General features: G+C 41.6%; 2 protein-coding genes, 1 long non-coding RNA gene and 1 pseudogene across 12 annotated transcripts; 3 read left to right on the top strand and 1 right to left on the bottom strand.

Moving 5' to 3' along the window:
* Nucleotides 1–745: 745 nt before the first annotated feature.
* On the top strand, nucleotides 746–11,367 carry LOC109196538 (major histocompatibility complex class I-related gene protein-like; annotated as a pseudogene).
* Nucleotides 11,368–16,121: 4,754 nt separating this feature from the next.
* On the bottom strand, nucleotides 16,122–55,029 carry LOC102079388 (major histocompatibility complex class I-related gene protein). Of its 8 annotated transcripts, none has more exons than XM_025902420.1 (6): nucleotides 54,955–55,029; nucleotides 54,275–54,823; nucleotides 53,515–53,781; nucleotides 52,122–52,400; nucleotides 22,340–22,509; nucleotides 16,122–16,454 (listed from the first exon to the last, which is right to left on the bottom strand). In XM_025902420.1, the coding sequence occupies exons 2-6, from the start codon at nucleotides 54,330–54,332 to the stop codon at nucleotides 16,452–16,454; spliced, it is 777 nt and encodes a 258-aa protein (XP_025758205.1). In that variant the 5' UTR covers nucleotides 54,333–54,823; nucleotides 54,955–55,029; the 3' UTR covers nucleotides 16,122–16,451. The 8 variants fall into 8 exon arrangements, 7 of the variants coding, with proteins under 7 accessions (XP_025758205.1, XP_005464783.1, XP_019206258.1 ...); XR_003215970.1 differs by lacking the exon at nucleotides 16,122–16,454 and adding an exon at nucleotides 41,703–42,241 and having other exon boundaries at nucleotides 22,377–22,509; XM_005464726.4 differs by lacking the exon at nucleotides 16,122–16,454 and having other exon boundaries at nucleotides 20,019–22,509.
* Nucleotides 23,919–27,420, top strand: LOC109196531 (zinc finger MYM-type protein 1-like). Its single transcript, XM_019350676.2, has 3 exons — nucleotides 23,919–24,541; nucleotides 24,797–24,850; nucleotides 25,286–27,420. Exons 1-3 carry the CDS (start codon nucleotides 24,524–24,526, stop codon nucleotides 26,726–26,728), a joined length of 1,515 nt encoding a protein of 504 aa, XP_019206221.1. The 5' UTR covers nucleotides 23,919–24,523; the 3' UTR covers nucleotides 26,729–27,420.
* Nucleotides 55,030–64,243: 9,214 nt separating the features above from the next.
* Nucleotides 64,244–70,665, top strand: LOC112843548 (uncharacterized). Of its 3 annotated transcripts, none has more exons than XR_003215971.1 (5): nucleotides 64,244–64,391; nucleotides 68,555–68,638; nucleotides 69,407–69,704; nucleotides 70,295–70,417; nucleotides 70,629–70,665. It is a non-coding gene; the product is annotated as an uncharacterized LOC112843548 (long non-coding RNA). The 3 variants fall into 3 exon arrangements; XR_003215972.1 differs by lacking the exon at nucleotides 64,244–64,391 and adding an exon at nucleotides 66,665–66,696; XR_003215973.1 differs by lacking the exon at nucleotides 68,555–68,638 and having other exon boundaries at nucleotides 64,255–64,391.
* Nucleotides 70,666–71,832: the final 1,167 nt, after the last annotated feature.

Here is a 71,832-nt window from a genome sequence, read left to right as displayed (position 1 = left end):
TTTTCTAAAGGATGTGGAATTGTGCATAAAATCAATATCAGACTCCACCAACATAAAGGCCCTCAAAACAATGCAAATATGTGAATTTTTGCATGTATTCATATAATTATTTCTTTGCCCCTGGTTTTGTGTGTTCATGTTCTGTTCTTTTGTATACTTCATCTGTTTGCATGTTGTATACTCATTTTTTGTTCAATAAAGTTCATTTAAAAAAAATCCCATTGACAGTGTATACAAAGTTTGACCATGAGAGAGATTTAACCCTTTCATGCATGAATAATGACAATCTTATTCAGGTTTTTTTTTTTCATAAGTCTTTTTATTCATCTTTAGGCATGAAAAAAAGATGTTGGAACTTGATTTTTTTTAAACATGTATCTACTTTTCAAAGAGTGTTTTACATGCCCACTTAAATGGGCAACATACGTTTTGACTTATGAATTTGACAAACGAATGAATAATATACACTGTGTGTTGTGTTTATGAAAAGAAAACAGCCTTTGAATAGCTGTCCACTGTAGTGACCACTATGCGTGAAAGGGTTAAAAATGTGCTGGTCAGCGAGAGAGAAATGGACTGCTACGATTGGTCAGAATTAGCACGTGAGAATGTGATAAATGTTACCGTTTTTTAAAAAAAAAAAAAAAAAAAAAGGAAAACACGTTCTGTCTTTTTTAACACTGGATGCTAGTCTTGATTTCGAGGACTTTTACTGTGAAAGAAATCAACAGGAAGACGTTATTTTCACACGTACAGTACATAAAACCTAACGGGTTTCTAAAATGGGACCGCTCAGCGAGACCTAACAGCAAAATTATTCTAGCAGTAATTACAGGATCACGATGAGGATAATATGTTTTTATTCGTGTTGCTTCTTTTTGTATTCCACGTCATCTGCAGGTAAAAAGAAAATCTTTTGAACTCATCTGACCCAGAGCAGGGCGTCAACTTTCGCTTTACTTTAAAGCTCTTTTTAGCCTGAATTTTATGAAAATTCATTACTAATTTTCCGGAAAACTGCGGATAAAAACGTCACCAAAACGAATACCTTTTTTATTACTCACTGTGTGATAACGGAAACTACAGCTGTGTTTGATTATCGTCGTCGGTAGCCAAGTTTTTACTATATAAGTTGGTATATTAAATGTCATAACATATTTGCACTTGAAGAAGTGTTTAGGTTTTTGGCTGAATACACACATTACACACATTTTTATAGATGTTGGTTTAATAATTTATTGTCGATGTCACAAACGCATGCAAAACAGCTGCAAACCAGATGAGCAGATTTGGTCAAACATCTTCGTCAGAGTAAAAAGAATGGGGTTAATTTTGTTGTTGTTTTGCTTGATCACTGATCAAACAGTCCTCTTTTAGACTAATTTCCTTTGACTCCAGCGCCAATAATGCTAACTGAATCATACTGAACCAATCATATTTCTGACATTTTCTCTGAATGTTTTATTTACTTTCATTTAACATTATAAAAATTGTTTATTCCACAGTGAAACACTCACTGCAGCTTCTCGTCACTGCATCATCTGGAGTCCCAAACATCCCAGAGTTTATGGGTGCTATGATGCTTGATGGCATTCAGATAGGTTACTGTGACAGCATTAACAAGATATTGGAACCAAGACAGGACTGGGTGAAGAAGATGTTTGAAAACGACACTGAGCTGTTGGAGATGTACACTCGTTACTGTTTTGTGAATCTGCCAAATAACTTTGGAAAGCGTATTTCTAGTCTGGAGGAGCAGTTCCAGAGTGAAGGTGCAGTATTATATATTTTTAGATCAATTAAATCAGTAAGTCGAAAAGAAAACTGATTGATATAAAATTATTTTGTTAGTTTTCAGTTAAAGATTTTTAAAGTCTTATTTTTGTGTTCATCAATTGAGTCATAAACCTTATTAGTGTGAGAGTTCCTCAAAAAGGATGATAAAGATATATATTTACATAATTGTTCTTTTTAAAATTTTAGTCTTGCATAAAAAATAATTAGAAACAGACTTTGCCTTTAAAAGCTTAACTCATGATAACTCGTCAGTTGAATCAGTTTCTATCTCTTGTTTTTCTTTTAACCTTGAATAATCACACCAGGCCTACTTTACACATTGTAGAATTCCATCACCTTCAAAATCATATTAACAAAAAGTTGCTAGAGAGTCAGATTCAGATCATGGGCACGTTATAAACCCTGAAGAGGTAGTTCCTCACACATGGCGTCATGGTCCCTGGGTTTTGAGTTTTGTGAGTTAATGTTTTTTTGATTTTGAGAATTGCCTATGTTTGCGTTTTGTTTTGAAAAATAGTTTTTATTACTTATTCTTTTTACCTCCTTTGTGGCTTCGTGTATATTTAGTTCATCATTTGTGTCCCACTATTCATTATTTTTGTAGTTAGTATTTAGTTTGTTAAAAAAAAAAAAAGCATGCACAATTGCACTCAAAAAAATCTGCGAAACAGCGAGGCTGCGAAATATATAGTATTTTAGTGTGTCCTGTATAGTATGTTATTCTATTGGATCTTATTCTATAGTTTTTTCTTAATTTTTGCTGCTCTTAACTTTGTACTTTTCACTTTCTGCTGTGACCAAACAAATTTCCCATGTGTGGGACTAATAAAGGGTTAACTAATCTTATTTTATCTTACCTTATCTTATGTTCCCTTCTCTAGACTTTCAGTCCTCTATGTTAGTTTAACCCTTGTTTCCTCCCATTCAGTTGTGCCTTCTTGTTTTATTTAGTAACTGTTGTTCTCACTGCCTTATAATTTATACCTGTGCTCTCCTCTCATTATCCCATGAGTGCGTTTGGGTCCACATCCTACCTGCCAATCCATGATGCAGTGCATCCATGACAATATGCAATATTAAAATAATATATTACTATCTTTATTTTCTTTGTTTCTCTCTTCAGGTGTTCACATTTTACAGATGAGAGAAGGCTGTGAATGGGATGAAAAAACTGGAAATGTGACTGGATTTTTGCAGTACGGTTATAACGGAGAAGGCTTTGTTGACTTTGATCTGAAGACACTGACATGGAACGCACTGAAACCAGAAGCTGCCATTACTAAACAGAAATGGGATGCTGACAGTGTTAGGACAAAACACAATGAAAACCTTCTCACTAACATTTATCAAAAATGGATGAAGAAGTTTTTGTCCTATGGGAAAAGCTCCCTGCAGAGAACAGGTAGAGTCACACAACCTCGTACGGTTTCATGGATACAAAAATGTTTATTTTGTGTTGCATAGTCTTCCAAGAAATACAGTTGTATAACAAAACATCATTTTTAGAAGGTAACTCTGTAGTAGATGTGTGTGGATCCAGCCTCTTCCAATGTGTTATTGATTATTTCAGTTAAACACTTTTTTCAATAATATTTTCAGACACAAATAAGGAAAAATTAAAATTAACAGTGATGGTGTGGGCAGAAAAATTATTAAGAACTCATTGAGATGAAGAGCCCTTCTACTAAGAGAGGCTTGTGTACAAAAAAAAAAAACAATACAAGAACACATTATACATATTCAAATTAAGAAAATCATGTGCAAGGGTAGTTGTAGATAATATAATAATTTTAAATATAATGAAATCAGTTTCACAATTTTTGTAGCTCATTCCATTTAAAGACAGCAAATTTTTTAGTCCCAGTGTTAAAATGTACTTTGACATGTGTTCAGATCCCAGTTATCTCTGTACAGAAATTTGGACCGGCTCTCCGTTCAAAGGTTTAGAGTCTCTGATCCTAGGGGTATCATCACTATAGGTACCAAAATAGAAAGTAATTTAAGCTGATGGTGTTGGGGATTCGACCAGCAACTAACTACCCCAATCTAAAAGTGTCTACCCTGCTGTCCCCTAGATGTTGCACCCCACTAGCAACCCCGAGTAAGTTATAATCAGCACCCATATTCATTAACAATAGCTTGCCCATAATGATCTATAGCACTTGGAAATTTGCTGAGAGTTACTCTGAAGTAGCCCCCCCGTGATTCAAACATGGTAACAGATCCACTGTTTTCTTGGTGAGGAATTTGAATCTTTCTGCAATCACCAAAGGTCAGTGTGTACATGTTGTTTTTTATGGTTTTACTGCCTAGATTTGATGGGAAAAGAGAAGCCTTTAGTTCCATTACACTCACAAAGGTAGGCTGATTTATTGATGTACAGAATTCAGTTTGAGGTATTTGATGGTTAGACTCCAACTGCCCATCACAGCAGAGTTGAATCCCAGTGGTGATAGGGATTAGGGCAGGACCCCTCGGAATCTAGATGCTAGTGGTGGAGATGAAGAGCATTGAATGGAGCCTGAGTGACAAGGGAGACAGAGATGGGATGGAGGTGGGTTGCACTAAGCCATCTGCACGGGAAAATGACAGATGCGCAGTGAGATTTAAAGTACGAGGAGTGAAGACTGATTGGACTGATGGAGGCCAGGAGAAAGACAATTGGTTTAGACCTGTCATGACAATCAGCTTAACAGTGTGAGGAAACTGGAAGTGATGTAAAGCTTAGATTAGTCACATACACATTGGAAACAAATAGATAACTACCTACAGATCATCCTTAATGAATTTACACATAAGCTTCATTACATTACTTCATTACTGAAATTAAGAAACTTTTGATCGTTTCATTGAGTCCTTTTGAGTTAATTGGTGACACACCTGTTGATGAAAATATAGGCACACCCCAAACACAGAGCCTCTTTCTTTGACATCATGGGAAAATCAAGAGAAATCATCCAAGACATCAGAAAAAGAATTGTGGCCCTCCACAAGTGTGATTCATCTTTAGGTGCAATTTCCAGATGCCTGGAGGTCCCACATTCATCTATTCAGACAATAATATGCAAGTATAACAAATATGGGAATGCACAACCGTCATACTGCTTGAGAAGAAGACAGATTTTGCATCACAGAGAGTTTTGTTGCGAAATGTGCAAATCAACCCTGGGACAACAGCAAAAGACCTTGTGAAGATGCTGGCTGAAACTGATAAGACAGTGTCATTATCCACCATAAAACGAATCCTGTACCACCATTAGCTGAAAGGTTACTCTGGGATGAGAAAGCCATTACTTCAAAACCAACGTAAAAAAGCCAAACTACAGTTTCCAACTGCACGGGGGGACAAAAATGTTAAATTCTTGTGACATGTCCTGTGGTCTGACGAAACAAAAATTAAACCATTCGGCAATGATAAAGTGTATATTTGGAGAAAAAAAGGGGGAAACTTTAAAGCGTCATTACTCCATCGCAACTGCAAAGTATGGGGGTGGTGGCATCATGTTGTGGGGCTGTTTTGCTGCAGAAGGAACTCGTGGAGCGCAAATAGGTCTTCTAAAAAGACAATTACCCCAAACATAGATCAAAATGAATTACAAAAGTTACACCTGTTCTGTCAAGAGAAGTATTGTATAAAGCTTGGGGAAGGATCTATTGCTTGTTTATTCTATCTTGTGCTTTTGTTTTTATTGTTCTTCATTTTGTCATTGTTCTATTATGTGTTCTACCGTATTCTATTGTAAAGTGTCCTTGGGTGTCTTGAAAGGCGCTTTCAAATAAAATTTATTATTATTATTAGTATTATTATTATTAATATACCTGAAAGATTTGGCCCAAGTGAAACAGTTTTAGGGCAATTCTACAAAATACCAAGGAATACACTTGTATGTATTCTGACTTTTATTAAAATAATAAAAATACATACATTGTAGCTACGCTAGGTTTTTGTGATCTGTCCACACGATGAATGGTTGAGCCGTGCCCTCCAGCCAGTGCCTCCGCTTCTCCAGGGCGAGCTTGATGGCCAGTAACTGACAGAAGTCTCAGTGTGATGGCTGTACTGGTTGTACTGACAGAAGTGAAGCAGGTGAAAAACAGTCCTTTAACTAAAGGCAGTCCTTGTGATTTTATTCACAGGTGAAATGGGGAAACCACAGTCATCATTATCTTGTGTCACAAAACACACAACCCCAGAATAAACAGTCCCAGAAACAAAACTAGTGTCCTTTACACTCATCACAGCTGGCTGCTCTGAAGTCCTGACAACCTACCTGAAAACATTAGGAGGCGGAGAGATGAGCAGGGATGATGCAGGGAATGTAGGGCAGAGAGACGCAGAGATACACTGAGTTACACAGACGGACCGACAACCAGCACAGGCAAACACATAGTATGGTAAATGGTAAATGGCCTGGATTTAAATAGCACTTTACTCAGTCCCTAAGGACCCCAAAGCGCTTTACACTACATTCAGTCATCCACCCATTCACACACACATTCACACACTGGTGATGGCAAGCTACATTGTAGCCACAGCCGCCCTGGGGCGCACTGACAGAGGCGAGGCTGCTGGACACTGGCGCCACCGGGCCCTCTGATCACCAGTAGGCAACGGGTGAAGTGTCTTGCCCAAGGACACAACGACCGAGACACATAGTATATATGCACACACACGGAGGGGAATGAGGAATGGCAAACAGGAGGGAGGTACAGCTGATCCTAAATAACATTACAAGTGACACAGACCTTCAAAGTAAAACAGGAACTCCACAGATTGAACTTACAGACACAGACTCAGGGACGCGAAACAGAGCACACAGACAGGGATAACTAGGCACACACCAAGGGAGGCACAGGAAGAAAACCCCTGAACCAGAATACATAATGAAACTAAACATCAAATCATCAGATAATAATAACAACACAAAATGCTGGGTCACCAGCATTGATCCCACTGAAAAGGAACCATAGGAGACGTTAACAGAGTTAGTGGTGAAGCAATCTTACTAAAGTCCCTAATAAAACTGCAGTAGAAATTTGCGAACCCAAGGAAGAGCTGGAGTTGTGGGTTTGGGCCACTCTTCTACAGCCTTTACCTTCACAGGATCGGGTCAAAGATTGCCCTGCTCAATGATGTAACCAAGAAAAGACAGTGTCCAAACATGCCTGACATGGCTTTTGTGTTCTGACACTGACGTGGGGAAAATCAGGATGTCGTCCAAGTAGACAAAAACAAAGTGGTTGATAAAGTCCCGTAACACGTTGTTAACCAGGACCCGAAAAACAGCTGATGCATTGGTTAATCCAAAATATCATCACAAGCTTAAAGGCTAATTTCCACTCATCCCCTCCTCGAATCCTGACTAGATAGTAGACATTCCTCTGGTCCAGCTTACTGAAAACCACCTGGGAAGAGATATCCAAACTACATTGTAGATGACAGACAGTTGGTGTCGAAAGCCACCCCCTTTTTTCATCCGAAACCTCTGGTAATAATGACCCATGCTTTTTTATTTACACTTTGGCTCATGATGAGGAACATAATCAATGGCTGGTCAATGACAATCTTAAGGACGGGGTTTAAGTACCTAGGAACTCTCCACTATTTGCCCCATATCAATGGTCATGACAATTAGCATATTAATGATCATGAAACTGACCTCATGGTCCATTAGTGCAATCGTGGTTGGGACGCTCATCTTGTAACCGGAAAGTTGCCAGTTCAATCCCCAGCTCTGTCTTGGTCGTTGTGTCCTTGGGCAAGACACTTCACCTACCGCCTACTGGTGTTGGCCAGAGGGGCCGATGGCGCGATATGGCAGCCTCGCTTCTGTCAGTCTGCCCCAGGGCAGCTGTGGCTACAAACGTAGCTTGCCTCCACCAGTTTGTGAGAGTTAATGAATAGTGGAATTGTAAAGTGCTTTGAGGGTCTCGAAAAGCGCTATACAAATGCAATCCATTATTATTCAGTGGTGGTAGTTTCAGTCATTATACCATTTAAGGTATAAAGTTGGGGAAATCTGCAGTCAGCTGAAACTGTGGAAGTCATTTGGATGAGTGACAAAATGTTTCTCCTACTAAAAATGCTACGTCCAGATGAACAGAATAAACTTTTGGGGATTTTTTTTACCTGGATGATTGAGCATGCATCAAGACATCTCCACCATTTGGCTTCAAGAACATTTACAAGAAAGTTAAAATCCAGTTGCTTTCTTTGTGCCATCTACCGGAACCAACTTCCTTCTATATGTTTAGCGGGATACTTGGCCAATACACGTGATTCTGATTCTGATTCCAAGCTTCATAGGCAACCATGACCTGGAAGACTGAAAACCTACACAGACAATCACTCACAATTATTTTCTGTTGGTATTACAGTGTTTTATATCTAACATGTACATTATACATTTCTTCCTATTGAATTTCGTTTTCTTTGATTTTCTTTATATCCTCATTTGGTTTCTTTTCTAATCATTACTTCTTCCTTCCCTCTGCCTGCATTGTCTCCCTCTGTCTCTCCAGTTCTTCCCTCAGTGTCTCTCCTTCAGAAGACCCCTTCCTCTCCAATCATCTGCCACGCTACAGGTTTCTACCCTGACAGAGCTGTGATGTTCTGGAAAAAGATGGAGAGGAAATTCATGAAGGTGTGGATCCTGGAGAGATCCTCCCCAACAATGATGGGACCTTCCAGAGTAACGTTGATCTGAATGTTTCATCAGTCACACCTGAAGACTGGAGCAGATATGACTGTGTGTTTCAGCTCTCCAATGATGAGCATGTCATCACCAAACTGGACAAAACAGTGATCAGTACAAAATGTGGAAAAAAAATACCTTGCAATGGTGGAGGTGAGAGAAACGTTCTGTTTGCTGATATTGTTAATGTAATGCTTTATTTGTTTATCCTATATTGGATCCCAGGAGGCATAACTGTCACGTTGAGAATAACTCTTTTAGGTCTTAATAGGGAAAATATGTTGTTGTTTTTTTTATTATTGTGTATTACAATCATTTTCTCTCACTTTCATTGTAAATATAAGCTCTTGCTGTTGATATTAGTAAGAAAACTTGTTTTGAATTTCATGCCACCCTGAATGTGATATTAGAACTTCTACATTTGTCTTCAAACTACATAAATCCGTGGTTAGAACCAAAGGGGCAAAAACAAAATAAGTAATGATCAAATGAGAGCAACTAATTTATTTGCTCTAACTGCTAAAACTGTGAATTGTCTATAATGTGGTGTTTGAATGTCCGTCCATCCACTTTCTTCCCCTTATCTAATAAAGTAATAATAATAATAATAATAATAATAATAATAATACATTTTATTTATAAAGCACCTTTCAACACACCTAAGGACAGTCAACAATAGAACAAAACACATAATAGAATAAAACACAAAATGAAGAACAATAAAAGCCTAAGCCTAAAAAGGTCTAGCAGAAAAGTCAGACCTCTCCCCAGCCTCACACTCCAGCTTATATGGGGGAACACCGAGGCATTCCCAGGCCAGCCAAGAGATGTAATCTCTCCAGCCTGTCCTGGGTCTGCCCTAGGGCCTCCATCTGGTGAGACATGCCTTGAACAGCTCACCCAGGAGGTGGCCAAGAAGCATCCTAATCATTTACCCAAACTATCTCAGCTGGGTCCTTTTGATGTGGACAAGTAGCTGCTCTCCTCTGAGCCCCTCTTGAATGGCTGACCTCCTCACCCTATCCTATCTCTAAGGGAGAGGCCAGACACTAATTTCTGCCGCTTGTATCTGTATCTCATTCTCTTGGTCATTACCCAGAGCTTGTAACTGTAGGTGCTCAGTTCTCTCTTCACCATGATGGACTGGTACAGCATCCGCATCACTGCAGATGCCACCCCAATTTATCTGTCAATTTCTCACTCCCCTCGCCCCTCACTTGCGAACAATACCCTGACTGACTTAATCTCCTCCACTTGGGCCAGTGATCCCCAGGTCCTCCACCTCTGACAGCCACTCAACAAACATTGTAGCCAACATATATTTCTCCTGCGAGTGGTAGGCTTACAGGAGGGCTTTTGGCTGCACTGCCCTTGAACTCAAGGTTAAGCTCAGAGGTTATATATCTTGAAAATCATGTAGGATTTTTAAATTGATACCCTGAGTGCATCTACTAGGGGCTGAGCGATACTACTTACAGCCGCCAGTATTTTTCTGTCGCGCCCCAAGAAAAATAGCTGTTACTGTGGGAATAAATTATGGACAGAATAAAAATAAATCCGGTGTTTGTATAAAGTAATACCTGTTTCTTTGATTCAGAGTATGTGAGGTGTTACTGGTGTTAAAAATTGTAAGAATAGCCTTTTTAAAGTTCACACTTCACATCATGTAACTCTGACAGTGAACTTCTACATTTTAAAATTCAACACTGTCTCTAATTCATAAAATCCTCAGTTGTTTGTTTATGGCTTTTCACCGAGGCATATGTTACTGAATGCAGTTAGAAGTGAAAACTAGAGCTCCTGCTAATGAGTTAAAAAGGTAGTAATATAATTTTAGTACATTTGTCCTGCTTCATTGAAATATGCAGTGTAGATGAAACCTATAGGATGGATGTGTGATATTATTATAGGGTTCTTAGGCAACTGTTGTTGTGATTTGGTGCTATCTAAATAAAACTGAACTGAATGTACTTTTTTAAATTTTATTTTTTACTTAGTAGACACACCCCCTGCCACGATGACTGCTGTCATTGCTGTAGTGGTTGCTGCAGTGGTTGCTCTCTCTGTGGCTGCTGTTGGATTTGTTGTTTACAAAAAGTAAAAAGGTAAGAGATCTAAATGATTAGAGCTGGCACTCTGATACAGACTGTAAAACTGAACTCATGTGGGATTTTGAAATCCTTTTTTATTGCAGAAACACATTGTACATTGAAAGTAAACATCTATACACCCATTTTCTTCTCCTTATCCACTTCAGGGGGACGGGGGGGCTGCAGCCTATGCCATGTGTCATAATAAAGCAAGAGGCAGCACTGGACAGAGATAACACAGAGAGACAGACAAGCATTAATGCCAATTGACCCCATGGGTGTCTTTGGAATGGGATGTGGGAGGAAGCTGAAGTGCCCAGAAAAAACTCAGGTGGACACGATGAAAAGGCCCAAACGCCACACAGAAAGACCCCAGACTGGATTCAAGTCCAAGACCTTCTTTTAAAATGTGTTTTATTGATGTATATAAAAGTAATTTCAGGATCAGTGAGCCTAAAAAAATGTGTTGTTGACCTACAATTTCTGTCAACATCTTTGAACTCTGAGATTGAATCAAGACACCACATGAACAAAGTACAGCAAACCACAGAGTATAGATAAGTATAAGGACTTCAGTTGAAGAAGTTATGAGCAAAGAAGATACCTGGTCATTTTATTCTTTTCATTAATATAATTTCTTAAATGTCTAACAACACTTTAATAGTTTTTTAGGATGACTTTGCAAACATGAAGCCCTTCTGAAAGTCTTTAACGCTATCCGTTTACACTATCCATTATCCTGCATTATCTAGAACAGCGGTCCCCAACCCCCGGGCCTCGGACCAGTACCGTCCAGTACAGTCTGTGAGTCGTTTGGTACCGGGCCGCGAGAGTTGAGGTTCAGGTGTGAAATGTATGGTTTTCAGGGGTTTTATTGGTTTTCAGCGTTATTTTGTTATCGTTTTTATCGTTAACTCGGTTTTCCTGAGTCTTTTCACGTGTGTTATGAATAAATCTTCTTTTTTTCGGTACCGGTACTAGTTTAATTTTGTTGTATTTTTCCGCGACACCTTAAAGGCCGGTCCGTGAAAATATTGTTGGGCATAAACCGGTCCGTGGCGCAAAAAAAGTTGGGGACCGCTGATCTAGAACCCCAGGTTGGTATTAAAGGATCTGCACTTCCGTTGCCCATTATAAATGTGATTTTCTTCAAGTTTTTGCCTTCAGTGCTCTACTTTTTTTCAGTATGTTTCTTTTAGGCCAGGTCATTTGAAACAGAGTACAGTTATGGCCAAATGCTTTGACAGTGTAATTCTTTGTGATTTTATTTACAAAAGTCTTTGAAACTTATGAAATGCTTATGATTTAATTTAATTTGATTTATTTAGGACAGTGCATGTTAATGAACATAAATGTAAAAAAATTACATGAATGTAAACATACCAGATTATAGCCAAGGGCTAATTTCCATCTGTTGTCCATAAAACATAAAAAAATAGACATAATAATTCATAGAAAATTCATAATTCATTCATAATAAAAACTCCATCACCAAACTCACACATACACATCATTCTATTCCCAAATAAAACATTAAAACTATACAACTTATACATGATCACACACTTGATTTATCCATAACCAGTTTTTAACCTTTTTAACCTCTAGTGGTCCTGTCTGAGCTTTCTTTATGCCTAATGAACTCCTTTAGTGGTGGTGGAGCAAGGGAGTGTAAGACTTTATATATTAAACACACTGTTTTAAGTTTCACTAAGTTATTGAAGTTCAGTAATTTATGTTTTTTTAACACATGACAGTGGTGGTGGGAAGTCGTTTTTTTGTCAAGTAGTTTTAAACTTCTTTTATAAATGTTTTCAATAGTTTTAAGTGTTGTTGGACAAGCAAGTGACCAGGACGTCAAACAATAGTCTATATGAGAGATGATCCTTGAGTAAAAATAAGTTTACTTGTTGATTGTTCCTGTATATCATGTCAAAACATGTTTAAAAAAAAAAACACAAAACACAAAGACTGAAGCTACAAACTGTATGAAACACATCATTTGTGTCACACTCAAATGTTGCTTTGACTGTATATCTCACCAATGATGGCAGAAGATGGCTGGTTTATCAGGTTAATAAAATCTAAATAAGGAGGAGGAGTGAAAGGCTCTGTCAGATTTTTTATGCAGCATATCATATGTTAAAGATGAAGAAATGTGGTTTATTTCTAAATTTAGATGAGATTTTTATTAATACTAAGCCATACATAAAATCAATTCCAGGATCATTGACGATGTGTTTTAATAAAGCTCTTGACTTCACCTCCTAACTCTCAAAGACTGAAACCACATAGACAAACACAGCGCCCTGAACATATAGTGACATCAGGGGCGTCACTAGGATTTAAGGACAGGGGGGGCTTAGCCCCCAAGAGATGCACACGATACGAACGAATGTAGTGAATGAGCACAAAATTTCACAAACAGAAAAAGACTGAGAAATTGCTTTACTACTTTTTTGGACTGATTAAACATCCTAGGCCACCAATTGATCTATTGCTTTATTTCCGTCTGTTTTAGAATACAGTACAACAAGAAAACAGAGAAAATGTGTTTGCTGCATCAATAACAAGAAAAAAAACTGAAAATAAAAAAATACATAATTTTTATGGCTGCAATCACCAGTTACTTGGTGGGTGGACGCATCAAAGAGTAGCGTCCGTTTTTAAGAGTGGCAAATCGGTCAATCACTATGTTGTGACTCAGATGTTGAAGCGTGTCTTTTTCAATAGACATGACTGCAAGTCTGTGAAGTATTTTCTGACCCATTGTTTGACGCAGCCAAATGCATCTGAGTGTTTGCCCTTAAGTGTGTCACACACAGCTTGTTTACAGATAAAAGCTTCTGCCAGGTCTAAAGTCTCTTTCTGCAGGAATTTGTGGAGTCCTTCGGTTACAGAAAGAATCAACTGAAACATCAGTAGTGCATAGACTGCTGAGAACTTGTAGAGCTTTGCTCTGAGACCAACAGCTATGGGGGATCCAATTGCAGATAGGCACTCCAAAATGGCTGGCAATGTCTCAAGAACTGCACTGATTGATTGCAACTGACATGCCCAGTGAGTGTTTGAAAGTTGCACAAGCTCAGTTTTTGTCAATCCAAGCTTTGCCTGAGTCTTTATGAACTTATGATGATTGACTAGGGAGGTGCTGAAGAAAGAATACACACACTCCAACAAGCTGAAAAGCTCCACAGCCTCTGGGACAGCCTTGCAAGTATTGCACAAAACCAGGTTGACTTGATGAGTATAAAAATGCACATAGATAGCCTCAGGATGGAGCCTTCTAAAATGTGCTTGTACACCTCCAGTGGAGCCACTCATAACGGCTGCACCATCATATGTTTGTGCTACACACTTAAGTTCTGCAAGACCATTGTTTTGGATCTGCTGCTGAATCTCATTTGCAATGGACTGGGCATCAAATGATTTTATCTCTGCAAGTGCAAGGAAACACTCCTTCACTGCCCAATCTGACACATACCTGACACAAACAGCTAACTGCTCTGCATTTTCATTCCTTGCCTTATCTGCCATGATGGCATAGACTTTAGACTTTGTCATTTTGGATACAATGACACTAGTAACTTCCTGGGCACAACAGTCAATCGTGTCATTCTGGGATGTTGGCAAGATATACTGTGTATTTGATGGGGGTTTATGTTTTTGAAGAAAAGGATCAAACTCCTTTAAAAGCTCCATGCACGTAAAAGCTCCGTTTGGGCTGTCTTCACCTTCATCACTGACCAAACTATCATGTTTGATGTTTTTGCCAAACACTCTACATGGGAAGCAGAAAGCTGCATTCTGGTTGACTGAATATTCTAACCAGTTGTGCTTTTCAAACCAGCTGTGGTTAAATGCTCGCTTCTGTGTACCAAAAGTATCATGTGGATAGCTCTTCAGCTTTACCTGTCTGGGCCCTGTGTCTTTGTCACCTAAATCAAACCCTGTAGTAGAATGAGTTGCTGCAGCTGCTTCATCATTTTCCCTCTCTTGGCCTGTTTGCTCTCCTCTCTCTGTAATAACTTGATCTTCCTCTGCCTCTTGATCCATTTGCTGCAGCTCCTCTGTCTCTCCTTGCTCTTTCTGACTTGAACTTGCCTGTTGACCTTTTTCACCCTCAGCCTCTCCTTCTGCCTCACCCTACAAGATACATTAAAACATACTGAATTGTAATGTAAATTGCTAATATCATGACTTCTGATCACGCGCCACAGCAATTTGTTGATCCCAAATATTTTGAAGTTACAAACATTACATTTTGAGCACGCATGTGACTAAAATGGTTGCAATTTAAAGCCCTGAAAAATATTACTAAATTACTTGAATTGAAGTAATATTAAAATAGAACCCTCAAAAATATGTGAGTCAGGCTAATTTGACTTATATATATATACCTCTTTGCTCTCTCCACTTTCTAACCTTGACTCTCCTAAATAAAAGCTCAAGTTAAACAGGTCTTATATGTTGTACCATGACTGAAATGTTTCATATTTCATATCCATATTGAGTTCCATAAAATTCTAATCAGACTGTCTGCATCACAAATGACTCCATCCTGTGAAATCTATGACTCACCTCTCCAGTAGAGGTCTCTCCCCTCTCACTCTCTGTGCTCCTCTGCCCTGACTCCTACAGGTTAATAGGGATGGAGGAGTGATTATTATTATTTCCACTGATGATAACCATACCTGAATGAGCTCAGCTCCATTTTTCAGAGCTAAAACGAGTGACAGAAATTAACATTATGCTAACAATTTAACTTAGTGCGCTAGCCAGGTTTTTATTTATCGATATGGGGAGCACCTGGTTCATTAATTACATAGGACTCTCTGCTGTTAGCTGGAGCTAACTAATTGTTACTACCAGCCAGTGATGAAGACTTACTTTCTTGCGTATATCCATGATTTCTTGCAGTTTGCAGCATGTACGCTAGTGTGTCCGCAGGTGTAGACGAGCGGAGTGTAAAGTAGCAGTGAAAACGAGGACTGGATTTTCAGCAATGTGGATGTCCCCTGTGAACAACTGGAACGGATTGGATAACGAAGCACTGACGCTACCTTAACAGTGTAAAGTGAAAGGGACCTGCCGAGTTATCATCATATTTATGTGAATAGCGAGAGGTTTATATTATTATTTTTTAAACTCATATTGCAGCATCTTTATATTGAATTTGTCTGCAAGTTCTGTTAAAAAAAATCGAATAAGTTAAAAAAAAAAAAAAACCCACCAAATTATTTAGGGGGGCTTAAGAATATTTTAGGGAGGCTTCAGCACCCCTAAAATAGGCCTAACAACGCCACTGATAGTCCCAATTGTCTATGGAGCTTGGAGAGAAAGCGACTGGAGTTCTTTAAGCTTTTTGAACGTTTCACCTCTCATTCATGAAGCTCCTTTATTTCTAAAGGAAAATGGAGAGTCTGAAGTATTTAAACCCTAGTCTGGGTTGACCCACTATTAACTATTAATCATGTTACTCATCACATGATAAAAGGTGTGGCTCATTAGGTTTCGGGTGGAACCATTGTGAGACTTTTTTATTTATTTACTTATTTATTTTTAAAAACCTTTATTTAAAAAAGTTCTGGCAACACATATAAAGCATTCATTAAAATTAATCCAAAATTCTTTATATAGTTAAAACATTCCAGGGAAAAGGACTGTTATTCATCTGTCCAATGGTTTTCCTCCTCCTCAGATCAGCAACAATGTTTTTAAAAACATCACTATCTCCCACCACCACACTCCCTGCCAGTGGTTGGTGCATTAGTGGTTTTTGGCCTCTGGATTTCTTGGGCCCAGATCTTCTCCATTCATGCTTCATGTCCTGGAGGGCAGGGCTGTGGCTCCCCACACCTGCTATTAGTCACTAACATGGAAAAACTTTATGAATACAAGTGTTCTCATACATACAGGTGTTCACACAGGCGCACAAACAGGTACTCGCAGACACAGACTATCTTGGCTGCTGGTTCTAAACATATTATGTATTATTAGTACTGTATGCTGCATTCAATATTTATTATTTACTGTAAATTATGCTTATGTCGGTTGTTGTTGTGGTTTGTACTATGTTTTCTTTTGCTTGCTTTTTTCAGCAGGTGTTGAAGCAGATTTTCAGTATCTTAACAATGTAAAATCATTAACGAAATTATCGACCTCTGCTGGTGTAGCCCAAGGAAATGTTCACTTTGCTTTTATACAGGGCGATCGTGGCTCAAGAGTTGGCAGTTCGTCTTGTAACCGGAAGGTTGCCAGTTTGAGTCTCGGTAAGCGAATCACTCAGGACTCGCTCACCCCCTCCCTCCTGTGCTGAATCATAGAGCGAACAAATCACTCACTCACTCGCTCACCCCCTCCCTCCTGGCTCACAGCTTCTTCTTCTTCTTGGTTGGCAACCAATGTTAAGGCGCATTACCGCTCACAGCTCAGTGGACATTTAGATGAGAAAATATTAATAAAATAAAAATAAACAAAATAAATGTTCCCTTTAGAATTTTTTTTTGCTCTTTTTTGCTCTATAAAATAGGTGTTTTCTTTTAGAATCACTCATCTTAGCAGTAGGATATACATGAAAAGAGAAACAAATAAAGTTTGAGTGAAAATGTACATTTTTTGCACTCTCTGGTCAACTGACTCAGTGAATCAAATGACTCAAAAAAACTGATTCATTTTGGTGAGTGACTCATTAAAACTCGACTCAGTAAAAAGAATCAAATTTACCATCACTACTCACTAAGTAGAAAACCAGCCGAGTGATACACCTCTTGTTGTCAGGCCTGCAGGTTTATCCCTGTGGTGTTCTCCTCTGTCTTTTTGCGACACCTTATTGTTCTCTCATTTTAGTTTTAGTAATATTTTTAAATGGTTGTACAAAATAAAAGAAAAAGGGCAGGCGTATTGGCTGCATTTTTAGATAAATAGTTCTATGTGTTTACAAAATGTACATTTCATATTTGCATTTCAAGATATAAAAATAATTTACTCAACAAGTCTGTTTTTTTTTCATTAAAAAAAATACTACTAGGATTTTAAGTTTTTTGTGTGATTTCAAATCAGTAATATTAATACAGTATGTCAATGAAAAAACATCTAAATTCAGACACGTGAGGTTGAGCTGAAAAGAATGGTACCAAGCAAGGCAGGAAAAAAAATAAAATGAAACAATTTGAGGGTGAAATACAAATGTAAACCCAAAAGGAGTCAAAAATGGCCGGTTGTATTGCAGACCTCAGAGGGTTAATCCAACAAATCATGAAAAAATAGGTTTAAATTTTTGTTCATGACAGTGCAGATTTCTGACATTTTGTGTAATGTAAGCATGTAACAATTTGATTATTTTTCTAACAAAAACAGTGTGAAACTTAAATTAGACTTGTGTTTGTAAATGAGCCAGCCCGTGTTGTGTAGCTTTCTGGATTTTATACTTATTGGGTTACATATTAATTTATTATACAGGCTATACAGTACATAACATCAAAACTCACATGTTTCACTGTATTTTCTCACTGTGCAGGGGCAGGGATAGCTCAGTAGGTAGAGTGGTGGCCCCATGATCGGAAGGTCGGGTGTTCGATTCCCCTGAACAGCTACCCTGAGGTACCCCTGAGCAAGGTACCGTCCCTACACACTGCTCCCCGGGCGCCCAAAGGCTGACCACTGCTTCACTGAGTGAATGGGTTAAATGCAGAGAGGAATTTCCCCACGGGGATCAATAAAGTACACTTTCTTTCTTTATGTAACTAAGGTGTTTAATTATGTGGGCTACAGACAGTAATAAAGTTATAGACTATATTTATATGAAAAACGTGTATACTTACTGCTTTTGAATCATTTTAACCATATGTAACCACCTGCATATGTGTGAAAAAAAAGGCTTTGATTTTACCACCCCATTTGATTTCTTTGCCACCCTCTTGCCACCCTAAGAAAATTTCTCTAGATCCGCCCCTGTCCACTAGCCCAGAGAGGTTGAGTGTTTTATTTTATTTGATAAACAATGATAGATTCTCCTGATTTTGGTGATTACTCCTTTAGATCTCATGCAAATGATTTGCATCTAGCAATATGATTATTTAGGCATATGATGACACAGGTCCAGGAATCCAAAATAGTTGAACTAGTCCTTTTACAGTTGAATACCGCGATCTCGTTCTTTTATTCACTACCCGCAGCCCATGACCATAGGTGAGGCTAGGGGGGTAGATCAACCGATAAACTGAGAGCTTCGCTTTTACACTCAGCTCTCTCTTCACCACGACGGAACGGTACAGCGTCCGTATCACTGCAGCCGCAGCACCAATCCGTCTGTCGATCTTCGGCTCCCTTATCCCATCACTTGTGAACAAGACCCCACTTGGCTAATGCATACTTTTAAAAAAACATGTTTAACCCTCTGGGGTCCAGGGTATAATTGGCCATTTTTGACTATTTTTGATTTTACCTCTACATTTCACCTTTAAAAACTGTTTCTCTTGTTTGGTATTGTCCTTTGTATGTGTCAGATTTTAAAGTTATGTTTTCATTTTGACATACTCTATTAACATAATTGATCTAAAATCAGACAAAAAACATAAAATCTGAGTAGAAAAAGTTATATTTTTTACCATAACAACCACAAACATGTTTAATGTTTGTGGTTTTATGTAATCATATTTCATAACTTGATATGCAAATATAAATTTTAAAATCATATGCACAAGTTAAGCCATTTACCTTTTACCCTTTTGCCATTTCCTTTTTACCCTTTAAAAAAATAATAATAACCATTTCAAACTATTTCTATAACAAATCGGGTGCATTCAATAAGATGCCACACAAATCATTTGTGCCACTCCAAAAAAAAATTTCTGTGGACTATAAAGGAGAACATCACTAGCCTGATACCTGCAGGCCTGACAGCAGGTGTATCACTCCTGTTTTCTACCTGGAGACAGCAGTCACCTCATTGTTCTGACACACAACACAAAACCATACCTCAACGCTACACACTAACTACACGAGACAAAACATTAACTACACACTCCAAACACGCTAAACGTCACAAATCTCTCACATCTCAAAACTTGCTCTCTCTCTTTTTCTGCTGTCTTTCTCTCTATGCCTCTCTTGCGTCACTCCTAAAACTTCCCCCTCTTCCTAAACAATCGAATGTCATGTTGCCATATCAATTTTTGATTGGTCGACATGGTACATTTTTCTACCAACACGAAAGGCTGTTTTTTTGTTTTGTTTTTTTATTTTCTGGTCGTAAGCAGAGAGTGCTTGCTAGCGCTGTCCTTAGACAGTAAATGTGACGAAACTATTGAGGGAAAAACACTGCGTATATTTTGTTTATCATGACTCTGGCTTTATGTGGCCTGTCAGCACAATTTAAAAACTGGTATATATCACCTTGTTGCTTTGTCATCTTGAAGTGGTCGTGTGATTGGCTTACCACGACTACTTTATTCTTCCTCAGTCAAACATTTATGCGATTGTTTTGCCCCCTAGCAAAACAATCTAGGTGTTGTGCCAAAGAGTAATTGTCGGCAAGAAAGTGATTGCCGCCCGTAAGGAGCGCATGCAGCTGCTTAAAGCTGTAGTGCCCAGATTATGTACATAGACAGCTACTCCTGTGCAACTGATGTAAGATGCGGTAAGCTGAACACAGCTTCAACCGTCTGTTTGTTGAAAAATAGTAACGTGCCTGCACCGCATTTTCTTGTTAGTAACTGTAAAGGCATTGTAATGATAGAAATAGCAATTAATTAGATTACGAGTTACTGAAAAAAGTAACGCCATTAGTAACACCGTTACTCTTAACGCCGTTATTCCCATCACTGCTGCTTGGGCACCTGCTGATTGAGCTGGCATGTCTCACCAGATGGAGGCCCTAGGGCAGAACCAGTACACCCTGGAGAGATTAATTCAATTCAGTTCAATTTATTTATATAGCACTCCTCACAGGATAAAAACCACAAAGTGCTTCACAGTAATATAAAAAACAGAAATACATAAAATACATCAAAAATCAAACATACAGCACAAAAAACTAATTAAAAACCTATCTAAATAAAAAAATGTCTTAAGCTGCTTTTTAAAAGAATAAATACAATCAAGGCAACGTAATGATGGAGGGAGTGCATTCCTCAACCTGGGGGTCACTGTTCTAAAAGATCTATCACCTCTGGTCTTAAAACGTGTTCGTGGGACTACCAACAGCCTTAGATTAGATGATCTCAGGCTGTGAGATGGAGCGTAGGGTTCTAAAAGATCTGAAATGTAGGCAGGGGCATTACAATTCAAAGCTTTAAAAGTTAGTTCTAAGATTTTAAAATCAATTCTAAAATGTACTGGAAGCCAGTGTAATGAACGTAACACTGGTGTAATGTGCTCTCTTTTTCGTGTCTTAGTTAAAAGCCTTGCAGCAGCATTCTGGACTAATTCTGGAGACGGTCAAGATTGCTTTTGCTCAAACAAAGAAAAAGATTGTTACAATAATCTAAGTGAGATGAAATAAAAGCATGAATAACCATTTCTAACTCAGATGTAGACAACAAAGTTCACAGTTTGGAGATGTTTCTTAGCTGAAAAAGGCAATTCCTAATTAACTGGTGAGAGTGTTGTTCTAGGGAGATGGCAGAATCAAAGATCACACCAAGGTACAGATGAGCCAAGAGAACATTGATGCTGTTTGATTAGAGATATCTGGCTGTCAGGGGCAATAATTAATGTTTCTGACTTCTCAGAGTTCAACTGTAAGTAGTTGTCTCCAAGCCACTGTTCAATGGAAGCTAAACATTTAATTAAAGACCACAGTTTATGGACTTCCATCGGCTTAAAAGAGCAATAGAGCTGAATATCATCAGCATAGAAGTCATAAGACACCTCAGGGAACTGCCTAATTATAAATCCTAGAGGTAACATGTACAAAAGAAAAAGAATAGGACCCAGAGCTGAACCCTGTGGTACCCCACATGTCAGATCCTTAGAATGTGACAAAAACTGATTTGTTGGAGAGGTATGACTGAAACCACTTCAAAGCCAGACCGGACACACTGACTACATCCCAGAGCCTGTTAATCAGGCTCTTTGGTATCAAACGCAGATGTCAAGTCCAACAAAACCATGACTGTGGATGCTCTGGAGTCAGCTGACATCATAATGTTACTAGAGACTTTAAGTAATGCGGTTTCTGTTGAGTGTTGAGTGGTTTTTGCCCCTTTGGGGCATTACTTAAAGTCTCTTGCCCCTTTGGGGCAAAAAACAAAATCCAAAACTTTAGGAATGCAATTAAACATTTCTTCTTGAGGACACAGCTTTCAGGTGGTCTTCTACATTTTGTAGTTTGGTGACAAATGTAGAAGTTCTAATATCACATTCAGGGTGGCATGAAATTCAGGTTTTTCTTACTAATATCAACAGTAAGAGCTTATAATCACAATGAAAGAGAGAGAGAGAGAAAATGATTGTAATATACAATAATTAAAAAAGAAGAAATTATTCCCTATCAAGAGTTATTCCCAACATGGCAGTTATGCCTCCTGGGATCCAATATAGGATAAACAAATAAAGCATTATATTAACAATATCAGCAAACAAAATGTTTCTCTCACCTCCATCATTGCAAAGTATTTTTTTTCCACAGTTTGTTCTGATCACTGTTTTGTCCAGTTTGGTGATGACATGTTCACCATCAGAGAACTGAAATACACAGTCATATCTTCTCCAGTCTTTAGGTTTGACTGATGAAACATTCAGATCAACATTCACCTGGAAGGACCCATCATTGTTGGGGAGGATCTCTCCAGGATCCACACCTTCATGAATTTCCTCTCCATCTTTTTTCCAGAACATCACAGCTCTGTCAGGGTAGAAACCTGTAGCGTGACAGATGATTGGAGAGGAGGGAGTCTTCTGAAGGAGAGACACTGAGGGAAGAACTGGAGAGACAGAGGGAGACAATGCAGGCAGAGGGAAGGAAGAAGTAATGATTAGAAAAGAAACCAAATGAGGATACAAAGAAAAACAAAGAAAATGAAATTCAATAGGAAGAAATGTATAATGTACGTGTTAGATATAAAACATTATAGTACCAGTAGAAAATAATTGTGACTGATTTTCTGTGTAGGTTTTTAGTCTTCCGGGTCATGGTAGTCTATGAAGCTTGGAAAGAAAGCAACTGGACTGGAGTTTCTTGTAGATGTTTCACCTCTCAACCGAGAACTCAAATGGTGGAGATGTCTTGATGCATGCTTAATCATCCAGGTAAAGAAATCCCAAAAAATGTTTATTCGAATGTAGCATTTTTAGTGGGAGAAAGGTTTTGTCACCCAAGTGACTTCCACTGTCTCAGCTGACAGCAGTGTCCCCAACTTATACCTTAAACAGTACATTTGAATAATGACTGAATTTTGCACTACTGAATAACAATAGACCGTGAGATCAGTTTCATGATCATTAATATGCAAATTGCCATGACCATTGATATGGGGCAAATAGTAGAGAGTTCCTAGGTATTTAAACCCTGCCCCTTAAGATGGTCATTGACCCACTTTTAATTATGTGCCTCTTCACATGAACCAAAGTGTGAAAAAAAGGCATGGATCATTATTACAAGAGGTTTCAGATGAAAAGAGAGGGTGGTTTACGACACCAACTGTCTGTCATCTGCAATGTAGTTTGGACATCCCTTCCCAGGCGACTCAACCCCCACTCTTATCCTGCGTTGGCCACATGATAGAGTGAGGAAAGGTGTTTAATAAGGTTTGGCGAATGGATGAATTTATCGACCATCAATGATAGGCTAAACCAGGTGCTATTCTAGGATCAGAGATTTGGGGGTGCTGAGCACCCAGAGAGCTGCCGAACCAGACAAGATAAACTTTCCTTGTCACGATGAGACTTCTTCCCTTCTCTGTCAGTCCCGGAATCCTTAAATTTCTCCAGTTGTCCCGAGTTCTCTCTAACTGTCTCCTTGGTGCATTTTAACCCCTGTTCCTCCCTGTCCTCGTTGTCAGTTGTCTTCGTCTCCGTTATCAGTCATCATAATTTTACCATCTCTGTGCAAGTCTGTAAATTTCTTTATTAAATCATAAGATTCTTAAATTCATCAAGTCCCTCTGTGCCTGGATCATCGTCACAAAACATGACATCACTGTTTTGTATATTTTAACACAACTTAATCCCCACATTTGTGAAAGAAAAACACTTCTTTGAAAAGTATGTAACAAAACCATCAAATCTGATAAAGGTTATTTAAATGCTGCAAAAGAAGAATGGATTGGAATAAAAAAAATTTGCAGACTTGCACAGAGATGGTAAAATTATGATGACTGATAACGGAGACGAAGACAACTGATGACGAGGACAGGGTGAAGATTTATTAGGCTGTGTTTTGAGTTTTGATCCAAGAAGAATAACTTCATATAAGAAAAAAATATATCACATATGCAGGACACCTTAAACTAGTTTTTTTTTATTAAGCAGGAAGGCAGAACAAAATCGGGGCTCCATCAAGACATGGGAACTGAACCCCAATTCAACCAGACCCAGAACCAGTGGCGTTGTTAGGCCCATTTTAGGGGTGCTGAAGCCTCCCTAAAATATTCTTAAGCCCCCCTAAATAATTTGGTGGGTTTTTTTTTTTTTTAACTTATTCGATTTTTTTTAACAGAACTTGCAGACAAATTCAATATAAAGATGCTGCAATATGAGTTTAAAAAATAATAATATAAACCTCTCGCTATTCACATAAATATGATGATAACTCGGCAGGTCCCTTTCACTTTACACTGTTAAGGTAGCGTCAGTGCTTCGTTATCCAATCCGTTCCAGTTGTTCACAGGGGACATCCACATTGCTGAAAATCCAGTCCTCGTTTTCACTGCTACTTTACACTCCGCTCGTCTACACCTGCGGACACACTAGCGTACATGCTGCAAACTGCAAGAAATCATGGATATACGCAAGAAAGTAAGTCTTCATCACTGGCTGGTAGTAACAATTAGTTAGCTCCAGCTAACAGCAGAGAGTCCTATGTAATTAATGAACCAGGTGCTCCCCATATCGATAAATAAAAACCTGGCTAGCGCACTAAGTTAAATTGTTAGCATAATGTTAATTTCTGTCACTCGTTTTAGCTCTGAAAAATGGAGCTGAGCTCATTCAGGTATGGTTATCATCAGTGGAAATAATAATAATCACTCCTCCATCCCTATTAACCTGTAGGAGTCAGGGCAGAGGAGCACAGAGAGTGAGAGGGGAGAGACCTCTACTGGAGAGGTGAGTCATAGATTTCACAGGATGGAGTCATTTGTGATGCAGACAGTCTGATTAGAATTTTATGGAACTCAATATGGATATGAAATATGAAACATTTCAGTCATGGTACAACATATAAGACCTGTTTAACTTGAGCTTTTATTTAGGAGAGTCAAGGTTAGAAAGTGGAGAGAGCAAAGAGGTATATATATATAAGTCAAATTAGCCTGACTCACATATTTTTGAGGGTTCTATTTTAATATTACTTCAATTCAAGTAATTTAGTAATATTTTTCAGGGCTTTAAATTGCAACCATTTTAGTCACATGCGTGCTCAAAATGTAATGTTTGTAACTTCAAAATATTTGGGATCAACAAATTGCTGTGGCGCGTGATCAGAAGTCATGATATTAGCAATTTACATTACAATTCAGTATGTTTTAATGTATCTTGTAGGGTGAGGCAGAAGGAGAGGCTGAGGGAGAAAAAGGTCAACAGGCAAGTTCAAGTCAGAAAGAGCAAGGAGAGACAGAGGAGCTGCAGCAAATGGATCAAGAGGCAGAGGAAGATCAAGTTATTACAGAGAGAGGAGAGCAAACAGGCCAAGAGAGGGAAAATGATGAAGCAGCTGCAGCAACTCATTCTACTACAGGGTTTGATTTAGGTGACAAAGACACAGGGCCCAGACAGGTAAAGCTGAAGAGCTATCCACATGATACTTTTGGTACACAGAAGCGAGCATTTAACCACAGCTGGTTTGAAAAGCACAACTGGTTAGAATATTCAGTCAACCAGAATGCAACTTTCTGCTTCCCATGTAGAGTGTTTGGCAAAAACATCAAACATGATAGTTTGGTCAGTGATGAAGGTGAAGACAGCCCAAACGGAGCTTTTACGTGCATGGAGCTTTTAAAGGAGTTTGATCCTTTTCTTCAAAAACATAATCCCCCATCAAATACACAGTATATCTTGCCAACATCCCAGAATGACACGATTGACTGTTGTGCCCAGGAAGTTACTAGTGTCATTGTATCCAAAATGACAAAGTCTAAAGTCTATGCCATCATGGCAGATAAGGCAAGGAATGAAAACGCAGAGCAGTTAGCTGTTTGTGTCAGGTACGTGTCAGAGGGGGCAGTGAAGGAGTGTTTCCTTGCACTTGCAGAGATAAAATCATTTGATGCCCAGTCCATTGCAAATGAGATTCAGCAGCAGATCCAAAACAATGGTCTTGCAGAACTTAAGTGTGTAGCACAAACATATGATGGTGCAGCCGTTATGAGTGGCTCCACTGGAGGTGTACAAGCACATTTTAGAAGGCTCCATCCTGAGGCTATCTATGTGCATTTTTATACTCATCAAGTCAACCTGGTTTTGTGCAATACTTGCAAGGCTGTCCCAGAGGCTGTGGAGCTTTTCAGCTTGTTGGAGTGTGTGTATTCTTTCTTCAGCACCTCCCTAGTCAATCATCATAAGTTCATAAAGACTCAGGCAAAGCTTGGATTGACAAAAACTGAGCTTGTGCAACTTTCAAACACTCACTGGGCATGTCAGTTGCAATCAATCAGTGCAGTTCTTGAGACATTGCCAGCCATTTTGGAGTGCCTATCTGCAATTGGATCCCCCATAGCTGTTGGTCTCAGAGCAAAGCTCTACAAGTTCTCAGCAGTCTATGCACTACTGATGTTTCAGTTGATTCTTTCTGTAACCGAAGGACTCCACAAATTCCTGCAGAAAGAGACTTTAGACCTGGCAGAAGCTTTTATCTGTAAACAAGCTGTGTGTGACACACTTAAGGGCAAACACTCAGATGCATTTGGCTGCGTCAAACAATGGGTCAGAAAATACTTCACAGACTTGCAGTCATGTCTATTGAAAAAGACACGCTTCAACATCTGAGTCACAACATAGTGATTGACCGATTTGCCACTCTTAAAAACGGACGCTACTCTTTGATGCGTCCACCCACCAAGTAACTGGTGATTGCAGCCATAAAAATTATGTATTTTTTTATTTTCAGTTTTTTTTCTTGTTATTGATGCAGCAAATACATTTTCTCTGTTTTCTTGTTGTACTGTATTCTAAAACAGACGGAAATAAAGCAATAGATCAATTGGTGGCCTAGGATGTTTAATCAGTCCAAAAAAGTAGTAAAGCAATTTCTCAGTCTTTTTCTGTTTGTGAAATTTTGTGCTCATTCACTACATTCGTTCGTATCGTGTGCATCTCTTGGGGGCTAAGCCCCCCCTGTCCTTAAATCCTAGTGATGCCCCTGCTTAGGTTGCATTAAGAGCATCTGGTTAGAAGATCTTAGTGCTTTTATAGGATTATACAAATGAAGAAGTTCTGTTAAATAGCTAGGGGCAGTGTTATTTAAGATTTTATAAGTGAGTAAAAGAATTTTAAAATCAATGCGAAATTTCACAGGAAGCCAGTGTAAGTTGGCTAAAACTGGAGTCATATGATCATGCATTCTGGCACCCGATAAAAGGCGTGCAGCAGCGTTCTGTACTAATTGCAACCGGTGATGAGAGGAGTGAGGGAGGCCTAAATAGAGGGAGTTACAATAGTCCAGTCTAGAGGTAATGAATGCATGAACACTGTAAAATGTAATATTGTGTTTAATTAAAAATATTAAATAGGCTGAACTCAATTTTTATCAATTTGTTATTAGAACTCAATTTAAATAAGTTACCAGTACTTTTTATGCAAAAACGCTGATAAACTCCATTTATTTGAGTTGTCTTAACTTAGAAAAACTAAGTAAGCTGGAAGTTTTGCTTCTCAGTGCGGAAGGATGAAAGATGTGTTTTGAAAATGCCACGTGACTACCATCCTCCTCCCTCTCGGATCAGTCCGCATGTTCGCGGTGCATTTTTTATGGAATATGTTGAGCAAACCTGGAGAAGCGTCAGCTCAAGATATTATTGTTGTCATTGCTGTGGATCTTTACCTGATACACTGACTTGGTGAGTAAATGTTTACTCTTACATAAACCTTACATAAAACTATGTGGTGAAATTTTCTGTTGATTGTTTGAAATAAATAAGTGAGATAAGAGCCCAGACAAAAGTCTTCGGGAGGTGCAGCCGTTAGGGGTGGGGTAGGTGTGGGATGTGGGGGGTGGATAACAGAGCTCTCCGAAAACGTGGAAGCACTTTTGCAAATATCTGATATTTTGATAAATTAAGTAGATATTTGAGCATTACACAGCTACATTGTCGCCTGAAAATATCTTAAAAGGTTATTTTGTGACCCAGAAAGGGTAGTCTGGGGAAAAGGAGGATCGCATTTGTCGGCAGGTTGTCGGAGCCTGTGCGTACTTGTAAGCGCGGCAATGGCGGAGGAGCGCCGCTGAAAAACTTATTACTTTTTCTGGGTCACAAAATAAACTTTTAAGATATTTTCAGGCAAGAATGTAACTGTGTAAATTTCAAATATCTGCTCGATTTATCAAGACATCACATATTTGCAAAAATGCTCCGACGTTTTCGGAGACGTCCATTTTTTTTTTTCATGCTTTGTGGCAGCTTTAGAACATCTGTGGCATCTATTAATGTCAAATCTAGCCTTTATTTAACAACATAAGCAAACTCTATGTTACAATGATTGCACAGCCATTAAGGATCAAATCAGTTTCTGAAAAATGTTCTGTTTTTTCTCCCTCTGCTGGCTTCTTACTGTCTTTGAGGCTCGGGACCAGCACTCCTGCTGTTGGACAGAAAGACATCAGTAAGTGTTTTGGTTTTCCAATATATTAGCAACTGTCAGTGACATTTATATTAATCAGGCTGAACTTTAATCATACTTTAGATCAGCCTGTTTTACTTATTGTTTTATTTGTGCTTTGGTTTGGGGAAGTTGTTTCTTTACTGATCTTTTCCTGTCTTCTGTTATTAGACTTGAGATATGACTGCACTATGCTGTTGCTGGTGACCACAGTTAATTCTACAAGACATGCTGTGTAAGTAAACAAACAGCAACAGTTTGGTCTGCATTTCTTGAAAGATCACATCCCCCAAACTTAGTTTAGAGAGTCTACACTGTATATAGTGAAGTCTGCAAGTTTTCTAACAGCAAAATCTGTTTTGTGCCCAAAATCATTTTGCACATCATTAGAATGAAAGTTATTGGCCATGTTTGCATAGCCCTTTTTAAAATGATGCTTTCATGACATTATTGTATGTTGGGTGGTGGTCAGGGCTATGCAGACTGACAATTTGGGACATTGAATGTCACCTCTCCGGTAGGGCTGCACGATTTTGCATAAAATGAGAATCACGATTTTTTTGTTTAGAATTGAGATCACGATTCTCTCACGATTTTCTTTTCCAATATGAATATTTATTGCACTTATTAACTGCACATCAACTTTGTAACAGTTGAAACTGAACATAAAAACAATAAATAAACATAAAAACAATAAATGCCTCACATTTTGTGGTTGTCGCAAAATGTTGTACTGCTTGAAATTCCGTCTCCACCGTTGCTCGACACTGCGTGTATAGAGCAGGTAGTGCAACAGTAGAAAAATAGTTGCGGGACGGCACTGTGTTGGGTTTTTCCAGGGTGTTGATCATTTTTCCTAAATCCCTCGTTTTGCACAGTGTTGATACCTTTGGTCAGGTGATAAGTAATAGCCTCCGTAATTTCTTTGTGCCTGCGGGAGTTCGACGTGTATAGGGAAGCGCTGTATAAGGTTCCCATTATTGATGTTTGGGTGGTTGACCGGGATGGATTTTCTCCTGTCACTTTGTCGTCATCCCTGACGTGTTCTCCGTTGTTTTTTCCTGCCAATTTGAGCATCACGGCACAGCTTCTGTATCACGTGGTATAAGGCTCCGCCCTTGTCATTTGTTGAGCAGGAAGAGTGAGTGCTTGTTTTCATGCAGATTACGTCCCGGATCAAAATGCGGTACAATCGTCGTTGTCTTTTTTTTTTTTTTTTTAAATCGTTGTCATTTGGAAATGAGATCGTACATAAGTATGAATCGAGATCGCGATTTTCTAACGATTAATCGTGCAGCCCTACTCTCCGGTGGGGATTGGGCCTGAGATCGTCTAAATTGGAGTCTGTTCTATACCAAATGCAGAAAAAAATGTTTTAAGAAAGCAATTAAGTTCATGTTCCAAAAAATATGATTGTTTGCTTGCAGGACAACAGGAGAGATGAGTCCTCCGTCACAGATGGTGTGGTCAGTGAAGATGGTCGCCTGCAGGTTCAAGCTCATTGCATCTCCAACCCACATCCACTGCCACTGTACTTAAGGGAAGTTAAAGACTTTCTTCTGCACCTACATTTGGATCACCTCGATCCATGACAGTCATTCAGGCAGTAATGCCTGGACTGGAAACAAGCATCCTTAAAATAATACAACATTCCAGCTCATGTGTTGGAATGCAAAACAAATGTGTTGTTTAAATTAGAGACTGCACTTGTGACAGAACAATAAATATTTTATTTTGATTATATAAGTAATGTAAGTACAAAACAAACTGTGGTAGGCCTAAACTTATTTTCAGAATAATTAAATCTGAGACTTTGTTTCATTGTAAGATTATAACAGTGATGGCAATATAATTGTTTGTTGTTCAGCAGAACATGTCCAGTATGTTGGCTGTTATACTTTGTTGTGTTTGAAAATAAAAGTTGGGCTCATTTTAACATCATTACAAAAAGTGTTGTTAATTATTTTTAATCATATTCAGGTTACCACAAATTGTTTTTTCATTTAGTTGAACTTAACATGTTTGTCAGTAGGTAAACAATTAGTATTGTACAGTCAGAAATATCAAGTTATTGTTAATACTGCAGACTTGCAATTTATAAGTTGTCCTAACAGTCATCCTAAGTAAGCTTTACTTAGTTTTTTTGAGGCAACGAGTTTCCATAAGTTTTTTGAGTTCTGGGAACTAACAAGGCTGTACAGTGTACTCAAAATGAGTAAGTTGCCCTAACTTGGTCATCTTACGTAAACCTGATCCAATTTTTTTGAGTTCTGGGAACAAATGAGCTTGTACAGAGTACTCAAAGTAAATAAGTTGTCCTAACTTAGTCATTTTTAGCTAAGCTTTACTCAATTTTTTTGAGGCAACGAGTTTCCATAATTTTTTTGAGTTCTGGGAACTAATTAGATTTTACAGTGAATAAGCTTTTCAAGGTCCTTGGGGGAGAGGAAAGGCTTAGCTTTAGAAATTTGCCATAGCTGATAGAAGCTGGATTTAACCAGTAGATACTTGTTTCTCTAATTTGAAGGAGCTATCCAGGAGTACCCCAAGGTCTCTTACAACGTGGGAGAGGTAGCTAGCAAGTGGGCCAAGGGTAACAGTTAGTTGGTTCAATGGAATATGGCTGTCAAAGACAATAACTTCAGTTTTACTGTCATTCAAGGTTAGAGAGTTTTGAGATAGCCAGGTTCTCACATCATGAAGACAGTTAAACAATGTATGGAATGGATCTGTGACATTCAAACTCAAAGGGAAATAAATTTGAATGTCATCGGCATAACAATGGAAGGAAATATTATATCTTTGGAAAATAGATCCCAAGGGCAACATGTACAGAGAGAATAGCATAGGGCCCAAAACAGACCCCTGGGGCACACCACAGAGAAAAGGAGCAGAGGAGGAGGAGTATTGCCCCATAGTGATAGAGAATGACCTCTCTAAAAGATAAGATTTAAACCATGATAAGGCTGTGCCCTTAAGGCCAACTACTTGCTCTAACCTTGATAATAGAATGTTATGATCTACTGCAGCGGTCCCCAACCTTTTTTGCGCCACGGACCGGTTTATGCCCGACAATATTTTCACGGACCGGCAATGAGGTGTCGCGGATGAATACAACAAAATAAAACTAGTGCCGGTACCGAAAAAAAAGAAGATTTATTCATAACACACGTGAAAAGACCCAGGAAAACCGAGTTAACAATAAAAACGATAACAAAATAACGCTGAAAACCGATAAAAACCATGAAAACCATACATTTCACACCTGAGCCTCAACTCTCGCGGCCCGGTACCAAACGACTCACGGACCGGTACCGGTCCGAGGCCCGGGGGTTGGGGACCGCTGATCTACTGTGTCAAACGCAGAAGTCAGATCCAGTAAGACTAGAACCACAGAGCAACCTGAGTCAGTGGTTAAAAGGAGATCATTAAAAACTCTTAGCAAAGCTGTCTCAGTACTATGTCGAGGCTTGAAGCCCGACTGGAATTTTTCAGTAATACCATTGGAATCTAATGTGTCGACAGGATATTTTCAGGCAGAGATCTGTTGCATGTTTTTGTTTTGTTTTTGGGTGGTTAAATCTGTTCGGTTTTTCTGGTTATTGTAGTGCAGCGTTAAGACAGCAGCAGCGGCAGCGTCGGGACGGACTTCTGGTTTTTATAAAGTGATATTTAAATACTCTGGTTTATTATGGAGGAAGAGCTCACACAGCTACGAGACTTGGTAGCTCAGCTGCAAGCAGAAAATCGGCGGATGCGGCAAGAGCGAGAATCGGAGCAACCTGGCACCAGTGCTGCTGCTACAGGTTCATCCACCAATGGGCATTCTGCTGTTTCAGCTCCCGCAACTGAGAGACTGATTTATATTCCTCGGGAGAGGACGTGCCCATGGTTCAACGGTAAGACTGGTATAGGTATTGCCGAATGGGTGGAAGAGGTGCAGGCCTGTTTGAGGGTACGACATCTTTCACCAGCCGACCAAGCCCTTTTCATCTATGATCTAGAAGGCGAGCCCAGAGAAGAGATTAAATATCGGCTTCCAGAGGAGAAAGACGATCCCGAAAAGATTTTGACTATTTTACAGGAACTGTATGGGTGTACTAAGTCATGTGTCTCTCTGCAGGAAGAGTTCTTTTCAAGACGACAACAAGAGTTTTCACATGCTCTTATGTGCCTCATGGATAGAGTTGTGAAACAGTCCCCTCATGTTCTGCTGAACAAAGATGTGTTGCTTAGAGACCAATTTGTTGAAAATGTGCTTGATTGTTTCTTACGCAGAGCATTAAAACAGTATGTCCGCAGCCACCCTACTGCCACCTTGATGGATGTTCGTCGTGAGGCTATATTATGGGAGCGTGGAGGTATGCCAGGGGGCGGGAGGGATAGAAGCTACTCAGTTCCCCCGGCACTAGGCTTTCAACACACTGTCCAGGAGGTCCCCTTTAGAGGTAGTCTGGCAGGTATTGCACCCTATGCATCTGAAATACAGGAGTTAAAAGAGATGCTTAAAAGTCAGCAAGAGCAGTTGAATCAGCTCGCAAGGAGTCTTGCTGCTTTGAATAGTGCTTCCAAACCATATCCTGCCTCACGTAATAACGCTGTCATTTGCAGACGGTGCCAGAAGGTTGGGCATTTTGCCAGAGAGTGCCCTGGTGAGCCCACAGTCATACCTGTGCAGTCAGCTGGTACAGCAACGCAAGCCAGTTTAAGCAATGTTGTTTGTTCTTCCATGCAGGAAAACTTCCACCCCCTGAACCATTGAGCCGAGGTTCAGGTGGGGGCATCCTAGGCTCAGAGTCTGTACTACCTGACCGTACTGGTAGGAAACCAGTAACCCCCGCCGTTAAAACCATTACTTCGGTCTTCCCTGGGTACGCATTGTCTGACCTTCGTATGTTGCAGGAGACTGACCCCATGATCCGGGAGTTTCTACAATTTTGGAGGCGGAGGCGGGGCCCTGATGCCAAGGAGCGTGGTCGCACTTCAAGGCTGGCCCTCGGGTTGGTCAGGCAATGGAGTAGGTTAGTGGAGCGGGATGGTGTGTTATATCGGAAGGTCTGTCATCCAAGGAGAGGAGAGACACTGCAGGTATTGCTGCCCAAGTCCCTTCAGAGTCAAGTTTTGCAACATGTGCGCCAGGAGAATGGTTATCAGGGTGTTCGGAGCACGGTAGATGTGGTTTCTCAATGGTGCTGCTGGGTAGGGATGTATAGAGACATCCAACGGTGGTGCCAGGAGTGTGAGCGATGCCAGTCGGCTAAAGATGCACCAACCCATCTTAATGTGTGTGTGGGCCATTTGCCCGCACCCCAACCGAAGCAAATCCCTGTAGCTGATTGGCGTGAGACGCGCCACGACCAGCAAGCCAAGGATGCTCCCCTGCAAGAAGGTCAGCTGGTTTATCTGAAGAAAGTTGGGCTCAGAGGTCGTGATAAAAGTAAGGGTGCTTCGAGTTCAGTGGTGTAAAAAGTGCTTAAGGCCCCTGACCATAATGGGTCCATGTATACTACTGCCCCTGTAGAAGAACCGATGCAAGGTGGCGAGTGGTTTTTATTGGTTTCTGAACCTACTCCAGCCCCAAACAGTTGCCAACCAAGACCAGAGACTCCTAGCCCTCGTAGACCAGACGAGCTAGAACCTTCAACGTCCTCCGTGGTGTCGACTTGCACTCATCAGCTGCCAGTTATGGCTGGTGTTCATAACAATATAGCCCCTTTACGCAGGACTAATCGTGGTAATGCTGGGACGCACTCAAATCTGCATCATTTGCCCCAGGCAGCAGGAAGTAGAGCAATAGGGGCCGTGAACTCCCAGGCACCTGTGCCTAATACAGTTACCCTGTTTAGACCTTGGCAGTGAGTGTCAATCGTCGGGACGACGATTCAAATCCCGGGGGTAGATTGTAGTGAAGTAGATTCTGGGGTAGGATTTTACATGATGTCCACAAACGCACCACTGACATCCACACCTTCCCAGCCGACAATTAGCAGGCTTATAAGAAACAGCTGCGCTTCACTACCAGAAGGAGGCATTTGGCAGTCTTGTCCATCCAAGGTGGCTGCGAGCATTAGGCAGTTAAGCGCTGCAGATCTCTCAAGGAAAGCTACTCAGTATTGCCCTTTAGAGAGTGATAAGTGGGACCTTTGTGTTCATCATAACGTGGCATAGTAGGGTGGACTTTGACAACTGTTTCTCTCTTTTGTTGCAGGTTTGCATTATACTGCTGCGGTCTTGTCATATGCTGTTTTGTTTGTTATGCAATGCTTTTATAACGAACAGTAATTTGGGGTGTATTTGTTTTATGTAGATCTTTTACTATAGAGATCTTATGTAGATCTTTTTATCCTTTCTTTTATTGCTTTAGTGGAGGTGCGGCCACTTGTTGAGGGGCTAGGCACGTGAGGTGGAATCCCCTCCCCGATGCATGCGAGTGTACACACCGGGCATAGGTAGATTGCACCATTTAGAGTTTAGTGTGAGTGAGGTCTGCAGTGAAATCACACGGGTGAGTAATTGGTGGCACCCTTGGGCACTCCTCCTTGTAAGTTGCCTCCTCAAGTGGCCGGTCTCCACCATTTTGTTTAGTTATTCTTTTAACATGTTGTGATTGTTTTTAGGGTAGCATCGTGGTAGGGAGTCTGGTCGTTCAGTTAATAAAGTGTTTTAATTATCTATTTTGCCGTCTCAACCCTGCTACCTTAGGTGCCTTTTTGATTTTATAATTCTGTTTTTTTTAGTAGTAGTTCTTAATAAACTTTGATTTGTAAAATTCATCTGTCTCACCTCTGCCGTTAATAACGAGTCTGTGGGCTTTGGTAGCCAGTGTAATACTTACATTGGCTAGAGAAATCTTTCCTGGGGTGTAACTCCCTCCCCCAGGTGGCGTTGTCAACATCTTAGTTACCGTCCCCGGTTATTCCTCAATCGCGATACCACACTAAGAAGGTCTGAAGTTGTTTACAGACCACTTTTTCCGGGATCTTTGACATAAAGGGAAGCTTAGAAATCGGTCTATAATTTGAAAGAACACTGGAGTCAAGATTAGTCTTCTTAATAACTGGTTGAACAACAGCATGCTTGAAGGCAGACGGTACGCAGCCCGAAGACCATGATGCATTCAAAATTAATAAAATACAAGGCCCAATAGTATTCAACGCTTCCTTAAAAATACGGGCAGGGAGAATATCATGTGGGGAATTGGAGACTGTTAAGTGGTCAATTATTTCCTTTACATCAGAAAGAGTCACAGGCTCAAACTGCTGAAAGACAGCAGAGCATTTAGAAACTGGAACTTGATGTGGAACTACCGATAAAAACGGGGCCCTTAAAGTAGTGATTTTTTTCAATAAAATACCTTAAACTTTCACAAAGAGCATCTTGGTTCCAGCTTATTCTGATTAGGTATTCTGTCGAGGTTCGAAGTTCTGTCAGTGTATTTTTCTGGTTTTACTTTGAAGGTCTGTGTCTCTTGCAATGTCCCCTCCAAGCTGCGCGCGTGCGCAATTGCGCACTGCTGGCATGGTCTCTGTGCACAGAAAATCTGGATTGCGCTCAAAAAAAACCCTAACCTGAATTGAAATAACAATTAAAACTTTAACACTGTTTTGCAGTGTTAGTCAGTAAGTGACTGGCTGCTCCCATATGGGTTTAGAACGATGCCACCTTATCCCATAATCTAGCCAGTGATGCTATTCACATTGGTACATTGGTACGTACATACATACGTATGTGTATGTACAGCTAATCAACGTCGTTGACAGGCTATGACAGCGTCCTTATGTGCCGACTCCGGTGTTTTAGCTAGCAAAGCGGTGTGTACAACCATTGGAGATGTGAGCAGGACAGATGGAACAATTGACGGAAAAAGTGTGAACTTTCAACCAGTTTTTAAATTGTGTTAATAGGGCACGTAAAAGTCAAAGTCGACTTTATTGTCATCTCTGCTATGTACAGTTCAGTATATAGAGAGACGAGACGACGAGGCTCCAGTTCCGTACAGTGCAAAAGAACAACAATAAATACAGGAAGGATAACAATAAGAAGAATAAATATATATACACTTGAGACTGAGGTGATAGGGATTCTGAAAGGGACTGTTACGAAATCAGTTTTACCCCAGTTCTTTTATTCGTCGAGGGATCCAGAAATGGCACCAGAACTCAGTAGTTATTTTTACAAAATCTTTATTCATCTTTATTCATCTTCATTTAAGCATGCACTTCTAGAAGGGAAGACGAGGCCGGTGTCCCTCTGTAACAATCTTCACCCCTTTGTTAGTTCCAGGCAGCTTTATAGAGGCGACCCCATCATAAATCCCCCATGGTGTGCTCCAAACTGTGTCTGTGTCTATGTGCACGAGCACGTGAGTGCCTGTGTGTGCGCGTACCCGTGTGTCTATGTGAGTGCACGTGAGTGAGTGTGCATGTGGATGTGTGAGTGTAACAGTTAAAACACTGTGGGTGTGTGTCTCTTCCTAGGGGCCATAAAAAACATCTCCCTTCCAGACCACAGTTATCAAGTTACATGTTGAGACCCCCACACAGGTATCCTCTGGGGAATTTCCACTCAGCATTAACTCCTCTTTGTCTTACTTTCACAGTTCAACTGGGGAGGGTCTCCTAAGATCTACTCCTAAGTTCATGACACAATCAGGCCTTTGTTTATATCCAGGGCAGTGTCAGTGTCTCTACCATAATTCTACATTCTATCTTAACACATTTCTAAACTCTAAAGCAAACTAAACATTCCTACATGTCTAAACTCTAAAATAAGCTAAACATTTCTACAGGACTCAGGCGCAGGCCAGGGTTTTCCTTTAAGCGAAAGACTGTGCGTTTATTGACAGTGAACACAACACCAGGTGACTATGTACAATGTGCAGGGAAAAGGGGGTCCAGGTTGCCGGGGTCCGTGGGAAGACTGATCAGGGAAAAGCGAGGAACAGGGACCATGACAGTACCCCCCCCTCAACGGGAGCTTCCCGGTGACCCACCAGGCTTACCAGGATGAGACCAGTGGAAGGCCTGCAGCATACGCTTGTCCAGGATGGCGGCCCGCGGAACCCAGGAGCGTTCCTCAATACCATAGACCTTCCCAGTCCACCAGGTACTGGAAGCCACGCCCGCGGCCGCGAGAGTCCATAATCCGCGTAATGGAATAGGCTGGCAAGCCATCCACGAGCCGGGCGGGAGGAGGGGGCCTGGAAGGAGGGCACAGGGGGCTACTCCGGACAGGTTTAATGTGGGAGACATGGAACACACTGTGAATCCTCATGTTGCGTGGCAGCTTGAGTTCCACAGAGACAGGGTTAACCAGCGCCAAAATCTCAAACGGACCAATGAAGTTCGGATTGAGTTTTTTGGATTCGGTCCTGAGAGGAACAAAGCATGTGGACAGCCATACCTTTTGTCCCATGGTGTATGCTGGAGCTGGCATGTGGTGGCGATCTGCGATCTGTTTGTTATGGTCCTTTGTGCGCAGCAGCGCTGCCCTTGCGGCCCGCCAAGCTCATCGGCACCTGCGCAGATGGGCCTGAACAGATGGTACAGAATGCTCACCTTCAACAGAGGGGAAGAGAGGTGGCTGGAAACCCAAAGAGACCTCGAAGGGGGATCGACCGGTGGCGGAGGAAGTCTGACTGTTATGGGCATACTCAATCCAGGGCAGCTCATCACTCCAGATGGACTGGTTGGTGGATGCCGTGCACCATAGCGCTGCCTCAAGCTCTTGGTTGGCTCGCTCACACTGACCGTTGCTCTGGGGATGATAACCGGAGGTTAGACTGACCTTTGCTCCCAAAGAGGTGCAGAATTCCTTTTTTTTTTTTTGTTGCCTGTCCCGTTTGGTTCTCTTTCCATCAGAATTGTTGTCTAAAGGCAAAGAAAGATGCCCAACGGATTTACTTTATCAAATGGACCATCCCAGCCTTGCCGTATTGGTCTATTTGATTCACCTTTGCTTTTATTGTTTAGGTGCAGAATTCCTTCCAGATGCCAGATGTGAACTGGGGACCCCTGTCAGAAACGATGTCCTTCGGGATCCCGTACAAACGAAACATGTAGAGGGTGAGCAGCCGTGCAGTCTCCATGGCCGTGGGAAGCTTGGGCAGAGCTATGAAGTGGGCTGCTTTAGAAAAGCGATCAACGATGGTAAGTATGACAGTGTTACCTGCTGACGGTGGCAGCCCGGTCACAAAGTCCAAAGCTATATGGGACCAAGGCCTGGAGGGAGTAGACAGAGGATTGAGCTGTCCGGCGGGTGGCTGATGAGACTGTTTATTCCGGGCGCAGGTCGCGCAAGCGGAGACATACTCTCGAGCGTCTTTGGTCAGTGAGGGCCACCAGAAGTAGCGCCGGAGGAAGTTGATAGTGCGGTGGACCCCAGGGTGGCAAGAGAAGCGGGCTGTGTGGGCCCAATGTAGTACTTGAGAACGTACCGATTGAGGAACGAAGAGCCGTTGAGCTGGTCCACCTCCCGGATCTGGTTCCGACGCCTGAGCCTCCCGAACAGCCGCCTCGATCTCCCAGGAGATGGCGCCCACGACGCAGGTGGCGGGGAGAATGGAAGCGGCCTCAGTGGACTCCTCCGAGGCTGAGAACTGACGGGACAGGGCGTCAGGTTTGACATTCCGGGATCCAGGTCTGTAAGAGATGGTGAAGTGGAAACGGGTGAAAAACAGGGCCCACCTAGCCTGTCGGGCGTTGAGCCTCTTAGCTGATTGCAGGTATATGCCAGGTTCTTGTAGTCAGTCCAAACAAGGAAGGACTGAGCCGTGCCCTCCAACCAGTGCCGCCACTCCTCCAAGGCCAGTTTTATCGCCAGCAGTTCCCAATCTCCGACATCATAGTTTCTTTCTGCAGGGGACAGACGGCGAGAGAAGGCGGCACAAGGGTGGAGCTTACCTTCCTTCTGTTGTGATAGGACTGCTCCAACCCCTGAGTCAGAGGCGTCAACCTCAACCACAAATGGTTGCGTGAGGTCAGGTTGGATCAGGATGGGGGCCGTGGCAAACCGTTTCTTGAGCTCTTGGAAGGCTAACTGAGCTTCTTAGTTCCACTGAAAAGGAAGCTTGGGAGAGGTTAGCTGGGTCAACGGCAAGGCAACTCGGCTGAAGTCCCGAATGAACCGCCGGTAGAAGTTGGCAAACCCAAGGAAACATTGCAGTTGGCGCCGATTTGGTGGTTCCGGCCACTCAACGACGGCTTTTACCTTCACAGGGTCCGGGCGGAGATCCCCTCGGTCGATTATGTACCCCAGGAATGCAACGGTGGAGATGTGGAATTCACACTTCTCCCTTTTGATGAACAATCGGTTTTCGAGGAGGCGTTGCAGGACCTGTCTGACATGGTTCTTGTGTTCGGGCTGGTTTCAGGAAAAGATCAGGATGTCGTCTAGATAGACAAAAACAAACCGGTTGATAAAGTCTCTCAGCACATTGTTCACCAAAGCTTGGAACACTACAGGGGCATTTGTGAGGCCAAAGGCCATGACAAGGTACTCGAAATGCCCGAGGTGGGTGTTGAAGGCGGTTTTCCATTCATCACCTTCACAGATGCAGACCAGATTATACGCATTTCTCAAATCCAGTTTGGTGAAAACAGTAGGTCCTTGGAGGAGTTCAAAAGCAGAAGTGAGAAGAGGCAGTGGGTATTTGTTTTTGACCGTGATATTGTTCAGTCCGCGATAGTCGAGGCATGGCCGGAGGGTTTTATCTTTTTTCTCGACAAATCAAAAACCAGCTGCGACTGGAGAAGTAGAGGCCCGAATTCGTTAATGTACTTCTCCATTGCTTCTCGCTCCAGACGTGAGAGGCTATAGAGCCGACTGGTGGGTAAAGGAGCTCCAGGGAGCAGGTCAATGGCACAGTCATAGGGCCTATGCGGGGGGAGTGACTGGGCGCGAGCTTTTTGAAGCACCTCAGCTAGGTCGTGATAGACGGAGGGCACATTAGATAAATCAGTGGATTTCTGTTCCCCGGGAGAGGATGTTTCTGTGCTGGGAGGTGAGCCAGCTTTCAGGCAGGTCATGTGGCATTCCTCCCCCCACCCAGTGATGCACCCCTGTAGCCAATTGATGTGTGGGTTGTGCTGTTGTAACCAGGGGTGGCCGAGAACTAGTGGAGTGCGAGTAGCCTTAAACACCAAAAAACAGATCTCTTTAGAATGATTGCCAGAGAGGGTGAGCTCTACAGGCTCTGTGACCAAAGTGATGTCCGGAAGGCATTGGCCTGACAAAGCTGTAAGGCGCAGAGCGTGAGGCAGGGGCTCCAATTGCAGCCCGAGTTGATGGGCTAATTGACAGTCAAAGTTTTGTTCTGCTCCAGAGTCGATTAATACAGACAGGGAGCGACTCTCAGAGCGAATGGAAAGTTTAGCTGGTAGCGTTAAACGGGGAGGAGCTTCTTCTTGGCTTAGCTCACCCACCAGTACTCCTACCATCACTGGCAGGCGCGCCCTTTTGCTCGGGAAGGGCAGGTGGCAACAACATGTCCCTTATGGCTACAATAGAGGCACTCACCGGCCGAAATTCTGCGCTGATGCTCCGCGGCGGTGAGATGGGAGCCGCCCAGCTGCATGCGTTCCTCTCCGTCACCCACATGCGTTCCGGAGGGGCCGACATCAGCCATGCCGTCGGTGCCTGAGACTGAGACGCAGCCTCGTGGGAGTTGTAGTTCCGCTGCGACCAGCAAGCCCGTAGCCGCTCATCAACCTTAATGCACAGGGACATTAGCTCATTAAAGGAGGCAGGAAGATCGCGCATAATTAGTTCGTCCCTTAATTCCTCTTGTTGTTCAATAATGCGCTCCGTAGCGCCTCTTGGCTCCATCTCGCCTCTTCTGCCAGAATCCAAAAATCGATTGCGTAATCGGACATGCTCTTCTTACCTTGTTTAAAGTTGAGGAGACGGAGCGCAGCGGCCTCAGCCCCAGTGCCTTGGTTAAACACACTCTTAAATTTGGAGAGAAAGTCAGCATAGGTGATGACAGGATCTGAGTTTAACACAACCTGGGCCCACTTAAGCGCATGGCCCCTCAGAAGTTGAACAAAGTAAGTGATCTTTGCCCCATCATTGTTATGAAAACGCTGCTGCTCGCGAAAGGTTAGAGAAACCTGAGCCAGGAATCCAGCACATTTGTCAGACTCACCCGAGAAAGGTTCCGGCGTAGGTAGGGGTCCGTCAGAAGGCGTGATGACCCGAGGTGAGCTACCTGACGCTGCGGCAGGTGGTGCCGCCTGGGGAGCTGGGCTGGACGGCTGAGGGTTCCCGGGTTGCGCATTTCTGTCCAGCGGTATTAACTGCGCTACCACCTAGCTCAATGGGGCGATGTCATTCCGCAGCTGCACAAGCATTTATTCGTGGCGGGCAAGAACAGCTTCCTGGGCGGCCAGAGCTTGGCCCACGGGGTCCTGTCCTGGAGTCCATGCTGGCTGGATCGTTCTGATAGGGATTCTGAAAGGGACTCAGGCGCAGGCCAGGGTTTTCCTTTAAGCAAAAGACTGTGCGTTTATTCACAGTGAACACAACACCAGGTGACTATGTACAATGTGCAGGGAAAAGGGGGTTCAGGTTACCGGGGTCCGTGGGAAGACGGGGATCAGGGAAAAAGTGCTCCACACTCTCTGTACAGAAGCTCAAAAACCTCCTCCTCAGTCACTCCTCTCGTAGTTGGGTTTCAGAAACGATCTATACACAGAAAGGTCAGGTTAGCAGAATAATCACAAAACGGGTTACAGACTCAGCTCAACGATCCAGCGAAGACTAGCGTAGATCCACCATCTTAAGTAGTACGGCAATCAGCTGGAATCAGCGGCCAGTGCGGTGATGAGAGCAGGTGTGTGGGCCAGCAGCGGGAGCCCGCAATGAGCATCGCCGTGGCGAAAGAGAGAGAGCGAGAGCAAAAACCAAAACAAACATATTGCCTAATAGAGGGTCGGCCAGCGAGGCACAGGGACCATGACATGAGGTAAGGGGAGTAAGTATACACTTAGTAGCAGTCTAAAATTTACAATTTACAGTTGAGAATTATAGTGACTTGAGGTGGTTTAGAATGACCAACATAGCAGCTTTACAGTTTACAATAAGAAATAAAGTGACCAACATGAGCAGGTTTCCTGAGAGTGGGATTGTCCATAGAGCAGCATCTGTATTTACAAAGGCAGTGGTAGATGGAGTCCAATAGAATTCGTTAGTGGTTTGTGTGGGTGTGTGGTGTGGGCGGGGGAGTGGGGGAGCTGGTAGTCAGTTCAGGAGTCTGATGGCTTGGGGGAAAAAGCTATCCCACAGTCTGGATGATCGGGCCCCAATGCTGCAATAGCGTCTGCCGGATGGGAGGAGGGAAAAGAGTCCGTGTGAGGGGTCATGCACGATGCAGGAGGCCTGACTGATGCAGTGTTTATGGAAGATGTCCTGTAGCAGTGGGAGAGATGTTCCGATGATCTTGCCAGCTGCTTTGACGATCCGATGTAGCTGGCTGAGGTCGCCGACTTTGCAGTTTCCAAACCACACGGAGATGCAGCTGGTCAGAACGCTCTCTATGGTGCCCCTGTAGAACATGGTAAGGGTGGGAGGGGGGAGGTTGGCCCGCTTTAGGCGTTTCAGGAAGTGGAGGCGCTGCTGGGCCATTTTGGTGATGGAGGTGGTGTTAGTGGTCCAGGTGAGGTCGTCTGAGATGTGAACTCCCAGGAACTTGGTGCTGTTAACAGTCTCTACCATGGAACTGTGGATTCTGAGTGGTGTGTGAGTGGAGCGAGTCCTCCTGAAGTCAACGATCATCTGGTCCAACCATGGTTATTATGTCGTCAGCGAACTTGATGATGTGGTTAGAGCTGTGTAGTCGTGTGTCAGGAGCGTGAACAACATTGGGCTGAAGACACAGCCCCGAGGAGCTCCTGTGCTCAGCCTGATGGTGCTGGAGATGTTATTGCCGATTCGGACGGACTGAGGCCTCTCTGACAGGAAATCTAGTATCCAGTTGCATAGAGAGGTTCTCAGTCCCAACTTGAGTTTGTCAAATAGTTTTTGGGGGATAATGGTGTTGAATGCTGAGCTAAAGTCTATGAACAGCATTCTGACATAGGTGTCTTTCTTGTCCAGGTGGGAGAGGGAGAGGTGAAGTGCAGTGGAAATAGCATCCTCGGTCGATCTGTTCGGCCGGTATGCAAACTGCAGGGGGTCCAGTGAGCAGGGGAGGTTGCGCTTCATGTGTGCTATGACAAGTCTCTCGAAGCACTTCATGATGATGGGGGTCAGTGCGATGGGACAGTAATCATTCAGGCAGGATACAGAGGATTTCTTTGGCACCGGGATGTTGGTGGTGGACTTGAAGCACGCTGGAACAATCATCTGGCTCAGCGATGAGTTGAAAATGTCTGTGAAGACATCAGCCAGCTGATCAGCACAGTCTCTCAGCACATGACCTGGGACGTTGTCTGGTCCAGCAGCTTTTCGTGGGTTGACCTTGGTGAGAGATCTCCTCACTTCGGCTGGCAGAGAGATGGTCTGGTCGGTGGTGGGGGGTGTGGCTTTCTTTGCTTGTGTGTTGTTCAGGGCATCAAACTGTGCGTAGAACTTGTCCAGCTCCTCAGGGAGTGTGACATCTCCATCACAGCTGCTTGGTACAGGCTTGTACTGTGTGATGGCCTGAATGCCCTGCCATAAACTGCGAGAGTCCTTTGTGGTGTGGAAGTGGCTCTGGATCTTTTGTGCATGTGCACGCTTTGCTTGTCGGATGGCGCGAGAGAGGTTGGCTCTGGCTGTTCTGAAAGCGGTTTTATCTTCAGACCGGAAAGCAGCATCACGCTCTCTCAGACACGCACATACAGTTGTAGTGAACCAGGGCTTCTCATTGGCTCTGGTGGTGATGTTTCTGGAGACAGCTATATCTTCTGTGCACTTACTGATGTGAACTCGTTCAGGTCCAAGAAGCCATTTGGGGTGGCTGCCTCTTTAAACATGTTCCAGTTCAAACCAGAGTTATGATAAAAAAAAATATGAAATGTTTGATTTTCTTCCAGAATACTATCGTTGTTTATATTTACTGTGGGAAGAAATGCTAATAACAGCGTTTTATAAGGAAAACGCTCAAAATCGCTCACTGCCTGTGAGCAAAAACAAAACCCCCACCCTTTGCTATTGGTCGAAAAATGTACCATGTGGACCAATCAAAAAATGATATGGCAACATGGCATTTAGTTGTTTGAGATTTGCGACGTTTAGCTCAAATCTTGTGTAGTTAGTGTGTAGTGTAGTCAATAGTTTTGTTGTGTGTGTCAGAACAATGAGGCGACTACTGAATGTTACAGGTGTTACAGGAGTGATACATCTCCTGTTGTCAGGCCTGCAGGTATCAGGCTGTTCTCCTTTATCTCATAGTGGACAGAAATTATTTTTTGGAGTGGCACAAATAAATTGTGTAGCATCAGATTTGATGCAGAACACCTGATTGTTCTGTAAATAGTTTTTAAAAAAAAATGTTTATTTAAAAAACGCCTTGGCTGCATTTTTAGGTAAAAACTGTGTTTGCATAACTCAGTTACTTTTTTGAAGAAGTAACTATATAATTAATTGCCGAACATTGGTCATTATATACTGTATTTTGCAGACAGAGTTACAGGACTCTCTCCCAGACCACAAACTCATACTCATAATACAAGTCAGAGCTTTATGGAAAAAAAAAAAAAAGAAGTTTTGTTTTCAAAATTGCATTTCAAGTTATTTTTACTTCCAATAGTGTTAATATACTACACAGGTCATGAACAAGATTTTTTTTTTTTTTACTTTCATTGTAAGCACAATTAAAAGTAGTCTAACATAAATGTAAATGCTGTAATTTGATTATTTTAATAAACCATGCTAGAATGGATTTGATGCTGGCGTGACCACAGTGCACACGTCTGCTGTTGCTCACAGTGGACCAAGGGGCCACTCAGGGAGTTTGTGTGTTTGCTCAGATACATGAAAAATTAGAGGGAACATTGATCTCTTGTCTAGGGATGGGTATGCCATTATGGCACCAGTTCTGACATACACGGTAGTAACCAGACCGAAAAACATTGCACATTTTGGTGCTTTATTTCGGTGCTTTTTTTTTTTTCCTGAGACATCATACATGGATTCTAGCCAATCATTTTACCTTTGCAAGGATAGTAGGCGGGCCCAGGTACGTACGTTCTTTTAGAGCAGAGCTACAGATTAAAAATGCCCAAGGCGAAGCGGTCAAAAGTCTGGCTGTGCTTAACAGCAAAAGATGCAAACTCAGCAGCCTGCAACAAGTGCTTTAAGATGATAGTGTGCAAAGGAGGTAACGCCTCGAATCTGATGACGAACCTGGCGACGTATAGTGTTTTGTTAAAAGCTGAGAAATGCACCGTATTTGATAGCTTGCTGCGAGACCCCACACCGGCACATCTACTGCGGGTGTGGTGCCTGTTATCAGACCCGGAGTTAGCAACATCCCCCAAGAACCCGAAGAAGAGAGTCCTGGCCCCTAGCCCTGCCAGTGTAGCAGAAATGATGACGGATGATGATGGCAGCAGCAGCCGTTCTTCTCTGGGTAAGTAGCTTAATGTTGTTTGTGTGTAATTTACATTGAGTACGCTAACCATGTTATTAAATTAATGCATGTAAGGTGAACTAGCAAACACCGTCGTAGTTACATGCGGCTGTCTTCTTGTTTGATGGCAGATACTCCCTTCACCCTGGCCAAAAAGGCTAAAATGACCAAAGAAAAAGTGGAACAAAGTTTGTGTTTTTTCCATGGTTTAAGCACTGCTTCCAGCCAAGAGTGATACCATATAAGCCCTATAGCTGCAGAAAAGGCTAACATTGTTATCTTTTTACAAAACAAACAGCTAAACATGAGAGGTTTTAGGACAAAGTTTGTGTTCTCCATTCTTTAAGCACCGGTTCGAGCACCGGCATCGTTTCAAAAGTACCAGTTTGGCACCGGTATCGGATAAAAACTAAACGATACCCATCCCTACTCTTGTCTCGTCATTTCTATTACAATCAGCTGTGCCTCCCTCCTGTTTTACCATTCCTCATTCCCCTCCATGTGTATTTAGTGTGTGGTTGCCTGTACTCGTTGTCGGTCCGCCTGTGTTAGTTGGTGCTTCTCTGGGTCTCTCTGCTTTTCATCGCATGTTTCTCCTTAGTACATGTTTCAGGTTTGTTCTTTAGTTTTCCCCAGTTTACGTTTTGGTAGCTCACCGTTCCTTATTTCCTGTTTTTGCCACTTTGCCACCCCTGTAAATAAACGCTCACTCACATCACAGCCTTTGCCTGCATTTTGGGTCCTTCCTTCACAAACACCATGCGGCTTGGCCCACAAACCATGACAATGTAATCCTTCTATAGCTAAAACAGAAATAACATTTAGAGCTTCAGAGGAGCTTGACATAAGTGGGTCTTAACTCTTTAATCTTAGTGTGTCAGGCTTGAAGCAGGAAGTATTTAAGCTTTTCAGAGTCCCACACCTTAAGATTGATTTTTAATGCCCAAGAAAGTAAATAAATAAATGAATTGCTCTTTATTTGTTTAAGGAATAATTTGCAAAATGCAATACAATATATGCAAAATTGGTATTGCTTTTAATTTGTCAAGTTAATACGTATTATGGCAATTTTGGCTAATTATTTCAGGAATCAGGATTTTGAATGGTTACAGGTTGATCTCATACCTGCAAAGGTAGCTATAAAGAGAATTCAAAGAACAGAAGTAAGATAATGGCGAGTAACACGAGGTCAAGCTCACAGGAAGAAGAAAAAGTGTAGCAAATAAAAACAGTTACTACTAACTGATGTATGCACATACTCGAAATAACGACTTTCCTGCTATGAATGCAGGAGATGCAGATGCATGGGTGACCGTGGTTCATGGGGTTGGGAAGCTCATCTTGTAACCGGAAGGTTGCCAGTTCGATCTCCTGCTCTGTCTCAGTAGTTGTGTCCTTGGGCAAGACACTTCACCTACCGCCTACTGGTATTGGCCAGAGGGGCAGATGGTGCGATATGGCAGCCTCGCTTCTGTCAGTCTGGCCCAGGGCAGCTGTGGCTACAACTTTAGCTTGCCTCCACCAGTATGTGAACGTGAGAGTGAATGAATAGTGGAATTGTAAAGTGCTTTGAGGGTCTCGAAAAGCACTATATAAATGCAATCCATCATTATTATTATTATTATTATTATTATTATGCAGGCTCACCTACTGAAATCAAGAAACACAGACTACCAGTGAAAAATGGCAGTCCAAGAGCCTATGGAGAAGAAACACTGGCACTGCAAAGGCCTACTAACAAATATGGCCTGCAGAAAGGAGGAGAGGAGGAGTCAGCCGGATGATGACATCTAATGGTTGGCACACATAAAAGCCCAGGAACTCCAGAGAGGGGCATCCAAGGGAAGATCCACAAATCATGAAGCTGAGATAGAGGTTGGTCTATCTCCTCGAGTATCTTGATGCATTCTCAATCATCCAGGAAAGTAAATCTCCAAAAAGTTGATTCTGTTCATCTGGACGTAGCGTTTTGTGGAAGAAACGTTTCATCACTCAAGTGACTTCTTCAGTCTCAGCTGACTGCAGGTTTCCCCAATCTTATAAACAGTACATTTGCATAATGACTGAAACCAGCCCACTGAAGGAACAATGTTCAATGTTCCTTCAGTGGGCTGGTTTCAGTCATCCTTTGACATCTCAAAGGATGTCAGCCGCCCTCCTCCCTCCTGACATCCTTTGAGTTGGGCCTAGTGGCCGGCACTGCTGCAGGCTGCGTTCCCCGGCCTGTTGCCCGCGCTTCGCCGGCTTCATATGCCAGTCGGACTTCGCTGCGTCTGACGGCTCGGCTTGCGGTTGACAGTTCTCCGGCCTGTGGCGCTGGCTCACTGTCTGGCACGTTGCCCAAATGCTGCGGGTCCACGTGGCCGGAGGTGCCCGGTCAGTGAGCTACCACTCCCGGCGAGTCACATCCCTGGCTGCACTGCAGCTCCGGGCTGTCTCCCCCTGGCGTGTTGCCCGCATTCGCCTGCTTACGCACCAGTTGGGCCTCGCTGCGGCGAGTGTGCGTTCTCCAGCCTTTGGGTTGGCTGGGTTTGGGGTAGGCTGGGTTCTCTCTGGCATATCAGCTGCTGCAGCTCCTGACTGTGTTCCCCTGACGTACTACCCACGTTTCGCTGGTTTACACGCCAGCCGGAGCTCGCTGTGTCTGATTCTTCAGCCGGCGAGTGAGTGTTCTCCAGCCTGCAGCGCTGTGCACGAGTGTCTCATTTTCGAAGTTCACTCCTGCTGCTCCCCTGTCTGCGGACAGCGCTAGCGACCGCTTAGCCCTGGGGCAGACCTTCGGGTTAAGTCCCCGCTTGGCCTTCAGCGGGCTGGACTGCCAGCCTCCCCGTCTGCGGACAGCTGGGCGGCTCCGTGGTTGGATGGACCCTTCCAGTCGCATCCCTGCCTTGGCCCTGCATCTTGCAGCTGTACTGCTGCTGCGGGCTGTGTTCCCCTGGCGTATTGCCGGCGCTTCGCTGGGTCACACACTAGTCAGACCTCGCTGTGTCTGATACGTCAGCCGGCAGGTGAGTGTTCTCCAGCACGCAGCGCTGGCTCTCTGTCTGGTGCGTTGCCCCTGTGTCGCGGGTCACATGGTCAGCAGGTGCCCGCTCAGTGAGCTGACACTTCCCGATTGTCCAGTGTCTCATCGGGCCCACTCTTGCTGGCCCCCTGTCTACGGACAGCGCAGAGTGGCTGCTATGCCCTGGTGATGAACCTTGGGTTGCTCCTCACTTGGGTCCTCAGTGGCCTGAGCCACCAGCACCTCCCCTATCGTGGATGGTGCAGGTCAGCTGCTCTACTCCTGGGACAGGCCCTGGGCATCGTCATACCTCGGCCAATCCACTGAGTGGCCGAGATGCTTCGACAGGCTCTCTCTCCCTGGCACTGTGTCACTGCCTAGTGCCAGGCAGGGCTCTTTTGTGGCTTGACTTTTCCAGCTGGCGGCTCCGCCTTCCCTTCTGGGGCGTCATCCGCATATCGTGGGCTTCTGTCACAGCGATAGCCAGCTGCTGTGGTCAAGTGGCTTGGTAGGCTGTGTTGCCCTGGCGTCTTGCCCGTGTTCGCCGGCTTACACGCCAGTCGCACCTCGCTGCGGCGAGTGGCATTCTCCAGCCTAGTGTAGCCTGTTCTGTCTGGCGTGTTGCCTGCAGTGCGCGGTTCACGCTGCCAGCAGGGCTCCTGTCATTGCTCGAGTGGGGCGGCTTCTCGGCTCTGTCTGCAGCTTAAGCCGCCGCCGCTGCTGCTGTTACTGCTGCAGGCTGTGTTCCCCTGGCGTATTGCCCGCGCTTCAGCATCAGACACTTGCTGTGTCTGATGCTCAGCCAGCAAGTGTGTTGTGCCGCTTGGCCCTGGGGTGACCTGCGGGTCGCGTCCCTGGCTTGGAGCTCCTCTCCAGCGGCTGCACTACAGCTGCTTGCTGTGTTCCCCTGGCGTGTTGCCCGCATTCGCCGGCTTACACGCCAGTCGGGCCTCTCTGTGTCTGATACGTCAGCCAGCGAATGTGTGTTCTCCAGCCTCCTTGGCCAGTCTCTGTCTGGCATATAGGCTGCTGCAACTGCAGGCTGTGTTCTCCTGGCGTGTTGCCGCATTTGCCGACTTGCCCGCCAATTGGTCCTTGCTGTGTCTGATGCCTCAGCAAGCGAGTGTCCCCCAGCCTGCGATGCTGGCTCCCTGTTGGTGCTTTGCCTCTGTGTCACGGACTTACACGGCCAGCATGGGGACGCCCAGTAGCTGGGACTATGTGTCTGACCTCGAGTGTCTCATTGCGAGTTCACTCTTGAGGCTCCCTGTCTACAGACCAGCACGTGGTGACAGGGCTTGGGGTGAACAGCTCGGGGTGGCTTCGGCTTTCAGGATGGATGGGTCACATCCCAAGCTTCACCTGCAGTTCGTCGGCGTACACACCAGTCGGACCTCGCTTTGGCGAGTGAGAGTTCTCCAGCCTGTAGCGCCGAGTCTCTGTCTGGCATTGCCCGCATGTCGTAGGCCTATGCGACCAGAGGGATGCTACTTGGCAGCTTGGTGTGCTGCGTTCCCTGGCGGTCTGCCTCGCAGTTCCCGGGCTGACCTTGAGCGGCCAATCACTTGTGGTCTTGCGTCCTGCACGACCGGTTCAGGCCAGTCTAGCGTCTGCAGACTGCTGCCTCCACCCCCTGGCTCGGCCTTCGCATTGCGAAGCCCTGACCAGGGTGGTGTCTCTATTTGTGCGTTGTCACTGATTCCCGGCACCTTCACTCTCGGCGGTGCACTGTCTCCTCGCGGGGTGTCTTACAGAGTACATATGGAATATGTAACGGTGTGGAGAGAGAGTCTCGATATGCTAGAGAACGTACAGTTACGGTCTAACCTTGGTTCTCTTAGTGAGAGACTCTCTCCACACCGTTACATATTCCATATGTACGGGGTACGACCCCCCTTGGCTGTTGATTATAACTTACTCAGGGTTGCTAATGGGGTGCGTCATCTAGAGGGCAGCAAGGTAGAAATTCAGACTGAGGTAGAATCAGAGACTCTGAATTTTAGAATGGAGAGTTGGTCCAGATTTCTGTACAGAGATAACTGGGATCTGAACACACATCACAGTACATTTTAACACTAGCTGTATGACAGGGGATTTCTTTAAATCACCCTGCCGTTCTTTGTTCAGCTGAGGCACCCGAGTTAGAAAACACACAAACACTGCAGATCTTCTTTAACTCGCGAGGGCAGCCATGAAACGCAGGATCTGCGTCTCATCTCTGTCTGCGTTTTTTATTTATACTTTTCTGTGTGTGTGTGTGTGTGTGTGTGTGTGTGTGTGTGTGTGTGTGTGTGTGTGTGTGTGTGTGTGTATATATAAAGTTAACAGAGTTATTCTCAGAACTCAGAGCTGAGGTTCTCCTTTTCTAAGTCTGTATCTTCCAAAACAGAAAGAGGAAGCTGCAAGTTGTTTATCACAGAAGAGTTCATGTCAAAAGTTATTAGGTGAAAAGTCACGTAGACATGTGCTTAATGATCAATAAAGAATACATTTCATGTTAGCTGATCACAAAATACACGATTTTCCTTTGACACTGTACCTCTTGTTTATACTAAACTAAAATATTTTGCTAACTTTAAATGGAATGAGCTACAAAAAAATGTAAAACTGATTTCATTATAACATTTAAAATGATACAACTACTCTTGCACGTTTTTATTAATTTATGAATATGTATCATGTGTTCTCATATTGTTTTTTGTAAACAAGTCTCTCTTAGTAGAAGGGCTCTTCATCTCAATGAGTACTTAATAATTTTCTGCCTACACCATCACTATTAAGTTTCATTTTTCCTTCTTTGTGTCAGAAAATATCACTGGAAAAAAAACAAACCCTGAAATGATCAATAACAGATTGTAGCAGATGTGTGTGGATCCAGCCTCTTTCAGAGTTCATGTCTAAAAATGATTAAGTACAAAAATAACCAAAACTGTATTTTGTGGAAGACTATGCAAGAGAAAATAAACACTTCTGCATCCATGAAACAGTATCAGGTTGTGTGACTCTACCTGTTCTCTGCAGGGAGCGTTTCCCATAGGATAAAAACATCTTCATCCACTGTGGATAAATGTTAGTGAGGAAGTCTTCATTGAGTTTTGTTCTAACACTGTCAGCATCCCATCTCTGTTTAGTAATGGCAGCTTCTGGTTTCAGTGCGATCCACGTCAGTGTCTTCAGATCAAACTCAACAAAGTCTTCTCCGTTGTAACCGTACTGTAAAAATCCAGTCACCTCTCCAGTTTTTTCATCCCATTCACAGCCTTCTCTCATCTGTAAAATGTGAACACCTGAAGAGAGAAACAAAGAAAAGAGAGAGAGCAATATATTATTTTAATATTGCATACTGTCATGGATGCACTGCATCATAGATATGATGCATGGCAGGTAGGATTTGGACCCAAACACACTCATGGGATGATGAGAGGAGAGCACCCGTGGGATGTACGTTTGGAAAGTATAAAGTTGAGGCCAAGTAAGTAAATGTAATACAAGACAGTGAGAACAACAGTTACCAAATAAAACAGGAATCCACAACTGAATGGGAGAAACAAGGGTTAAATTGGCATAGAGGACTGAAGGACGAGAGAAGGAAGGATGGAAACATGGAAGGAGAAATGCAGGCGAAGCTGGGACATAAAGGTGAACTAAGCAGAAGCAATGTGTACAAAACTAACCAGAACTGAAACTCATATTAATATAATAAATTCACAAGAAAACAACAAAAAAAGACAAGACCTCTAATAAGCTAAAGCAACCACACAACAAACTAAATACTAACTACAACAAAGATAAATATTGAGACACAAATGATGAACTAAATATACACAAAGCGACAAAGGAGGTAAAAAGAATAAGTAATAAAAACAATTTTTCAAAACAAAACACAAACATAGGTAAATCTCAGAATCAAAAAGAAACACTAACTCACAAAACTCAAAAACCAGGGACCATGACGCCATGTGTGAGGCACTACCTCTTCAAGGTTTATGATGCGCCCATGATCTGAATCTAATTCTCTGGCAACCTTTTGTTAATATGAATTTGAAGGTGATGGAATTCTGCAATTTGTAAAGTAGGCCTGGTGTGATTATTCAAGGTTAAAAGAAAAACAAGAGATAGAAAGTGATACAACTCACGAGTTATCATGAGTTAAACTTTTAAAGGCAAAGTCTGTTTCTAATTATTTTTTATGCAAGACTAAAATGTAAAAATGAACAATTATGTAAATATATTGCTTTATCACCCATTTTCAGAAACTCTCACACTAACAAGGTTTATGATGCAATTAATGAAGAAAAAAATAAGACTTAAAAAAATTTTCACTGATAATTAAAATCATTTATCATCAATTTTCATTTTGCCTAATTGATTTAATTGATCTTAAAATATATAATACTGCACCTTCACTCTGGAATTGCTCCTTCAGACTAGAAATACGGTTTCCCAAGTTTTGGGGCAGAATCACAGTACACTTTCGAGTGTATATCTCCAACAGCTCAGTGTCGTTTTCAAACATCTCCTTCACCCAGTTCTGTCTTGGTTCCAATATCTTGTTAATGCTGTCACAGTAAACCATATGGATGTTGTCAAGCACCACAGCACCCATAAACTCTGGGATGTTTGGGACTCCAGAGGATGCAGTGACCAGATACTGCAGTGAGTGTTTCACTGTGAAATAATCAATTTTTATAGTGTTAAATGAAAGTAAATAAAACATTCAGAGAAAATGTCAGAAATATGATTGGTTCAGTACGATTCAGATAACATTATTGGCGCTGGAGTCACAGGAAATATGACTAAAAGAGGACTGTTTGATCGGTGATCAAATGGGACAGGAGAAAAGCAAAACAGCAGCAAAATTCGCCCTATTCCCTTTACTCTGATGGAGATGTTTGGCCAAATCTGCTCATCTGGTTTGCAGCTGTTTTGAATGCGCTTGTAACATCGACATTAAATTATCAAACCAACATTTATAAAAAAAAAAAAAAAAAAATTGTAAGCGAATATTCAACCAAAAACCTTCTAAACACTTCTTCAACGGGGCGAATATGCTATGGCACGTAATATACCACGTTTAACTCATGTTAAAAAGAGCTTTAAAGTAAGGCGAAAGCTGACGCCCTGCTCTGGGTCAGATGAGTTCAAAGGATTATTTTTTTACCTGCAGATGACGTGGAATAAAAAAAGAAGAAACACAAATAAAAACATATTATCCTCATCGTGATCCTGTAATTACTGCTAGAATACTTTTGATGTTAGTTCTCGCTGAGCTGTTCCATTCTAGTGCGTGTGAAAATAGCGTCTTCCTGTTCCTTTCTTTCAGAGTAAAAGTCCTCGAAATCGACACGTGTCCAGTGTTTTTTAAAAAAAGACTGAATGTGTTTTCCTTCTTTATAAAACGGTAACATTTATCACATTCTCACGTGCTAGTTCTGACCAATAGTAGCAGTCCATTTCACTCTCGTTGACCAGCACATTTTTAACTCTTTCACGCATAGTGGTCACTACATGTCACGGAAAAGAGGGACCCAGGCGCGGTTCTTCTTCACAGAAACACAGTGCGTTTATTTACAGTGAAACAGACAGGCAAGTCCAACAATTCACTCAAAAGTGCAATTTTCCAATCGTGCTCGTCCCTGCTCCCAGTGCGTTCCGTGTTGTAACTCCCTTAGTGTGTGTGCTCCCCACCTCGCTTCTCCGCTCGCCCCTCCTGGAGGAAGAAGGAAAATCCACTATTAGCCACACGCTAGCCGAATAACAAGCTCACACTGCTCGCACGAACTATACTAGTTCGGAGTAATAATCCCACATCGACTGTCGCCGCGAGTCCAGGTAAAATACCTCTTTCTAGCCGGGAGGGATGATTATCAACAGCTGGTCAGGTAATCAGCTGCAGGTGGGCCGGTGTTCTGACAAAACGTCCTACCTATCAAGCTGTCCTACTTGTTGTTACTGCGCATGCGCACAATTCAAAACGGCCATATTTCCGGTTTAAATAGTACACGCCTATTATTTCATCCTACCCCGATCTTGTGCCGATCTCGTTGCTTCGAAAAAAGGTTTGTATTAAAAGTTTTACTTCTTTATTACAGATGATAATTGTTTACCTTAAGCTGCTCAATCGAAGTCATATTCCAAGTGTTTATTTGGTGCTTTTAAAATTTATTTTAGTCCTCCTGCAGTTACTGGACACCACTCGCCATTGTTATGTTGGATAAACGCTCCGTTGTTATGTCGAAGAAAGTACTTTTGCACCACATACTTGTTAATTGCGTGATAACGTTGTGTAGTCGTTTTATTTACTGTATGGATTCCGAAGCCATGTTGAAATTGTCCGATTTTCTCCTTAGTTATGGAGAACAAATACGAGGAACTGCTCATGTTTCTGTCTGTTGGGTCCTACCCATCTGAATACGATAAGTCCCAGAGGCAAACCCTTAGGAGATACGCCGCAAAATTCAGGCTGAAGGGTCAGTATTGTAATGTAAATAACTAAATGTAATTATTGGTTAAATACATGTTATAATTATTTTACATTTTTTAAATATAGGCGGAGTGCTCTTGTTTGGAAACAGGAGAGTGATAAAAACAAAAGAAGAAGCCATGGGACTATTTCAAGAGTTTCATTCAAGTCCCATCGGTGGACACACTGGTGTACTCAAGACTCGAACTGCAATGTGTTCCAGATTTTACTGGTATGGAATGTCGGTTGACATTGTTAATTGGGTATGTATTTTTAAAGTTGTCATTTATATATAGTATGTTAATAGTGCACCAATAGAATGCATAGTTATCCTGAAGACCCGTACCAGATTGATGTACAGTAATTAACACTGTATCGCCACTTGATCAAGTATTTTTATAGAACATTTGCAATTTTGTTGTTTAATTAATTGCGATTGTTGGATAATATAAAGATCATTCAATATGTTTAAGGTCCTGGCTTGTGACCAGTGTCAAAAAATGGGAAAACCATTGGCTGCTGTGCAACCACTGCAGTGTATAAAGGTAAATATCAGTAGCATTTTAGTAGAAAATAGTAATGTTATCATGTACATTATATATTAATGTGATTCTTTTATCACTGACAGGTGTCACATGTCTGGGAGCTAATCGGAATAGATCTAACTGGACCTCTTCCAAAAACGTCTAGTGGCTTCCAGTATATTATGACTGCAACAGACTATTTTTCAAAATGGGTTGAGGCTTTTCCATTAAAAAGCAAAAGTGCTGCTGAGGTAGCTCATCAGTTGTGCTCACTCATATATAGACATGGCTCCCAAAACGAATTTTATCCGACCAAGGAAGGGAATTTGTTAACGAGGTAAGTGTTAAGTTTACTTTTCCATACCTCTTTAGGTAAATACTTGGCCACAGTGTGCCAAGTAGCTGCCAGGCCAAAGGTTTTGTGTGATTGTTTTTAAAAAACAATTTTCTTTTTTCTTTGAAGCTCAACTCAAGACTTTGCAGCTTAATGAAAATAGATAGAAGTGTCACAGCAGCGTATCACCCTCAGACAAATGGCCTCGACGAAAAGACAAATGACAACATAAAAAGGTATGTTTTATTTGTATGTAACATTTCATTTGCTTTTAAGACACTGTCACTATTGTGGGTTTTTTATGTCCACATGTAGAGCCCTGAGAAAATTAGTCAACAGTCAACAGAATGACTGGGATGTGTATCTGGATGCTACACTGTTTTCTTTGAGGTCCAAGGTCCACACCACAACCAAATACACACCATTCCGTTTAATGTATGGGAGAGAGGCTACGGATCATTCTGAAGTTCCTGTCGAAGTCCCAGTAAGTGTTATTAAGGAATTTTATTTATGCAACAACTATGATAATGCATAAATTAAATGTCATCTTAATTGGAAATTGTGCATATTGATATTGGCTGCAGCTTTAATCTTCTCTGCTTAACTTCTATATGCAAGATACATTTAAAAGATAAAGTAAGTGACTAGTTACTTCTTTATGTTTGTTTCTTTATGTAAAGTAATAAATGTTGAGGAGACCTTTAAGTATAATGTGTTCACCTATGGAAGTGTATCAAGAGGAAAAAGTGACTATACAAAAAATGATATGAGTCCATCTTTGTGGCTTTCTGTGCTCAAAGCTTTATAATAGTATATTTACTATTAAACATGAGTTATTATAGCTAGAATTTTCAGTTCATGTTTCACATGCATTATTTGTCTTTATGATTTTAATTGTAATTTAAAACGTGAAAATTTTAGTTGTCCTCCATCATTCTCCCTGAGGAGTCGAGTTATGGTGACTTTGTATCTTCTACAAGAGACGCACAAGAGCAAGTTAAAAAAACTGTCGAGGAAAATATGGCAAAGTCCCAAGACTTACAAAAGGAAGCCTATGCCAGACGAGTCCAGAAGAAGTACAAAAACCTTGTGTACAATGTTGGAGATGAAGTTCTTCTCTTGAACATGAGGAAACGTGGAAGGAAGGGAGGAAGGTTTGATCCAGATTTTTCAGGACCCTACACCATTCAAGACATCGCTGGCAAATGTGTGAGATTAAAAAACACGGAAGGAGCCACTTTAAAAAGTCACTACAGCATTGACCATATCAAGCCGTACAGAAGAAGCCACCATGTAAATGTCAGTGACAATGAAAAATACCCAACTCACAGTCAGACAGTGAACAGCAGCACAGACCTGAAGATGCCCCCCTGCCATCCTCCTGCTGACCCTCAGTGCCAGCAAAGTCCAGAGGATACCAGACCCTCTGTTATTCATTATGCACCCAAAACGGCTGACAAAAGTTGTTGCTCCCACAAGCAGTTTATTTCTGTTCCAGGACCAGAAACGCGTGAACAAGAACTTCCCTCCCGGAAACAAAGCTTAGAAAGTGAAGGTGGCATAGTGAACAACTCTTTTTGACCCGTTGGTCATTTGTTGCCAGTTTGGCGTTGCAACTTGATTGACCATTGCTTGACTTTGTTTGCATTTTGCAGTCTTCAACTCATATTGGATGTAAAGAAACATGCAACATGAACTGAGCTTGTGGAAGTCTGGAAATGGATCTGCCTGTCAGTAATTTTCTCTTTTGCCCACCCGCTGTACCTTTCCTATTTCTCTGCGTGAAAATGCACGTTTATTGTGTTGACTTTTTTCCTGTTGTGGCCCGTTGGCCTTTACCCGGCGTTTCCACTAAAAATCTCATGCATGCCTGAGCTAACTTATCATATTTTTCTTTCAGTAAAGAGGCTATGGGCTGCAAAGGATACTGGGCGCTTGGAGTCAGTTGTTGGACCATACAAGTTATTTGATTCCTCTTTTCGAACACTGCAGGGGTCACGGTGGCTTTCTGATGAGGTAAGATAACTTATCATTATTGACTCTGATTTTGAAGTGCTCTCCTTCTGAAGCATTTGCAGTGCAGACACCATTAATAGTTTAAACTGTGCGGGTAGGTGGGGGGGTTTATATAGCAAAACTCTGATAAGGTTTCACCCATTCACTTCCATAGGAAAGACTGTCATCAACCACAACACAGATGTTGTGACATCTGTGACATCATAATACCCAGTTCCAGTATATGCAGAAAGAACCTTTATCAGCAATTATATTCCTTTCCAAGTTTGTGTACAGCACTCAAGCAGTTACTTCAGAAATTGTTGCTGCTGGTGTATAAACTCTGATTTTTCAAAACAGGTCATTGATGCATACCTGCACCGTGTCATTGAGAGACGAAAGGTAAGTAAGAAATGTCCTTTGCCCTCTTACTTTGAAATACAAAAAAATGTATTTACTGTTCTGTAACATTGTTGTATACTTATACAGAATGCTGCACACCTGCTCTGTTCAGTAGTTGCAAGCTTGTTGTTTTCTGGGCAGTTCAGATGCATCACCAAGGTAAGTTGAAAGTTCAGAAGTGGTCCAAAAAGTTGAGTCATTTCTATTTCTGAGGACAGAGTTCGGTTCCTTTAAACAAGACTATATTTGAAAACACCCTGAGACGCACGGTACCTAAGTAAATCGAAATGACTCTGCACTTCCAATCCCACAGATGAAGTTCCCAGTTGAAGACATGTGGCTGTGCCCTGTGAACTTTGGTACACACTGGATTCTTGTGGTATGTGTTCATTTAGTTATTCATTTGCGTAATTTGTTGTGAAGCAGTTTCTTGCTCAAAGTGTTATTCTTAAATAGGTTTTCAGTGGCAAAAACTATTGTAATTTTTAATTTATTAACTTTTTCTTTAGATTGTCAACATTTCTGCACAGAAAATACTGCTCATAGACCCCATGGGCAATGAAGGTGTTTATGACAGGAAAATTCTGCGCAACTGGAGGTATGTATGATACTGAGGTATTATTCTTGTGTGTTTTATGTTTAGGTATTAAACATAAAACATTTCTTGTTTCATTACAAACATTTTTGTTCAACTAGGAATTTTCTGAGGATGAGAGGGCATGAAGACACCATGGAGTGGCAGTTACACACTATGCAACACAACAAGCAACAGGATTCCAGCAGTTGCGGAGTTTTGCTGTTAAAGGTAACCCTTATTCAAATGATTCCATTTATTGTTAGCTACAATATAACTTTACATTATAATCATAATGAGAAATCTCACAGTTTGCAGAACAGTACCTTGCTTTTGGAGAGGTCAGTGAGGTGTTAACCACTACAGAAGCAGTTGTGCTGGAGCGAATGCAGATAGCTTGCACCCTACTTGAACATCGAGGTAAGTCCAGTAAAGTCCTTATCACATTAGAGTGTGTACTTCCAATTTAAATAGTGCTTTTCAAACATTTTCAGATAAGACCCTTCTTAAAGTCTAATTAAAAAAAATTCAGGGGACTAATTTGCCATGAAGTATTTGTGGAAAAAATGTACTATTATTTTTTTTTTAAATAATCAATAAATAATGTTTGATTAAAACCTAACCATGAATGTGTTTCAGGGAACGCTGAGGACTACTGCATTGTTTGTTCTATGTTAGATGCTGACGCTGACGGCAGCATGATTGAAATGGTAAAACAAAACAAAAGAAACACATAAGTCTTAGTATCATTACTTGCTAATCATGTTTAAAATGTGGACTAATAGTATTCACCAAACATAATATGAGCTATTTATTTTTCCTTTCCAGGTGCAGTGTGAATCTTGCCAAAGATGGGCACATTTTGCATGTGCAAAATATAAAGAGAGCAACCAAGAATATAAATGCAAAAAATGTAAGGAAAATACATAACAACTTCAAATAAAAACAGCTGTCTTTTCCCCTCCATGTCTCTTTGTATTCTTTGTCAACATTAGATGATTGTGTGCTGGAGGCATGTTTTGATACCTAAATAAATCCAAGCAGGAAGCATGTTTTGATAGTGTGATTTGGCCATCTGAACGTCCTACCTAAATAAATCCAAGCAGGAAACATGTTTTGATAGTGTGATTTGGCCATCTGAACATCCTACCTAAATAAATCCAAGCAGGAAGCATGTTTTGATAGTGTGATTTGGCCATCTGAACGTCCTACCTAAATAAATCCAAGCAGGAAACATGTTTTGATAGTGTGATTTGGCCATCTGAACGTCCTACCTAAATAAATCCAAGCAGGAAACATGTTTTGATAGTGTGATTTGGCCATCTGAACGTCCTACCTAAATAAATCCAAGCAGGAAGCATGTTTTGATAGTGTGATTTGGCCATCTGAACGTCCTACCTAAATAAATCCAAGCAGGAAACATGTTTTGATAGTGTGATTTGGCCATCTGAACGTCCTACCTAAATAAATCCAAGCAGGAAGCATGTTTTGATAGTGTGATTTGGCCATCTGAACGTCCTACCTAAATAAATCCAAGCAGGAAGCATGTTTTAATAGTGTGATTTGGCCATCTGAACGTCCTACCTAAATAAATCCAAGCAGGAAGCATGTTTTAATAGTGTGATTTGGCCATCTGAACGTCCTACCTAAATAAATCCAAGCAGGAAACATGTTTTGATAGTGTGATTTGGCCATCTGAACGTCCTACCTAAATAAATTCAAGCAGGAAGCATGTTTTAATAGTGTGATTTGGCCATCTGAACGTCCTACCTAAATAAATCCAAGCAGGAAGCATGTTTTGATAGTGTGATTTGGCCATCTGAACATCCTACCTAAATAAATCCAAGCAGGAAGCATGTTTTGATAGTGTGATTTGGCCATCTGAACGTCCTACCTAAATAAATCCAAGCAGGAAGCATGTTTTGATAGTGTGATTTGACCATCTGAACGTCCTACCTAAATAAATCCAAGCAGGAAGCATGTTTTGATAGTGTGATTTGGCCATCTGAACGTCCTACCTAAATAAATCCAAGCAGGAAGCATGTTTTAATAGTGTGATTTGGCCATCTGAACGTCCTACCTAAATAAATCCAAGCAGGAAGCATGTTTTAATAGTGTGATTTGGCCATCTGAACGTCCTACCTAAATAAATCCAAGCAGGAAACATGTTTTGATAGTGTGATTTGGCCATCTGAACATCCTACCTAAATAAATCCAAGCAGGAAGCATGTTTTGATAGTGTGATTTGGCCATCTGAACGTCCTACCTAAATAAATCCAAGCAGGAAGCATGTTTTGATAGTGTGATTTGACCATCTGAACGTCCTACCTAAATAAATCCAAGCAGGAAGCATGTTTTGATAGTGTGATTTGGCCATCTGAACGTCCTACCTAAATAAATCCAAGCAGGAAGCATGTTTTGATAGTGTGATTTGGCCATCTGAACGTCCTACCTAAATAAATCCAAGCAGGAAGCATGTTTTGATAGTGTGATTTGGCCATCTGAACGTCCTACCTAAATAAATCCAAGCAGGAAGCATGTTTTGATAGTGTGATTTGGCCATCTGAACGTCCTACCTAAATAAATCCAAGCAGGAAGCATGTTTTGATAGTGTGATTTGGCCATCTGAACGTCCTACCTAAATAAATCCAAGCAGGAAACATGTTTTGATAGTGTGATTTGGCCATCTGAACGTCCTACCTAAATAAATCCAAGCAGGAAACATGTTTTGATAGTGTGATTTGGCCATCTGAACGTCCTACCTAAATAAATCCAAGCAGGAAGCATGTTTTGATAGTGTGATTTGGCCATCTGAACGTCCTACCTAAATAAATCCAAGCAGGAAGCATGTTCTGAACGTCCTAGCGAAATAAATCCAAGTTTTTAAGTGTGATTTGGCCATCTGAACGTCCTACCTATAGATATGTACGATGGAGCCATTAACCACGTAAGGTAGCATATTCTGATAAGGTAGCACGGATTGATAGACAAGACCATAAATTTACGCTACGGTAGCGCTACGGTAGGATGTTTTGACAAGGTAGGACGTTTTGTCAGAACACCGGCAACAGCGAAGAGGGACTCCCAATGACGACAGTCGCCAGGACACGCCTCTCCCACGGCGCGCACTTCCGTAAAAAGCCCCGAGGACCGGGGAGAGAGAGAGGGAGAAGCAAACACACACAGAAAACATAAACACAAGCAAGGTCGTCCGGAAAGGACCGTCCGACCGTGACACAGTGGACAGCTATTCAAAGGCTGTTTCCTTGTATTTGTCTCAGTGTTGATGGCATACTTGCACATAAACACAAAACACAGTGTATATTATTTATTCAAAAGGTATGTTGTCTACCTAAGTGAACATGTAAAAAACTCTTTGAAATGTGCATGTTTAAAAAGATGAAGTTCAAATCTTTTTTTTTTCATGTCTATTGATTAATAAAAATACTTGAGGTTGTCATAAATCATGCACGAAAGGGTTAAATCACTCTCTGTTGAGCAACCTCTGAACCATTGTTGTAGGAGCCATAACTAAATATATAGAATTTTGATGATCACTGGGTTTTCATTTGTTTGGGTATGGGAGTCACGTGGGTGCTAGCGGTGACATAAATGGGCGTTGTCAGTCTGTCATTCACGGGGTTTGATTTTGACAGAGAGGAGGGCTGGGTAGCCGTAGTTTTGTTGACCGCTGCACAACATGTTTTGCTTTGTTACATTAGAGCCTGTGACGTTGTAAGAGTACAAATCGTGAGATGATCACATTACTCTGTAAACTCTCAAAGCACTTTAATAAATAAGCAAACAATTCCACCTTTCGCATTATTGCATAAGTTGACAGCGCGTCAGGCAAAGAGGCAAGCTCCATCCCCGGCCTCTAGCGACTGTGGAAGTCGCTACAATTGTCAAACTTTGTATCCACTGTCGGTGGGAATTAAACAAACAAAAAAAGATAATAATAATTTGCTATGAAAATTATTAAGAAATAGGTAACTTAATGGAAGTGTTTTTTTATTGTCTAGACAGTATGTGAATAATGGGTTATAGTGAGGATGAAGTCACCTAATGCAGGATAATAACATTTTCTTTTGAAAGTAGAAAAAACTACAGGCAACAGGCAGAGTCAAAGATGAAAACTCCTGTTTGATTTTGTCCTTGAAAGCAGAGGACATTTTGAGATGATTTAATAAATTTATTTGAAAATGAATAAAAAAAATTTTTTTAAAAAACAATATTAAATGCTGTCTTAGGGCAAAAGGCAGGGTACACCCTGGACAGGTCTCCAGTCTAACACACTCACAACTATGGGCGATTTAGAGTTAACAATTGGACTGCGGCAGGAAGCAGGATTACCCACACAAACATGAGGAAAACATGCAAATTCCACACAGAGAGACCCCAGCCTGGTGGAATTGAACTGAGGACCTTTTTGCGGGACCTTTTGAAGGACCAGTGCTAGCCACCATGCCACCTAATGGAAGATTTTTTTGTTTGTTTTTTTAATAAATCCAAAATCTTGTAAAACTATAAAATGAAAGAATATTTTTTCCTTAAGTTATCTGAAGATCTTTATGGAGCATTAGCAGTGATGACAGCGTTACAAGTAATGGCGTTAACAGCGTTACATTTTTCAGTAACCAGAAATCTAATTACTATTCCTATCGTTACAACGCCATTACCGTTACTAATAAAAAAAACGCGGTGTGGTCACGTTACTATTTTTCAGCAAACAGACGGTTGAAGCTGTGTTCAGTTTACCGCACTTTATATCAGTTGCACAGAAGTAGCTGTAAGTAATCTGGGCGCTACAGCTTTAAGCAGCTGCGCGCGCTCCCGGCAATCACTTTCTGGCAGACGATCACTTTTTGGCACAACACCGGTAACGGTACATCGAGAGTAAACAAGATCAACAGCTATTCTAACTACAAGATGAGGACAGGATGACTTCATTCCTTCCGCTTCTTTTTTATTCTGTTTCATCTGCAGGTAATAAAACCTTTTAAATCTTTGAGCTCTAACAGCTTTTCACATCTGCAGCGCGTTTACTTTAACGTTGAGTTAGTCTGACCTTTGTTAACTGAATTTCCACACCCACGTTCAGGAATAATAACCAAATCATCTTCTTATAGATTTAAATGTAGTTTTTATTGCTAATCTTCTCTCACAGTTGGTCATTGCTCACACTTGAACAGTTGTCTTTTCGCCCTAAGCAAGTCATACTAAAAGTTATATTTTTCATACTTTTTGGATATTTTATCTGATCTTATAAAATATTAAAATGCTTGTTTCACAGTGAAACACTCACTGATAAAATACTTCACTGGATCTGCTGGAGTCCCAAAGGTCACAGTTTGTGGGTGTTGCTGTGGTTGAGGCAGTTTATTAGGTTTAAGGTTACAGTGTTTATTTATTTTTTCTTATATACATTCTGTCTGATTATTATAAACCATGAGATACACCTAAGGAAAACTATTTTGCTAATTGTTAAAGATTTAAAATTCTAATGTTGTGCTTCTCAGATTAGACCAGGAATGATCAGACTTTACTAATATCAACAAATCTTAAAAAGCATGACAAAACAATGCATTTACAGAATTGTTCAAAATTTTAGTCTTTTAGTTAATATATGTATCATAGTTCAATTTCTCTCTCTCTCGCTCTCTCATTCTTCTCTCTCTCTCTTATTCCAAGTTTCTGCATCTTGTGTTCACACCGAACGCGATAGACGGAACCATCAGGTTTACATGTAAAGTCAATGGAGAAGCGCCATGACGCACGATTGCAGGTCCCGCGAAAATTCAGAAACAGATTTGCGTCGCGAAAACACGTGAAACGCGCGTCAAAGCAGCGCATCTAGAGCGTTTGACTCGTGAATAAAGCGTTTTTGTGTTGCATTTTGTGCATTCGCGCTTAGTTGGAAAAATCTAAACTCCAGCGTCAATTCGCGCTGCAACAACCAATCAGGAGCCTGGTGACGTGGCTCTGACTAAAGGGGCAGATCCAGCCAAAGCCCTTCATACTTCATTCAATATGGAGGTAAGGCTAATAAACACCTTAGCAAACCACCCAGAGCTGTACCACACCAGCTGCTTTCTGTACTGAGACAGGAATATAAAGGACCGAGCTTGGAGGAAGAAATGTGAAGAGATCGGGCAACCTGGTAAGTTCATTCATTTCTCTTTTGAAATTTTTCACTGACCCGAGGAAGCCGCACAAAAGCTAGCAAGCCACCGCTATTTTCCCACTGTACAAATACCGTTCTGCTTTTATGCATGTTGTCATATAGGAATATATTTTATTGTTTATTAATAAACAGCACACAGTAGTCCCGCTGTTCATCCGTCACTGCTTCGCTTTTTCGCTGATTTTTTATCGCACCTTACAGCATTGCATTCTGCAGCCTGATTGACAAATCTCCTCCGTGTCGTGTCTCCTGCGCTTGCCAAATTTATCATGTTTGGTTTTGATAACCATCACGTCCAATAGAAAAAACGGCACAAAAACACCCATAACTATGACCCTCATTCGGAAATAGACACCTGCACCGGGAGGGAAAAAGACGCACAAAAGTGGCAGGCAGATGAAGAAAAAACGCGGTATAATAATACTTTTACGCTTTGCAAGGTTTGCACTTTGGGAATCAACTTGTGAGAACCGTGACTAATGTTCATGTGTGTGGGGAAAAAAGTGTATAAAGTGCGTGGCGAGGGGTAGTTATTCTGACAACCCCTGCTGCAATAAATGAGGGACCACTGTATATACTTTCTCTATGATTATTGTATTAAACGTGTTAACATTGAATATTGTCTTGATAGAACCACCTGATTCTGCAGCAGAGCATCCCCTGTTGCTTCTCCTGGCTCCCCAGTCCCTGGTCCCTGAGCTCCTGCTGCTGCACCCACAGGTATGTAATTGTAGCATCAGATGTACAGCAAGCACTGATAGCTTTTTACTCGGTGGGATTCCCTTGTGATCACCTTTACTAAATATCTACAACTAATCTGATTATATCCTGTTTTTCTTTCTTTTTTCTTTTTTTTTCTGTGTTAAAAATGAAAAATCTAGTAGCAGCCTTCTCATTCCTTTGTGTTGTTTTGTGCTGTTTTACAGGCCCACAGAGGAGGACAGCTCCGGGGCAGATGATGGACGGGTCCCAGGACGGTCCATCGGCGGTGGAGCTGGCCATCCTGGAGTCCCTGAAGAGGCCACACCAGTCTCCAATGGAGCATTTCCTCCTCAGCCTTGTTCCTGCTCTGGAGAGCAGCTGGGTCCTTTTTATTCCTGTCTCTCTGTAAATAGTTATATTTTATATATTTATGTTTAATGTTTTTCTGTTTGAGAATTTTAATATTATTTCACATAAATTTTTATAATGACTAATGTCTCAGTTCTACTACACAGCAAATGTTGGCACACGACTTGACACCTGTAAAATTTATTTCATATTATACTAATGACAAAATATACTAATACAGTGAGATGCAAAAGTTTGGGCAACCTTGTTAATAGCCAGTATTTTCCTGTATAAATCGTTGGTTGTTACAATAAAAAATGTCAGTTAAATATATCATACAGGAGACACACAGTGATATTTGAGAAGTGAAAAGAAGTTTACTGGATTTACAGAAAGTGTGCAATAATTGTTTAAACAAAGTCAAGCAGGTGCATAAATTTGGGCACCACAAAAAAAGAAATGGAATAAATATTTAGTGTATATCAATGTGTGTGTCTCCTATGTGATATATGGGGTGCCTTTGTCTGGACGTGCTTCCCATCCAGAGCTCCACAGCAGAGAGGGAAGTTCCAGCGCTCCTGGAATCCCTCTGTGATGGACCGCCAGTCTCCAGGTGAAGGCACAGCCATGAAGTCGTCCACAAGACCAGCGGTCCCCAACCTTTTTCGCGCCATGGACCGGTTTATGCCTGACAATATTTTCACGGACCGGCCTTTAAGATGTCGCGGATAAATACAACAAAATAAAACTAGTACCGGTACCGAAAAAAACAGAAGATTTATTCATAACACACGTGAAAAGACTCAGGAAAACAGAGTTAACGATAAAAATGATAACAAAATAACACTGAAAACCGATAAAAACCCCGAAAACCATACATTTCACACCTGAGCCTCAACTATCGCGGCCCGCTACCAAACGACTCACGGACCGGTACCGGTCCGAGGCCCGGGGGTTGGGGACAGCTGCACTAGACAGTCCCAGATGGCCGTCGCTACCTGGGGGGTGATCTGGCACACTGTGGACACACCGACTCTGAAACTGAACGCGATGGTCTTGAAGGAGTCACCGGTGGCAAAGAACCTGGACAAAATTGTTCAAAATTAGTATTATGTGTACTGCAGTTACAAAATACATTATTCAAATTCCAAAATACTTTTGTGATGTCAGATTTAAATTACAAAACATAAATCTTACATAAAACATTTTGTAATTATAAGGATAATTACATATTATATATTAGATATAATATAAAACAGTCAGTTGTGTTTAGTTTTAACTTTAACATATCATAATTTGATTTGTAGCAACTTTTACCACTACAGTGTGTCAATCACTCATAATTCCTAAACATGTCAATCAGGTAGGAATGAAGTAAGACATTAATGGAAATAAAGAGTTGTATGTTGACATGTAGCCCTTTCCTTGCTTAAAGTGGTTCTTACTGGACCTGTAATAAAGGCTGATATGATACCAATATGTTTGAACATCTGAATGCAATATCAATACTGTTATTAATGAAATGGTAATGATGATTATAAAAAAATAGCAGCAAATAATAGCAGCAAAATATTCCTATACCCTACAATGCCCACATAACGCCAACCATCACAGCCCCAGTCGTTACAGACACACACTGGAGAATCTTTGCAACACATGGATTACCTGAGGCAGTGGTCACGGACAATGGGCCCACGTTCACAAGTGGGGTTTTCCAAGAATTTATGAAGAGAAATGGGATCCGGCATATCCGCACTGCACCCTACCACCCTGCCTCCAATGGCTTAGTGGAGCGCGCCGTGGAAACACTGAAAGATGGTCTGAAAAAAATGCCAGGTCTTTCAATAGAAAAGAGGCTTTGCCGTTTCCTGTTTTAGTATCGCATCACGCCTCATACAACCACTTTTGTCCCCAGCGGAGTTGCTGATGGGGAGGAAGCCCAGATCTCATCTGGATCTTCTTTGCCCAGATGTGGGAGCCAGAGTCAACCGGTCACAAGGTGAGCAGAAAGTGAGACATGATCTACATGCCAGAGGCTGTGTTTTCAAGCAGGGAGACTGTGTGCATATCAAAAACTTTACGGGTGGCTCACAGTGGCTGCCTGGTGTCATTCACCAGAGTTCGGGGCCAGTATCTTTTGTGATGGAGTTGTTGGATGGCAGACGAGTTCGCAGGCACAAGGATCATGTGAGAGCCCGCACGGATGGAGCTGGGAAGAGGGCTCAGAGTGGTTCGGAACGTGGCCACAGGAGCTCAGCAGGCTCCTAGCCTGGAGAACCCAGCAGCAGGACTGAGAAGATCAAAGAGGCAGCACAAGCCCCCTGATAGACTGAATTGTTAAAATAATGTGGTGTTGAATTCTCCCTCTCTTTTCGTACATATGCATAATTGCTATGTTGTGGGTTTTTGCTTAAGGGGAGGGAAGTGTTATAGACAGTGTTGTTGTTAATGTATGTTTGGGGGCGTTGCACCCCGGAACCTTCAGAGGTTTTTCAGGGTTTTCTCTGTCGGAATGTTATGTGAGAAACAGTTTCCTGTATGTGTTGCGACTCGCTGTGGTTGTTTCTAAAAGTGGTCAGTAAACGTCCTAAAAGTGGCACCTGAGTTTCCGAGCATTTTTATCCTGAGGTTATAACAGTATGAATTTCAAAATCCTAAGTGACTTACTTCTTGAGTCATATGATTCACAAACTTCAAGTCAAATTGTGGAGCATGATTCATTTACAAAGATGTATTAAGTCTTTTTTAAATACATCTTTCTCTGCAGTGGTTCCCACAGTGCATGTCCTCCAGAAGACTCCCTTCTCTCTAGTCACCTGCCACGCTACAGGTTTCTATCCTAATACAGCCATGATGTTCTGGAGGAAAGATGGAGATCCATGACCATGTGGAGAAAGGAGAGATTCTCCACAACCATGACGGGACCTTCCAGTTGAGTGTTAACATGAACGCTTCATCAGTGCCATCTGAAGACTGGACGAGCTACAGCTGTGTGTTCCAGTTCTCTGGTGTGGAGGACATCATCGTCACCGCACTAAACAAATCAACGATCAGGACCAATTGGGGTAAAATAAAATTAGCAATGATGAAAGTGAGAAACACAGTGCTCTGATGTTTTTGTGCTCTCAGAATAGTAAAAAATATCATTACCGTTTATTGACTGGAGGAAAAGTTATTCAGGGATGGCATAATAAGATACAAAGAAAAAAACTGGCACCCTCCCTTAGCTATTATACTTCCACCCAGTTTTGTGCCTATTCACTGGCTCCATAGGTCAAAAGAGGCAGCAACTCAGGTAACAAATATGTGGATAATTAACCTGAAATTTACATTTATTTAGCAAATAAGTGCCTTTTTCAAATCCCTGGGCAGATAATAGGAGAATTTCACTCTATTTCAAATTCACATTACTGTTATATATTATAATTATACTATTATTATTAGCATTTTTTCAGACCTGCTTTGAAGTATGCGGTAAATACTATATATTGGCACATATATATTATATACATATACTTTTACAGACACACATGCTGACATATATGTAGCACCATAGAGATTACAGTATCGCATAAATACTCTGTGTCATAGGAGGAAGGATGTACTGTATATAAATTATGATCTAATTATGTTTTGCTCATGTTTTACTGAGTAGAAAGGCGTGCTCACACGAAGATCCCCGTCACTGCTGCTGTGGTTGTTCTTGTTCTTCTCATCCTCGTTGCTGCAGTTGGATTTGTTGTTTACAAAAAGAAGAAATGTGAGAGCTCTAAAGAAGGTGAGCTGGTATGTTTACAAAGACTGGAAAACTGAAGCTAATAGTACACTAAAACAGGAAGGAAGTGATAATACAAGACTCGGTCCTTTCTTTGCTCTGAGGTGTCTGTGAAGAAAAATTATATTCATACAGTACCAACTGTTTTCGGTTATTTTGTACATAAAATCCAGTCCAGGATCAGAGGACTAACAGTGTGTTTTGCATTTTACAGCTCCTAACAACCTCTCTGAACTCTCTGAGAGACTGAATCCAGAGACCACATAAACCTGCACACAGAGAATTTCTTCACTTTTAAACTGTAAAAATCCCAGGAAAAAGTTTCAAAGCAGTGTTATATGCATGTTATTTAAAAAGCTTTCTTTTTTTGAATTCTTCTTTTGCATTTTGTAAACATTTGTAGTATATTTTTTTAATATGTGAATGAATCCTGTTGACATTCAAGTAAAATCTCTTTTTTATGTTTCAGCTTATTGTTAAAAATTTTAAAATGTTTCCTCAGATTTGCACATTTGTATTCACATATCAAGAGAAACATAAAACATATTTTATATTATATATAAAAATACATGAATAAGGTGATGGGCTACTTTGTACTGTCTGAACAGTTTGAACTTTCACTGATTGCTGTATCACATCCGTCTAAAGTTAAAATTAGGACACAAAATGCTTGTGACTGTAACAAACTACCTCAACATAATATATACAGTATTTTAAATTACACATACAGGAAAAGAGGTGTCATTAACATCGTCATCCTGTTTAATGGTTTAAGTAGAGCTGAAAAACTGAGGAGTCAGATTTGCCTCTCCAGATATTTCCTGGTAATATATATACTATATATTTACTGTAATACTGTGAGTTACTCCCTACTGGTTAGCAAGGATTTAACTTGCCAAAAGATTTACTACTAACCAAGCTTTGAAGTGACCTTTAGACTCTTCTCTATATGCCATTTAGTCCAAACCTCCTTCCCAGGAGGGAAGGTTCACTAATATAAATTACTAATATAAATTTACTGATTTATGTTAGTGTTTCTTGAATACTTTATAAGACTTTCATTCATGTTGAAGAGTTTTGCAGGTAGGGAACTCTATGATGTGTCAAACCCTGTGTAACATAATCTGCTTTGGACTTTAGCAGCAGAGGCAAACAGCTTAGAGGGAGATAACCTGAGTATATAGTTTAATTGAGAATATTGATTAAGAACTTGATGAACATGCAGTCAAAAATAATCGTCATTGCGGCAGTGAAAATGTTTTACATTAAAAGGTGAGTTGTAGTAGCTGAATTCTTTTGAAATTTAGTTTTAGTTCTGATTAGCTTGATGAAGCCAGTCACACCATCTTCAAAAAACAAAGACAAGATCCAGAGCCCACCAAATCCAAAACACTCCTTCCTTGGCTGCCCAGAAATTC

This window comes from Oreochromis niloticus, linkage group LG22 (genome assembly GCF_001858045.2).
Source record: "Oreochromis niloticus isolate F11D_XX linkage group LG22, O_niloticus_UMD_NMBU, whole genome shotgun sequence".
Taxonomy (NCBI): Eukaryota; Metazoa; Chordata; class Actinopteri; order Cichliformes; family Cichlidae; genus Oreochromis; species Oreochromis niloticus.
Note: the sequence above shows the minus strand (reverse complement) of the source record. Positions and strands in the feature narration are given on the sequence as shown.

What these genes read in the sequence shown, in the direction of transcription:
- LOC109196531 (XM_019350676.2), top strand. An exon ending in GAGAGACCTCTACTGGAGAG is followed by an intron (nt 24,851 to 25,285) that starts GTGAGTCATAGA and finishes TGTATCTTGTAG; the next exon opens with GGTGAGGCAGAAGGAGAGGC.
- LOC102079388 (XM_005464726.4), bottom strand. Translation starts at nt 54,332, where the DNA reads ATGAGGATAATATGTTTTTATTTGTGTTTCTTCTTTTTTTATTCCACG. An exon ending in TTATTCCACGTCATCTGCAG is followed by an intron (nt 53,782 to 54,274) that starts GTAAAAAAATAA and finishes ATTATTTCACAG; the next exon opens with TGAAACACTCACTGCAGTAT. An exon ending in ACGCTCCCTGCAGAGAACAG is followed by an intron (nt 22,510 to 52,121) that starts GTAGAGTCACAC and finishes CTGTCTCTCCAG; the next exon opens with TTCTTCCCTCAGTGTCTCTC.